This window comes from Amphiura filiformis, chromosome 17 (assembly GCF_039555335.1).
Source record: "Amphiura filiformis chromosome 17, Afil_fr2py, whole genome shotgun sequence".
NCBI lineage: Eukaryota > Metazoa > Echinodermata > Ophiuroidea > Amphilepidida > Amphiuridae > Amphiura > Amphiura filiformis.
In genome coordinates, this window is record NC_092644.1 from 32,057,707 (window position 1) to 32,109,445 (window position 51,739).

At 35.3% G+C, this 51,739-nt stretch overlaps 1 protein-coding gene across 1 annotated transcript; it reads left to right on the forward strand.

The window, feature by feature from the left end:
* The first annotated feature begins 242 nt into the window (after positions 1-242).
* Positions 243-15,398, forward strand: LOC140138397 (uncharacterized). The gene is made up of 4 exons (XM_072160294.1): positions 243-318; positions 9,038-9,132; positions 10,205-10,344; positions 15,147-15,398. The coding sequence occupies exons 2-4, from the start codon at positions 9,078-9,080 to the stop codon at positions 15,351-15,353; spliced, it is 402 nt and encodes a 133-aa protein (XP_072016395.1). The 5' UTR covers positions 243-318; positions 9,038-9,077; the 3' UTR covers positions 15,354-15,398.
* The last annotated feature ends 36,341 nt before the right edge of the window (positions 15,399-51,739 follow it).

Below are 51,739 nucleotides of genomic sequence, written 5' to 3' on the forward strand. Positions count from 1 at the left end.
AGCTTTTAAGGACACACCTTTTGATTTTCATGGGAGTTTGGGTCGGGCAGAAATTTCTTTTTGGGCCTCCAAAGGCGGCCAATTTTTTACTCCTCAATATTAATGTATACCTAATATGCAGAGTTGGGGTGGCGAAGCCGGTTTTTTTAATTGCCTCCAAAAAAAAAAACCGGACAAAAAACTCCGATGCCTCCCCCTGGAAAATGGATGGTGTGTCCTTAAGCATGTTTAACATGTTAGCATATCATTCGACAAGATGTTCTGCATGTGCACAAAGCTGGGAACGTAGTTGGACAATCTGGACTTACACCAATTACTGTAAGTACTTCTTTTGAACTTCATAACACTCACACCAAAATAATATAATATGCTCATTAAAATTTCTTGATTCTAAGACATGGTATATTATAGGCGTAACATAATGTGTAGGAAATTGATATACACACATTTTATATCTGTTCAAGATTTGTAAGACTTATTTCCTGATTGAAAAGTTAAAGGTGTAATGTATATTCGTATCGGGGCAACGACGACCAACGCTAATTAAAAGAGTGTTCAGAAATATTTTGGTTGGGGCGGCCGGAAAATATGTAGGCATTGTAGGGGTGGGGGTCATTAAAAGTTTAGGAGTTCTGAAGAAGGGGTGGGTGTATGAACAGGGCGGGGGTTAAAATTTTAGGCGTTCTGAATAGGGGGGTAAAAACTTTAGCAACATTAGTCCTGATGCAAAAAATACAAAATAGCCTGAAATTGACAAATTTTCATGCTGCGCGAGCAAATGTTCCAGTAAAAGTAAAACCAGAACAAAAGTCCACAGCAGATAAGAGTATTTGATCAGGTACTTTATGAATTTGGATAAATCATTCAATAGTCAGAGATATATAATTATGTAGTGTTAAATATTGTCTTGTCTATAACTTAATTTTAAGGTTTATGTCAGTTTCTTTTGGTCTGTTCTTTAAATCACTAAAAAGCTGCAATATCTTTGTCCTTCTTTAGTGTTGACAATGTAGCACAGATTATTAATTTACTATCACTGTATATTTTGAACATTATAATATAATTATATTCTTTACAATTAAATCATGTGGCATTCCAATCATAGGCGGCGGAAATACTAATAGAAGTAAAAATAAAGCAATAATTGCCCTGTGCAACTATTTAGCACGTCGAAAAGCACCGTGTTTTGGGCCCAAATACGAAGTGGCCCATCAAATATAGCAAAACACACCATTTCGGGCTAAAAAATGTCTAAAGATTTTCACACGCTTCGCCGCAACCCCGGGGGTCACTCCATTGTGGCCTGTCCACCATCCGCGATAATGAAAACGCGTAAAACGGGTCGTTTTTCGTGGGTAGGCACGATACGCGCGTATCGCGTTTAGGGTGTCAAAAACATGAAAAAATTGGAAAAAGGGTAGCAAAATTGCAATTTCTAAATACGCGGAAATGAAATTTAGGGTATGAAATTTGATGTTAGGAATGAAATCCCTGTTTAGGGTGTCGTTTTAGCCAAGGGGTAAATCCTTGTTTAGGGTGCTTTTCAAAAGTTGATTATCGCGGATGGTGTACAGGCCACAATGGGAGTGACCCCGGGGCCGCAACAAAAGGTCCCAGTAAAAAAATCAGAACTCGTCCCTCGACCCCCCCCCCTATATTTTAATGATCCCGCCGCCACTGATTCCAATCATAAATGGATGGTTAGTCCGGTATATGGGAATTTAATGATGACCCCCAGGACTCTACCAAACCAACTTTTTGGGCGGGTGCGGCGTGCCGCACCCGCCCTATATTTGTCTGACTATTGACCTACTTTTTCACATACCGCAGTGTTGAGAAAATATTTGTGCTGGTTATATCCCAAACCCACAGAGGTGATAGTTTACAGCGAGTTTTGTCATTATTACTTGATTTTGATATGTAAGTAATACGATAAAGTCGTCATAGGCAGTAATGTGTTTGAATTAAAAGAAATAACGAAAATAATTATTTAAGTAATAGAAATACTATTTGGAAATTGCAGCAAGATTTGCAGATGTTTTTATTTGAACAGTACCAGTTCACCAGTGTTGCTAGTTTTCCTAATCTTTGGGCTAAATTAATAGCATCATGAAGGTCATATATTTCATTTTATACTGACAGCTTCGGTATGTACCGTACTTTACAGCTTGTATATGCATTGTGTTCAGTGTGTACATAGGCTATTTGCTTTTCAAATCTTGTGGCAAATTGTGCTTGCTGATGCTTGTATAAGGTATTATAGACAAATTATTAGAATGCATGTGCACCAGTAGAAATAAACATATGAATGAATATTTTATTTCCTGGATTATTTTTGTTGGGACAAAATAATGATATAGTTTGACGCTTTGAAATACAGTTATGTTAATCATAATACAGTTACAAAGTTAAAAAATGATATCGAAATATTGTAAAATCAAACTTTTCCCCTCATAAGTTGTATCAAAACAACATATTGAGGAAATTGATATGACAGATTTTTAAACTTTGATATGGAAAGATACCCCAGCCCTGTTGTCTCACCAGAGAAGATGAGCAGAAGTCTTTCTATCTGATGATAAAAAAAAAAAACTCTAGGTATGATTACGAAAATGTTTTAAATAACTATTATCTACAAAAGTTTTATAACAATGTTTTATATAAAATGTTAACATAAAACGTCTTCTGTTATGATGTGAAGGGTTAAAATAAAAACAGGGAAAATCTGTTCCAACTGACCAGCAGAGAGCCAAAGGATAAGCAATAGATAAGATTAAAATCAAGGAAAATATGACACAACCTCCAATGGGGGAATAACAAACGTATAAACGTACTTAAAAGTTAAAAACTCTTTTAACTTTGTTTATAGGTTTTGTGTTATTCCCCCATTGGAAATCGATGTTGTGTCATATTTTCCCTGTTTTTAATTGTGAAGACTTACTCATTCTTTCATTTCTCTTGACAGTTTTTCATTTGCCCGCCCTATTCCTTTTAAAGGAATTTTTATTTAGCTTCGGTCCAATAACACATTCAATATGTTAAAAAAAAAAAATTCCCGGCACTCCGGCCATATTCAAGGTTAAAGGCAAGTAAGCAGTGTGCAGCAGCAACCAACAAAGCAATGACCAAGTTAAGAATAAGCAAGAGGAGCTTTAAGTACTCAACAAGGTGAGCTTTTGTCTGCTCTACAAGACGTACATCCGCCCCGTCTGGAGGGCATTCAGGAGCAGACTATGTTCACAAAAGACGAGAATCATCTGCGGGGACACAGTGACAAGCTGTTTATACCAGCACTGAAGAAAGGGCTGAACTGTAGGAGCAAGTTATTTTCCATAAGAGTTGTCAACCACTGAAACAGTCTCCCATGAAATGTTGTGATGGCAAAGTCTGTAAATGAATTCCAGATAGACACCTATTGGCAGCACGAATTTGGATATGGGGTCATAAAGGCTAATGAACCAAACTATTGCCCATCAACCTGAGTGTAAGTGTAAGTGTAAGCATAGAAAGCATTGACAATAGAGTACAATGTTGCCAACACTGCTGTTAAAGCGCCAAATTGTGTTAGTTCAGTTTATATCATCAGATCGATTACCACGGCTTCATAGACTTTTCATATGAATATTTAACTTCAGATCCCGGTTTTAGATATTGTTTGAAAGTGATGGAGCAACATACATCAATTAGGTTTTGATGTGTTATCAATGAAGTGTGTCTCCGTTGGCTATTTGACGTAGGACATTTGTGAGCTATTTCGCTCGGACTGATTCGCTACGCCTTTGTGCTTCTTTCACTGCTTGTAAGGTATCGGCAACATTGACTGAGCGAGATGGGTGAGGTTTTCTTGTGGGGTCAAATAGATGTGGGTTATATATCCCAGGCAAAAATTTAGACATGAGTCATGCCCATGAACATGCCAAGATCTTGCCATGAACATGCCAAGAACATGCCCTATTTTCGCTAGCAACGGGCATGAATTTTCATGAATTTGGGAAATTTTGATGGGTTGTTCATGCTCACCCATGAATATTCATGCCCTTGCATGCTTTTTTGTTTGTCATGCGTGTAGTCAGAGCCTTGACATGTTCAGGGCATGTTCATGGGTAACTCATGGGCATGAATCGAGGTCAATGTCAAATTCTCTCTACTTTCATGCCCATAAATTCCTTATTCATGGGTAACTCATGGCATGAATCATGGTCAATGTCAAATTTTCTCTACTTCCATGCCCATTAATTTTTAGTCAAGGGCGTCAATTACAATTTTAATGGGTGCAAAATTAACGACCCATGAATCCTTGATAGAGGATTTTCATGCCATATACAAAACAAAAGAATCAGAATGCCTTGCCATGTTCATGGCATGAACATGCCATGTTTATGGCATGATTTGCATAGCAACCAGTAGCGAATTTTGGGATTACCCATGAATTATTTTTGCCTGGGATAGCTTAGTGGCATTTCAAGATATGTACATTAAAGACCAAAAGTAAGTAAGTTAGTAAGTGAGCAAGTAACATACACTTCTATAGGGTGTGCCGGCGGCCCACCAAATATCACCCCTTAGCGCCATGCACTACACTGCCATTACATTATACTAATTGTTGTTCATTTAATTCAATCCTTAATCATGAAATTAATATTATAAGACATATTGGCTCACCATGCAATAATATTAAGACATATTGGTTTACCATGCAAGAACAACCTTTCTGGTCGTTCCAGAAAGCTTACTAATTAATATCACATTTGCACATTAAAGATACATAACACTTCTAGAAATGTTTTAAGTTGAATATTTGCACATGAAAGAACACTATAAAATATATGGCAAGGTTTGGTCTGGCTGAAAATGTCAAATTTCACATATACGTATATAATAAGTATTCGTAGATGCTGTGCAGGAATATTGCCAATAAGATTGTACAATTATCAACGTCCAGTTTCCAAAATTGGGCTTGTATTATGCGGCCCATACACGATCAATATTATTGATCAATATTGCGGACCCTAAATGCAGAAGTGGATACAAAATCTACCATTGTGCGTGTACAATGGTAGATTTTGAATTAGACTGCTTTGCATTCCTTTTTTAAACAATTCCCATTCCATGCATAAAACAACACATCCACATCCCTAGTGACTGCCCTGCCATAGATAGCTGTTGGATCAGAACAGGATTTTTGGATTTTCCATGGTGGGATTAGAGGGATGATAATTTTAAATGGTCTACTACAGTAGACTAATTTTGAATCCACTCTTGTATCAAGGGTCTTTGATATTGATCAAAAAATTGAACGTTTATGGGCGTTAGGCAGGCGTGAAATATACATGACTGGTCGTTTTAAGGCTTTTGCTTCATTGAATGGCTGAATTCCAAACGATTATTTTGTAAACAGATAATACTGTGATTATTTATGGATGAAAACGAAGAAACATGTTATAAATGAAATAATTTATAATATTAAACACACAGTTTGTTTTGTCAACGATGAAAATCCGTTCCAAATCAAGTTTTTAGGACCTGTAATATGGAAATGGAAATTCGTGTAATCCTTTCTGTTCTTTACGTTGTCAACATTTTTGGTGGATAATTATCCTCTATCATGTACATATTTTGTTAAAATTGGCTCGTTTTAAACATGCACAACAAACCTCTAAGCTAGTAGCTACACCAAACTGCATCAGGTACTAGGTTCATCCTTCTCATGTTAATTGTACATTTGTTTTTCATTAATAACAAAGTGTTGACTGTCACGGGTGAATGAAATATTGAAACGTCACTGACACAAAATGATATTGAATACTTTCTATTTTTGAAACTAAGCTGATCAAGTTGTGATTTTTAGCTTTTTAGCGGTATAAATGACAACTTCAGGCACTGAAAGTGCAGACAATTTTAAATGGTAGATAGCATAAATCTATTCAATGAATCCAAAGCCTGCATTATTTATTGTGTGTGTGTAAATTAAAACGCCCAGTCAGGTAGTATTTCTCTGATATGTTACATCTGCCCCATGATCTGCCAGAGGATGTTTTAAATACATTCCCATAACCCAGTGGGGTTTCTGGCCTTGGTATGTCTGCCTATGTACAAAACATTGAGACTTAAAAAATAAAATTAACGCAGTGGGACAATGTGAATGTTTTCTATAAGAATATCAAATTTAATTTTTAAATCTCAACTTTTAGCTCGTTGGCTTCTTTTTTAAAATAGCCATTTTGTGTGTGGTAATGGAGACATTGCCTCTAAAACTAGGCTATAATATTAATCAAATTTCCCAATCATGGTACATTGTCGGAATGTATTTAAGCCTCCTCTGACACCTGCCTATTAAAGTCACCTAATTTCGGAAACTGGACATTGATTGTACAATCTTATGAATATTAAAGGCCCATTCAGTGATCCCAGCGAAAATGAACAAAAATTAAATTGTGGATAACTTGCTTAAAAGTGAAGGATAAGTCATTGAAATTGTCACTAGGTATTTTTGCAGCAGTATTGACCAAGTTGAAGCCCCATTCAAATACAGTTAGCTATTAAATTTCTGTACTTAAAGAAGAGATATTACAATATTATTTCATGTTAAATGTCCAATTTTGTCTTTAACTCACAGCTTTCGGCTTAACTACTAGCAAGCTGTGTTACCACATAATGCTACTAACAAAGGTGCAAAAAAACTGAATTTTGATGATTTTACGATTTTCTGAACATGCTGAATGCGGAAATCACTGAATATACCTTTAATTGGCACCTCTTTCAATGTGTCAGCATTATACTTTGTTCAACTTAAGGGATCTGGAATGAGCGTTTCAAGCGTTTCGACAGTATTTTTTAGGGGACATGAGAGCACCTCAGACGTATCGAATTGCATTCTGAATACGAAGCATGTATATCTGATATCAAATAATTTTAATTTGTTGATTTTTGAAAATCACGATATAATACAAATTTTATGACAAATTATAAAAAATTAATATTTTTCAAATTTTTGATATATAACAGTACTCGAAGTAAATTTTATAAATCTAATGATATATTCTTAGGGGCGCACCATTAGATTTCCAGGGGGTGGCATGGGAGTTTTTTGAAAAAAAAAACTTCGCCCACTAGTGAGACGAAAAAAAAAACTTTCCCCACTAGTGAGACGAAAAAAAAAAATTTTTGCCTCACTGATGAGTAAAAAAAAAAATTTCCCCCACCCAACTTTGTATAAAAATGTACATTAAAATTGAAAAAAAAATACTTTGCCGCCGAAGGCGGCGAAAAAAATTTTTTTGCTGCTCTCGGAGGCGAAAAAAAAAAAAATTCCGCCACCTTCGGCGGCGAAAAAAAAAAATTCTGCCTGACCCAAACTCCCGTGCCCCCCCTGAGAATCTAATGGTGCGTCCCTTAAAGTGTATGTAGCTGGGAGGAAAAGCCGACGATCAATTGAAAATTTTGACCTTTCATATTGAAGATATGGATTTTTTTCCCAAAAACCCTAATTTTTTTTTGTGTTTTGGAAAAAAAATCTATATCTTCAATACGAAAGGTCAAATTTTTCAATTGATCGTCGGCTTTTCATTCCACCTACATACACTTTAAGTATAAATCATCAGATTTTTAAAGTTTACTTCGAGTACTGTTAAATATCAAAAATATCAATTTTTAATGATTTGCCATAAAATTCGTATTACATTGCAAATTTCAAAAAATCAAAATTATTTGATATCAGAAGGACATTCTTCGTATTCAGAATGCAATTCGATATGTCTGATGTGCTCTAATGTCCCACAATAAATACTGTCCAAACGTCATACCCCTTCCCTTAAGTAGCAAGATTCGTAACATCGTAGATTGATATAGAATTATGTGCACTCAGTTCGGCAATTTAAACCAATCATCATCATCATCATCATCAGTCGGCTGCAGAGCAGGCGACTACAAGCTTTCTCCAACTATTGCGATCCTGGGCAAGCGAAACAATTTTGTTTGGCTATAGCATCCCTTCAGTATCTCCCTGGACATACTGTTAGTACAGTGTGCGCGGCCGTCCCGGTTTCCTCTTCCCATGTGGTGGAATATAAAGGGCATATTCTTTCACAGGCTCGCCGTCTTCATGACGCAGTATATGGCCTAGAAATTTGAGTTGATGAATCTTGACTCTGGCAACCAGTGGAGTGGTGTTTGTCAGATTGTAGATGGTTTCATTTGGAATCCGATCCACACCCATTGAATTTTGTTTCGATTGGCAGGGATGGGCTTCTCCAAAGGCGTTCCAATTCCAATCTTGGAGGTCATTCTTGAAGGACTACGTCGCCCGTGTGAATGGGATGTTGATAACACATTGAGCTGATCGACTGGCTGACACCCATTGACGATATAGACGCCGGAATATTGTCTTAATTAATTTATTATTCAGCTCAAATTTAAAGGTCACATATCTGATAGTGAAAACTAACATTTTGGGGGTGTTTATTTTTAATGGAACCGTTACAATATTGATATAATTCTCCGTTTCTTCGTGTTTTTCTTTTGTATTATTACCAGGCGCGTAGCAAGCGGGGGGACAGGGTGGACGAAGTCCATGGGCCCCGAGGGTTCAGGGGCCCCGAGCAAAAGCGAAAAATGAAATAAGGGCTGATAATAGAGAGCAAAGGGCCGGATTTACAGTTGGGCCAGATAGGTCCAGGGCCCAAAAAAATTGGGGGCCCCAAAATTGCGTTATGCATCTTTCGATTAACCCCAATAACAGCATGTTTTTTGGCCAAAATAAGGCAAAATTGTACAATTTTTCGCGCTTCGCGCGCATTCCAATAGCAAAATTCATCATCTGATGGGACTAAAATAGTCTGAAATTGAATTTTTCGTGTGCTTTGCGCGTAAATGTAACACCGGAACAAAATATGCCTTCCTCGCCACGTGAGTTCGGGGCCTCCAAATTTTGGCCTGGCCCATGGCCCCCATAAGGTAAATCCCGCCCTGGTTAAAGGGGCCCATACTGCTCCTTGTCCATGGGCCCCTGATACTCTTGCTACGCCCCTGATTATTACAGGTACTGATTTTCTTTCACGCCAATTAGACTAGTACCGACAATGACGCGTCTTATCTTAGTGGCGTTTTTTGCTGTATGCCTATTTAGTGTAGTTGGTAAGTGTCTTCGCTGGCCTACATTTATTGGATCGGAGTTGCACTTTATTTAGAAACAATCTCCTGTGTCAGAAGTTGTCTTTTATATATAATACAAGATTAACAACAATCAATATTGATGGCCATACATGTATTTCTCCCAAAACATTGCACTCCTTAGTAGAAATTTTAGTTTTTTCCCACTTTTTTTTTATACTTTCTTTAACTCTGAAGGTCTCTGACGGAATATCAACTGTACGGGTTCAATCTAACTATTCAAAAACTATCGATTATAACAAATCGAAATAAACATACGTCAATCAAAACTAAGTTTGGCTGAAGACGATTGCAGTCCTACCCGCGTGCATTTCAGCTTTATTACAGTGGCGAAAACATAACTAAAATCACTTCGTCTTTAAATTGTGCCCCTCCAGATTTCAGATTTAGGTTGAGACAAGTTTTCTAGAAATTCAGAGAAACTTGCAATGGGCCATACAGCGCGAGATGCATGCTATACGTTTTGTACGCAAAACATGTTCGAATAGGGGGTGATTATCAGGTGTGACGTCACCAAATGGGTGATTTCACCGAGGATGGGGGGGGGGGTATTTGTTATTTATTCATTTATGTAAGACTAAATGACTATCTCGGGATCTGACTGATATTCAGCCTTTGGACATGTCAAATAACATGTAATCAGTCGAGAGCGCGGACATTTCTCCACTCGCAAGCCACCAGAATTTGATTTGTGTGATTAAAAGAAAGTCGTGAATTGAGTGTCAGGCATGTGGGTCTATACAGAAACACTACAACATAGGGGTTGTTATAAGTAAGTTATGCAAATGCTCACTTTTAGTACATATGACATATATGATGAGATAAAGTGAGGAAACTTAAGTTCGTAACCCATGATAACCTTGCTCCTGAAGAAGAAATTACTTTCTAGATCCCTAGTTTTTCAATAAAAACTGTGTCAGGATATGTCATAAATTGTGTCCGAAAAGATATATCGGGTGTGCCTGACTGTGTCACCTGAAAAATATCTTACCGTCCTTTTCTTATCCCGGTTTGTTATAATGCTGTTCTATTTCAGAACACGTAGCAGGACAAACGAAGAAATGCTACCAGTGTGGCTGGGTTGAAGGCATTACTGGAGACGCCTGTTCTGACGAGAATCTCAACCTTGATTCTCCTGAGGTCGAAGAAGTGGCATGTCCAGATAATTTTTGCTTCGTAAGTATTAACCAAACCAGAAAATTTTCTGGACACGTGACACCCATGGGCGCAGACATATTAGCATTATGGAATGTGACCCCGAGCACAGCGGGTGGTCTACCAATAGGAAGAATTCCTCATTTGATGCAAAATAAGTTACTTGTCGCAAGTTAATAATGTTATGGTAAGAGTTTCCGTAGATAAATATTTTTTCCGTTGAAAGATATTTTTGAAATTACATATTGATGATATTGTGTTAACCCAGAGCATAGGGGATGGCTAGATGGGGGAGTTGTGCTTGGGCGAGTTTGTTGTTGTAGCTATATTGAGAAAAGGGTAGTTGTAAATCTGGTAACGTATCGAAACGTATGGAAACGGGTGGAAATGGATGAAAAAGGATGGAAATGGGTAAGAACGGATGGAAATGGGTAAGAATGGATGGAAACGGGTCAAAATATTCCAACATGGATCGAAATTGATGCAAAGATACTCGCAAAAACGTACAAAATATTAAAACGAAGAAATGTTCAAATCACCGGCGCGGCGCATAGGGAGAGCACGTCACCCAAACAGTACAGAGCATTGAGCCCTAAGTTTATAATTGCATGGAAGACAGTGTGTGGATTGTGACCGGAGGATTTTCATTATATTATGCAAAAGTTTGTTTTGGTTAGTGGGTTAAGGTCACCGAGGTCATCATTTTATGATTTTAGACTTGGGCGGTAAAAGAATGCGTGGGGTCTATTAAGTAATGTCATTGAGAAAAATGAAGAAGAACTGTTTATTTAATTAATTGATATCTTTTAATATTCATAGTAATCTAAACATCAATACAAATCAATTTATTTATTCTTAAATAAAGAAGAATATTGCTCTTTCTTTCTTTCCTTCTTGCGTTAATTGATTAATTAAAAGAAAATTGATTATTTCTTTCTTTCGTTCTTTCTATTTTAATAACATAAAAGTTTCTTATTGTTCTTTTTTCCTTCCATTATTTGAATTTTATTTGCATGAAAAGAAAAAGAAAGAAAGAAAGAAATTCAAAAATAGGGGAAGACAAGAAAACAAATGAAGACACAGGATAAGAAAAGAAAAGAACACGAAAAATGAAAGACAAAATACCAAATATAAGAAAAAAGACACGAAAAGAGACACAATAAGAATAAAAATTTAATGAGAGAGAGAGAGACCCAGCAAACACAAAAACGTTTTAAAAACGTTTTTAATAAGTTATATTTTGGCTTTTGGTTTACATAAAAACGTTTTAATAACATTAAAATGTCGGGTTATATAAAGGTCATGAAAACGTTTTAAAACGTTTTGTATGAAAACACACTACAACAATATTTAAAAAATGTTTTCAAAAATGTTATTGTAAACTATTTTTGCAAACATTTTTTGCAAAATATTTTGTCAACACTTAAATAACATTATGTTAAAATATTTGCACTCAGCAAACACAGAAATGTTCTTAAAAAATTTTTTCAAAACGTTTTAATAACATTTAAATGTCGGGTTATATAAAGGTCATGAAAACGTTTTTAAAACGTTATTGCAAATATTTTGGGCAAATATTTTTCGCAAAATATTTTTTCAACCCCAAAATAACATTCTGTTTAGAATGTTTTGTATCAAGTTTTCAAGAATGTTTTTGGAATGTTATTAAAACGATTTTATACCCTTTATATAACACGACATTTAAACGTTTTCTGTAAAACATTTTTGTTTGCTGAGCAGTAGATTATCAAAAAATGTTTTTGTAAGGTTATGAAAACGTTTTATACTCTTAATATACCCTTTATATAACCCGACATTTAAACGTTTTCTGGCAACCTTTATAACCTTTTGCGAATCATGTCGAAAACGTTTTGTGTTTGCTGGGGAGAGAGAGAGAGAGAGAGAGAGAGAGAATGAGAAAGAAATTAACGTAGGTATTACCCAACACCAATGAAAGAAAGAAAAAAAAAAAGAAAAAGAAAGAAAGAACAAATAAAAATAAAGTAATAAATAAAGAAACAAAGAAAGAAAGAAAGAAAGAAAGAAAAAAAAGAAAGTAATAAATAAAGAAACAAATAAAAAGAAAGAAAGAAAGAAAGAAAAAAAAAGAAAGAAAAAGAAAGAAAGAAATAAATAGAGAAATAAGACATAAAGAAATCAAGAAAGAAAGAAAGAAAGAAATAAAGAAATAAAAAAAAAAAAAAAGAAAAAAAAAAAAAAAGAAAGAAAGAAAGAAAGAAAGAAAAGAAAAGAAAAAAAAAAAAGAAAAGAAAAGAAAAAAAAAGAAAAAAGAAAGAAAGAAAGAAATAAAGAAAGAAAGAAAAAAAAAAAGAAGGAAAGAAAGGAAAGAAAGAAAGAAAGAAAGAAAGAAAGAAAGAAAGAAAGAAAGAAAGAAACAAAGAAAGATGAAAGAGAGAAAGAAAGAAAGTTTATTGAATTAAATAATTAAATGAAGTTGAAGAAACTTGGTACTTTGGTAGTGTTTCCATGCCGCTGAAAGCATGCGAGAAGCTAAATTGGTATCACGAATCACGTATCGCCTAGCACTAGTGGTGAAGGCTTCGGAGACGAGCTCTGTATTTTGACCGATGGGTGAAACACATTTTGACGAATTTTAGCTCTTATTGTACTCATTTTGAGATGTTCGAGTCATATTTTGTTTTATTCCGACCCATTTTCATCCTTTTCGATCCATTCCTGTCCTATTTCCATCCATTTCCATCCATTTCCATCCGTTTCCATACGTTTCCATACGTTACTAGATTTACAGATACCCATTGAGAAAAATGTCTATGGACATTCTGCCATTTTGAAATGCTCTCTTTTTTCCATTTCAAATTAATATAATTCATGATAATTTGGGGAAATAAAATTGCATCGTGCGGAATGAGGTATCAAAATACCCAGAACATAATTCGCAACTATTCGACATTCTATTGATTGCTTTATCCATGGCAATTAATGTTGAGAAGCAGTGGACCAGTTCATATCAGCCATCAGCTCAAGCCATCAGCCAAGATGGCGAAAGCTCAGTTCCGTGTGTAATAAATTTTGGATTTGCCAGGGTTAAAGGTCACAAGGCTGTTTTTCCTACCCTAGTTACGGGGCCGGACAAATGGTATCACGCGTTGGTGTGTTGTAGTGTCCAATCAGGTTCGCAATTGTTGCTCGCTCGGTACCATGTTTTCTTTTAGAGTTTATTTTCTGTCCGATCTGTCAACAACTTCGTCTCCCGGCTTCTTGTTAACGTGTTTATTATTTCTGTCTGGGGATCATTGGGCTACTTTAAGTTTATACGCCGTAGAAGTGACGTCATAATCGGATTAACTACCATAGCAATAGATGAATACAATTTTTGAATAGATCGCTCTGCACTACAAGCAGATTGCACTAATCACCTGTGTATGTCAGCAATACAATAACGCTCTTTTCAAAGATACCTATCTTACAGGTGCGAGTGATCATGCTTTCTTTGACATCTATGGTTCAATGCATCTGTAATGCGTGATCGTTGTAATGCAGGGCGGTATAGTCAAAATTGTATTCATCTATTGCTATGGTAGTTAATCCGATTAACTACGTCACTTCTACGGCGTATAAGTTTATTCACTAGCAGAATAGTATTTTGTGTTGTGGTTATGTATGTTGCTCGCATTACACCATTCGTTCATTTGATCATTTATTCGTGCATCTGCTACGTTTTAGTTAGATTTCGACCTCCATAAGTCGTTCACACCAGGAAATCGCTTCATTCGATGAAGATTCGAAGATGAGATTAGCAAATGTGAACGTAATAATTCAATCTTCATTAAGGGATCTGGAATGAGCGTTTTGAGCGTTTCGACAGTATTTTTGTGGAACATGAGAGCACATCAGACATATCGAATTGCATTCTGAATACGAAGAATGTCTTTCTGATATCAAATAATTTTCATTTAATATTCATTTGATATTTTTCATATTTTTGATATAATCAGTCCTCGAAGTAAATTTTATAAATCTAATGATATATTTTTAAAGTGTATGTAGCTGGGAGGAAAAGCCAACGATCAATTGAACATTTTGACCTTTCATATTGAAGATATGGATTTTTTTCCCAAAAAGACCTAATTGTTTTTGGTGTTTTGGGGAAAAAATCCATATCTTCAATACGAAAGGTCAAAATTTTCAATTGATCGTTGGCTATTCATCCCACCTACATACACTTTAAGTATAAATCATCAGATTTATAAAGTTTACTTCAGTACTGTTAAATATCAAAAATATCAATTTTAATCATTTGCCATAAAATGTGTATTACATTGCGAATTTCAAAAAATCAAATTTATTTGATATCAGAAGGACATTCTTCGTATTCAGAATGCAATTCGATATGTGTGATGTGCTCTAATGTCCCACAATAAATACTGTCCAAACGTTCATACCCCATCCCTTAACTAATTACTGAAGGTATTTCCTGGTATGAACGGGTGGCGCTACTAAACAAGTCGTGCAACTTTAATCTTTAGCCTGACTAGTCCGACGAGTAGGCCCTGGTTTTTCTTAGAAATTAAATTATATTTAGACTCTAATCACTCAAGAAAGATTATCCGCGAACATGTAAGTATACTAACCGCCCGCCCGAAAAAGCCCTGCGGGGTAGTCAATGGCCTTTTAAGAATCGTCTTTCTTATTGCGCCATTTATAAACTAGTTTGTGATCAGAGTCTAAGTAGTCTGGTAACGAAGAAAAACGGGTCATACTCGTTGGACTAGGCCAGACAGCAACAACTTCACCTGTACTTCAGTAATTACTTGAAAATGCCTTTCTCTCTTATGTCTCAGAAAGCAAAAGTAGGAGACAGTATTGGAAGCCGAGGATGTGACAACGGTTTGGTGACTGGTTGTAGCAAGTCCGGAACTGCTTCAAAAGACGGGAACTCTCTGAGTTGCTGCAACAACAACTTATGCAATGGCGGTATCAAAGGACTTGCCATCAACTTCACCGTTGTAGTTGCTGCTGTTATATTTGCAATTTACACAGGAGTCTAGTCTGGGACAGTAGCGTAGCAAGCGGGGTGGAGGGGGGGGGCAGAGTGCCCCACCCCCCTGACAAAAAAAATGAAAGAAAAAGTGCCCCTCTGACAAAAAAAATGAAAGAGAAAATCAGGAGGGCAAAGGAAAAGAAAAGGGCAAGGAGCCCTTTTCTAGCAAAATTCAGGGCAAAATAGTGTAAAATACAAATTTTTCCGCTACGCGCGCACATTGTAACAATAAAGCCCTTTTTAGCCAGATAACGGGCGAAAATAGTGTGAAATACTATTTTTTCGCTCTACGCGCGCACATCATCCCAATAAGGCCCTTTTCGGGAAGCTCGAAGACATACAGTCTCTATGTATTGTATGATGCAACTGCAGTTTTTTTTCGTCTGTGCCCCAAAATTTCATTTTGCCCCCCCGACCAAGAAAGCTGGCTACGCCCCTGGTCTGGGAGTAATACTAAACCAGATTACTGTGACCAGGTTAATTGGAATTATAATTTTGATTTATCTTTTCACTGATTTATCAATATTTACGTAAGAAGTGGGTTGGGGGACTTCGGGGAAACACGTTTTTTGGAAATGTGAGTGTCACAAATTAAAAAAAAAAATCACAATATTACGTGATCATATTTGTCTGGATCAAAATTCGTGTTATCTTTGGTTAGAATAGCATTTTAATTTTCCCATTTTTGGAAATCCGAATTGCCCGTTTTTAGTGGTTTTGACACAGGAGTGCATACAGCCGTAAGGACCTATTTCACTTTGAAAGTTTTACAAGTGAAAAGTATGAGTTTGTAATTACCAGTACTATGTTTGGCGTATGTCTTTAAGTATATTAAATGCAATAAACTTTAAAAGAATAAAAATAATAGCTTTTTGAATACAATACAAACAAACAAAAACGAAGCGCATGGTTTCATAACTTACTATACATAGGTTCACAATACTATTATAAATATGCTAGTATAAAATCCCTTTCATGTTTCATTAAAGATTGCTCCCTGAGAATCACCGTCAACATGGTCGATGCCAATTAGAGAATAAACGATAGGAATTTTTATTTTGACTATCCTCTACCGTGTGGTAGACGACAGGCAGGTCCAATCTTTTGAGTAATGGATGCTGGCGCAGCTGGTATCCACTACGATAAAATATTGGACCTGTCATTGGTAGAGGATAGTCAAATTAAAAATTCCTATCGTTTATTCTCATTCTTAGTCAGTTAAATATTATCTTAATAACTGTAAACTATTTTTTAAAGCAAAAATTAAGTTACCGTCATAAAAACTCCCCTTTTTCTAAAATGAACGAAACTTGTTTACAACTTCACATCTTTTGTTGCACGTACTGCTAGCGCGTGCGAGTATTCGGCACTGCGTCTACGGATACAACGCGAGTTATACGCGCACCTTTATGAGCGTGTTACGCGTTATCAACACACATGATGACGTGATAGACGACACCCAAAATCATGCAATTGTCCAATCAGATTATGAGTCTACGTAATAGACCACTCCCACTGACTAAGTATGGCCCATAGCTCCCAGCTTTCGTAAAACGATCTAACCATAGACCTTTTACCTAAATTAACCCTAACACTGGACCCTGCTTTTTCGGATCGGAAGTCAAAGAAGATCCGAAAAAGTCAAGGAGAAGAAGAATTTTTGACTTGGCACCCCCGGGATTCGAACCTTTGACCCCTCGCATGCCAAGCACACGATCACGGACCGGTAGCTACACGGGTTATTGCTGCCCGGCCAGCAATTCCGTGCGCATATAACACTTGGGGTGATTGCGTCATCGCAGACCCTGGGATTCATGCATGCGCAGATTTTTTCATCGTAAGATTTTGTAAGATTTTTGGGTGTTAGGGTCATAGGGCCTGCACTTTGGCTCCACATTTGAAAGGGGCGTGAATTCATTTTTGGATACGCCCCTATTATAATTATAAATACTCACACACATGCTCTATATGTATATACATGTACCACATGTAGTAAATCTGTCTGCTTTATCTGTATTGTGACGTTCTTAAGCAAATACTTAAACACGATTTCATCAAACATTATAACAATAGCTCTTTTACAGTGTGCAATCATCCCGGGCAATAATTGGGCAATAATAGAGGATGTGCGTGAAATTATTGATTGGCTCCATACAAAGGATTTGAACCGGTGTCCTTCACCGTAATCATGGCGCAATGCAGTGTATTCAATCAAACGTTGTCGTCAACCTATTTGATCGTATAGTGCATTTGTTATGTGTGTGTGACGAGCTGTCGCGGTAGATTGCAATAGCTTGTAATCATGGTTTTGTTAAATGAATTTGAGTACTCCGCCATATTTACAGTATGATACGTCATAATCTAGGTGATTATTTGCATTGGATGTCTTGAATACGCTGGCGAAGTTGTGTAATAATCGGATTAATGCTATAACAGTAGATGAATACAAGGTTTGAATATATCGCGTTGCAAAGCCCCATTCAGTGATCCCAGCGAAAGTGAAAAAAAAAATCAAATTGTTACTTTTATAAATTTTTTAATGAAAAAATGGGCAAAAACCCAAGAAAACGGCAGTATCGACGAAGTTGAAGCCCCATTGAAATACATGTAGGCCTAGCTAATTTATATATAGGCCTATTGTCAGTATATAAATTACAGATTCACGTAAATGCATTATTTTTGTCTTAAATAGGCCTACTCGGCTTTCGGCTGAACCACTAGCAGAAGATACCAAATTGATGTTTTATGACCTTTGAAATTCTTTTGTTGCGAGTGACATGGTCAGTTCAATTCACGCCGAGTGTCCTTGACAGGTTTGACTCTGCTTCAGTGGTCATGAAAGAATTCAAAAGATAACCTCTGCCCCACCAATCCCAAGCAATTGTCTGAAACTGCTCTTCGGATGATGTATCATAAGAACTCAGTCGTCAAATGATGATAGTCATATAGTGACCAAAAGATTATTACTGACTATATCATTGAAGACTGAGTTCCGCAGTCTAGTACAAAATCTGAATTTTGATGATTTTTACGATCGTCCGGCTGAAAAAATCACTGAATGGGCCGTTAGTACCCTCCTCTCCTTACCCTGGCAATATGAATCAAAGAAAAAAAAAGAAAAAAAAAAGATTATTACTGACTATATCATTGAAGACTGAGTTCCGCAGTCTAGTACAAAATCTGAATTTTGATGATTTTTACGATCGTCCGGCTGAAAAAATCACTGAATGGGCCGTTAGTACCCTCCTCTCCTTACCCTGGCAATATGAATCAAAGAAAAATAAAGAAAAAATTAAATAAAACAAGAAAAAAAAAGTCAAAGAAAAGAAACAATAAAAGAAAACAAATATGAAAAGTTCGAACAATATTTGGTTTATAAAATTAATGTGACCGTGATGAGGCTCGAACTCACCACCTTCCGATTTAAAGTTCGAAGCGCTCGTGTACCAAATTCTGATGCCTTACCAAGTGAGCTGTGCTCCTGAGATACGAAATAAAAATAAAATAATACACTGTATACCTGCTTGTGTCGGTAATTGATTTGCTCTAATTCCATAATGGTACAGTGCAACAGAGCAAAAATGCCCAAAATTTAAAAGCTATATAATTTATGAACAATATACACTACACATAAAAATACTAATACAAGGGAATTTCAACATAAGAATCCAAACAATTAAGTACCAACATGCACAGCTTTGTCCTTATATCACATTTGGGTTTTTAACAAAATGTTATCAAACATCTACTGTGATTGGCAGCTGCACAAGGAATCTCTTTGATAGCTGATAATGGCCATCCATTCAGCAAGTGGCTACTAAGAGCGTGTTTATAGTGAGCCAGATTATGCGGTATTTAGCTGGACTGCCACGCAGTCTATATTTGTTAATGTTTTACTAACCATTGCAAATCTAGACTACGCGGTAGTTTAGCTAAGGCCGTATAAAATTAATGTTTTGGTTCTCGTCCAGAGGATTTTCATGAATTGATGAGGGAGGGAGGTGTTTTTTTTTTTTTTTTCCAATGTAAAATTAGCATTGTCAGTAGTTGTCGGTCTTCTCCAACAGTGCTCGAAGAAACGATGAGGCCCTTTTTTTTTTCAAATGTGAGATTCTGGGGGATAATCCCCCTAGAGTACCACAAAAAGACTTGGAAGTGATGCTTGTTCTCTAATAAACTTATTTATATGTATGAAGATTTCATAAATCATTCCAAAGTCTAAAAAAATTGAAAAATAAAAAATAAAAAAATCTGACAAATCCCAGAAATTGAGGAGGGAGGGGACGAGAACCAAAATATTAATTTTACACGGCCTAAATAACGGAAAGATTGTCTCACTATAAACACGTGTACTATAAACACGCTCTAAAGCGCGCTTCAGACTCCGAGTATTGTACGTACAATATTGTATGTACAATATGTACGTTATTTAATCTATTGCCATTCTATTTCCAGTAATGTTAAAGTTCTAACGAATGTTTGATGACGAAAAATCGATAATATGTTACATACAATATCTAGCAGAAATATATTATCGATTTTACGTCATCAAACATTCGTTAGAACTTTAACATTACTGGAAATAGAATGGCAATAGATTAAATAACGTACATATTGTACATACAATATTGTACGTACAATAAAAAGTCTGTATACTGCTTAACTGACCTTGACAGGCTTGAATGAGCACTGTCATCTGCTACAAAACCATCACACTCTAGGACCTGGTCACTCCATGATCCAACAGAGAGCACAGTACTTTGACAATGGAGTGAAATTATTGATTAAAAGTACAGCTCCTATGCGTGTATAGCAAAAAATTGGAATAGAATGTTTGGAATCATGTAACTAAAATACTAAATGCATTCTGCAAAATGTGCTCTGACCAATATATAAAGCATTTCATTAGCTTTAATTTGACATATTGTTTGACATGTTTGGAATTATGGTAAATCATTAAATAAAATATTTATTAATTAATCAATTATGTCAATTAATTAAAAATTTAATGCAAATATGCATATTTTCTCTGTCAGAATTGTTGGATTAGACAAGAGCTATTTTTTTTGTAAGTTTGATTCTTATAACATACCGGTATCGTATTGCGTCCCCAGTTATAGTTGCAGAAAAAAAATACGCGTGCAGGACATACGCACACACCCCCACACACCCAGAGGATCGTACCGTTTTACAATCATATAACATTCATTGGCGCTAGTAGTAGTAAATTCCAATTTTCTTGGCTTTACCTCACTTGTTCTGCTCAAAATTAAAAGGGGACATATCTGACAGTAAAAGCATTTTTATGGAAATTATGTTTAACTATTTGCTTAAACAGCACAAAACAGATAAAGCAGACAAATTTACTATACATAAGCCTATACATGTATGGTATGCCAGGGACTGTTTAAGAATATATCATTTACTTCGAGGACTGTTATATATCAAAAATGTGAAAAATATCAAATTTTAATTATTTGTCATAAAATTTGTATTATATCGTGAATTTCAAACAATGAAATTATTTGATATCAGAAAGACATTCTTCGTATTCATAATGCAATTCGATATGTCTGATGTGCTCTTGTGTCCCACAAAAAATACTATCGAAACGCTCAAAACGCTCATTCCAGATCCCTTAATTTGGTTAATTTTCTTTGTCTTTTTTTTCTTTTCTTGTTTTATTTATTTTTTTCTTTATTTTTCTTTGATTTATATTGCCAGGGGAAGGAGAGGAGTGAACTAAAGGCCAATTCAGTGATTTTTTGATTTTTTTTCATCCCGACGATCGTAAAAATCATTAAAATTCAGATTTTGGATATTAGACTCCGGAACTCAGTCTTCAATGATAGTCAGTAATTTTTTTTTTTTGGACATTATTATGACTATCATTTGAGGACTGAGTTCTTATGATCCGAGGAGCAGTTTCAGACAATTGCTTGGGATTATTGGGACAGAGGTTATCTTTTGAATTCTTTCATGACCACACAAGCATAGTCAAACCTGTCAAGGACACTCGGCGTGAATTGAAAGACTGTCACTCGCCACAAAAAAGAATGTCAAAGGTCATAAAACACCAATTTGGTGTCTTCTGCTATCTATTAAGGCGTATGGCTGATTTTGTACCTTTCGTCATTGTCATAGATGTGCTAACATAGCTTGCCAGTGCAGTGGTTCAGCCGAAAGCCGTGTGTCTAAGACAAAAAATAATGCATTTACGTGAGTCTGTAATTTATATACCGGTACTGACAGTATATAAATTAGCTACATGTATTTGAATGGGGCTTCAACTTCGTCAATACTGTCGTTTTCCTGTTTTGTTTTTTTGCCATTTGTTTTCATTAAAAATTTTATAAACGTAACAATTTGATTTTTTTTTTTTTCACTTTCGCTGGGATCACTGCATGGGACTTTGTAGCGCGGATTATTCAAAACTTGTTTTTACCTACTGCTATATAGTATTAATCCGATTATTACATAACTTTGCCAGCTTATTCAAGACATAGGTTATGTAAGGGATAAAAGTCGTGTTCACACAGTCGGACTTAAATCACTTATTACCGGTCTTAAATTACGTCGGTAATAGTATCGGATATAAGTGGCAGTGTGAATTAGCGTCGGATATAACTATATCCGACGTAATATAAATATATCCGACGTAATGTGCTTTAAATCCGACAATTTGTTCACACAGTCGGACTTAAATTACGTCGGTAATAGTATCGGATATAAGTGGCAGTGTGAATGAGCGTCGGATATAAAAAAATTACTATATCCGACGTAATGTGCTTTAAATCCGAAAATTTAAGGCTGAAGATGACCAGGGTTAAGAGCTGTTAAGACCGATCGAAACGTTACGTCCGGTAATAGTAATTACGTGTGGACATGCAGCACTATTGGGCTGTCGGATATAACTGTGAGTATATCACTCGCGCAAAATTTTAAGCAGAGTCATAGGCGTATATCCCGGGGGGATGGGGGGGTAAACCCCCCCAATATTTTGCCAGGGGGGGAGGGTCCATACAATCATCCCCCCCCCCCCAATGTTGACGCCTGATAATGGGTTTCTGACCAAATTAACCTCATATTTGCCCATTTTTTGCCCCAAAAGTGCAAATTTTCACGCGCTTCAATTTATTCTACTTTTACACCATTATTTCATCAGTTTAGCTTCAAAATAGCTAAATTTTTCGCACAATTGAACCAAAAACTTATTCTGTCGCCAAAACGTGCTGGATTGACTATACTTGAATTTTTTTCCAACTCCATCCCCCCCCCAATGTCAAAAAGAAATCTACGCCACTGAGCAGAGTAATTTACTGCGTGATGTCATCATGGCTGAAGCTGCAAATATTAATATAAATAAACGCAATAGAGTGGTCAATTGGAATGACAAGGGAACATTGGCTATCCTCAAAATTTGGAGAGACACGGAAAGTATTTCTGGGATAAAAAAAAAGCTTTGGGAGGAGATAGCCACACTATTACATGACAAGGGGATTCCCCATACGGTCGGGGAGCAGATACATGCTAAGATAAAGGCACTGAAAACTCTCCATCGCACCCTCCATGATCGGGTGAAAAGTTCAGGCGCAGGAGCAATTGACAATCCTTAGGATGACCTACACGAGTTTTTAGGGGGGGGGTAGCAAATGTAAACCCTCCAGAGGGCTCAGTGGGGGGGGCAGTATGGCCCTGGAAGTAGATGGAGATGACATTTATTAAGCCATAAGCATGATAACAGAAAGGCATGTAATTGGATTTTATATGATGATTAGGGGGTCCCAAATATACGGAAAGAAAAATAGGGGGTGTCATAAAATATTTTTGATGACCAAAATGTAGGGAGTCACAACACAACATGACTACAGATAGTGTGTTTATTTTATTCCAAAAGACTGATGCCTGTTTTTTTTTTTTTGGGGGGGGTTGCAAACGGTGGGGGTCATAAAATCTTTGCTGACGAAAAGGGGGAGGTCGCAATTTTTTTTAAGCCGGCTTTTTGTAAATTTGGGACCCCCCCCCAGAAAAAAATAGCATGATAATGGGAGTCATTGTTATTTTTTCATTTTTGTCATTTTTTCAAAGATGTCCACCATGTAGGGCCTACATGTATAAACTGCGATATAGAGCTAAGTCTACTGTAAAATGTGACTACTTTGTCAAACTAAAATAATAATAATAATAACAGTAATAATAATAATAATAATAATAATAATAATAATAATAATAATAATAATAATAATAGAACCTACATAAAATACAAAATTGGTCTGAATTTTGGAACTTTTGAATTTGCATTTTTCTTACATGGCATACCTACCGCATTGTCTGTAATTTTTCTAAAGAGGGGCGTTTAGTATTGAAAGTGAATTTTCAGTGAAAAAATTTAAAATCGGGTTAAATTTTCTGATGATGGTCATGTAGAAAGGAGGGATTTATGACCGGTAATACGTCGGACATACGCTGGCGAAGTTACGCAATTTATCGGATTAATTACCATAGCAATAGGTGAAAACAATTTTGAACATATAGATTGAATACAATACTGGTCTTTTCAAAGATACTAATCTTACAGGTGCAAGTAATCAGCACGATTCACCTATTGCTATGGTAGTTAATCCGATTATTAAGTAACTTCGACAGCGTATAGCGCTATTGCCGACAAATGTGGACGCGCTGAGGGATTAGCTGAAATATTTAATTCGATCGGACATAAGCCTAGATAAAATTATACCGGTAAAAAGTGCATGTGTGAACACAGCTAAACTGTACATGGGTATAGAGGCCCTGCATGCTTTTATCGATTGGCTCCAAACAAAGGATTTGAACCGGTGTCCTTTACCGTAATCACGGCGCAGTAGCCAACAGTCCATTCAATCAAATGTTGGCAGTGTGCGAGGCGAACGATGTATAAATCTAGAGGTCACATCATCACTTATCATGCGTATTGTTGTCCAATGCATATGCTGTGTGTATTGTTCCCGGGAATTGTCAATGCAGTCAAGCAAACAGGTATTATATTTTGAAAAGGCCGCTATAGTATATTCACAGGGGTGTCTTGAATGGCCAATCATATGGGACATAATCAAATTGCAGTGACTGCTTCCTTTGTTACCACATGTCACTCATCTTGTGATTATTGGACCATGTAAACCTGCAAAAAACGAGACAAAGTGCTGGCCCTATGTAATGCTGTGCTGACATTTTTCCGCCATTGGCGGGTTAACACTGAATTTACACTTAATTTAGGTGTATTTTGTTTTGAGTCCAATCTCTATAATATCTTTATAAATATAATGATTGTTTGTACTAGCTAAATTTGTGGTTTTGCATCTCATATTTGATAGAATCAATGTTTAATTGCAATATTTTGAAACCACAAACCAAAACTGGGTGCTATGGTGTACGAGATTGGGCTACGAGTACGCATTTTACCAAGTTGGCAATAGGAATTTCCTTCATTTTGCATATGGATGACTTTCTTGAGTTGACCTTCAAGATGTGTCTTTTTCAGAAAAAGAGATGAGTTTGTTGAAGAGTTTAGGCAGATATGAGATATGCTGTATAGGGAGACTGGGTTTTTTGTTCATGGATGAAATTTGCTGTAATCAACAATATCTGGTGAATGACTCATTTTCAGCCCAAATTGACACCTAACACATTCAAATCGGTTAAAATTAGGATAATAGGATATTTTCTTTTGAATTAATTCTTCTCCGAATGGCAATAAAATTCATAGTAGCCAAAGTTTCATAAATATACCAGTTATATCACATCCATCTATCCCTGGTATACTCAGAAACGGATTTTATTATAAGAAAGTTAAGTATTAATTAGGTCGTATTAAAGCATTCAATGTCTATTTATTGAAATGTTATAAATATTTATAGTGGTTCTTTCTTTGCATGTTCTTCTCCTCTTTCTTTTCTCTTACCTTAGGCATTTGGCTAAGGCTTTCTTTTTCTTAGATTCTGATTCTGATTCTTTCTTTCTTTCTTTCTTTCTTTCTTTCTTTCTTTCTTTCTTTCTTTCTTTCTTTCTTTCTTTCTTTCTTTCTTTCTTTCTTTCTTTCTTTCTTTCTTTTTTTTTCTTTCTTTCTTTCTTTCTTTCTTCTACCAATCATAAAATGAGCCATCGTAGCCATATGCATTTGTCAATTTTGACGAAATTTGGTTATTATGACCGGGGGTGCCACAAATGTCACGTGAAAATGTCTGGCGCAAATGTCATGTCAAGGTCATTATAGCCCAAAACATGTTTTTCACTTAAAATGCTACCCCTTCCCCATACTACATAGCACCGGGACATCACTTGCACACATGTACATGCATTGTCTAAAAGTTGTACACAGAATTGGGGTCAAAGGTCATTTAGGGGTCATTTCCGGCATGTAACCAAATACCTTAAATCGGACATCGTAGCCATATGCTTTTTGCCATGTTGACCATAGTTGAGCAGGACCATTGGGTGGTGCCACAAATGTCACGTGATCATTTGCGGTCAAAGTTCTTCCACTTACGGACAATGACCAAAAACGTAATTTTCACTATAATTGACTAGGGGGGCCTATGACCCCCATGATTAGTCTACTGTAGTAGACCATTTAAATTTATTATCCCTCTAATCCCACCGTGGAAAATCCACCAATCCTGTTCTGATCCAACAGCTATCTATCCTTTTTTCTCTGGGCAGGACAGTCACTGGGGATGTGGATGTGTTGTGTTTTAATGCATGGAATGGTATGAATTGTTTAAAAAAGGAATGCAAAGCAGTCTACTCCATGATAGATTTGCACACAAATAATTATATCATCCATACAGCAAAGATATATAGTCCTTACAAGCCCATTATGGTTCAATGAGCCATGTAAAATAATAATTGGGCTGATCATTCCTCATTATGTGTACTTTAAAGTATACATTATAGTAAGGTGCGCTTCAGACTCCGTATTGTACGTACAATATTGTATGTACAATATTTTTCGTGACGTCAAAAAGTATTGCACGTCCAATAAATATACGTGCCACGACGAGTTGAATCAGATTAAATAACGCGCTATATAATATGAAACCCTGACGGTTCATTGTTTGCTAAATCCAAGCGAGGTCACCCGAAAATCTATGCAAGAGAAATTTCTACTGCTGCTGATGAAAAATCCTAGAGTGCGTTTGGAGGTTTTTCTGCACTTTACCAGTAGGCCTAATAAATTCATTAAAAAATAAAAATAAAATAAACATTTAGAGGGAATGTTTTTACTCACTGCTCATCTGAGGAAACTAAATACCGATACTCCTTAGTTTTATCCCTGACTTTCCAGACATAATTATGAGTAAACATCAAATTTAATGTTTACAAAACAATCAAATATATATACATTCGTTTGCATTTTGTACATTAATATTAATATTAATAATGTACAAACATTAAAAAAAAGGGGCCTAAGAGTATGTCTATTTTTAATCATATACTAATACCGCCATGCCCAAACATATTTTATATATGAAATCGTGTAAAACAGACCACTTGTAAATTGGAACCCCAAATTCCAATCAAAAATAAAAACAACTTTGTTGTCAAATACACTAGGCCTATACATTGTATTACAGGAATTTAATAGATGGTGCATTTTAATAAATAAATAGATTAACACGGATAACGGACGAGAAATATTTGGCAATACCGGATTTACCACAGAGCCAGTGGATAAAGAAATTAATTAAAATTAAAACAAATTAAATGAGAAAATGAAAGCAAGGACATTTGGTGAAGCATTGTTTTAGAATGCGAAGGAGTCCTAAATGTTACCCAGGCCCAGGACACTGATTAATGTAAATTCGACCCATAGTTATTTTGTCTACTTTTGCCAGCATTCAACCTGTTCAATGTAATTTATGCCTATTTTCAATAAAATTCCGAAATCTGACGTACGGTAGGCCTATCAACGTTGTATCGTGCACAAATTATGATTCGAGACTATTTCATTTGACACGGTTGTATGGATTTCAAAAGATCGGTCCTATAATAGATATCGAATAGAGAATTACAGCAGGAGGCTTTGAGGATGCCGTAATCCTCTTGATAATCAACCAATCAGAGAGACATATTTCAGAAATATGTTCGTATAGTTGAAACTCCTTCAATATTTTAAGTAATCGCGTTTCACATTTAGCAGCACTTTGGCTTGCAATAAAGCCACGAAGGGACGGTAATGCTAATATATGATTTCAGTCAAATATTGGTGCAAATATACGATTTCGGTCAACTATTTGGCTATTCTTTGCCCAAAATTATGAAATGTTTATTAGTAACAACGCTTAGGAGGGTTTTCGAGTAATTTTAACGAAATAATGAGGTAAAATAAAAGAAAGCCCACTATACAATTTTGGACGCTTAATTATATCACAATTAACATGTTTAATTCAAAATCGTTGTACTACAAGCACGTGTTAAATGGCTCGATTCACATTAGGTATAAGTTGGGACATTGTCAGATTGTGTGGACATTACAAATACAAACAATAAGGTTAAAAAAACCCATTTAAAAATGATTTTAAAAGATCGTCTATTTTGTAGCTTACACTGATTAGACCAAATATCTGCCTCTGACGAAAAAAAATGTTTTCCATGCTGATTTGTTTTTGTAACGAGTATATCATTTTAAAAAGAAAGAAATAAAGGCGGATATTACTTTTAAAATCTCAACGCATTACTATTAATAGGCCTATAATTAATGAAAAAGTATAGAAGGCGTTGCATCCGGGTCTACAGGCCTACAAATGATACTTAAGAAACTGACTAAATCAATATATGACTAAATATAAATGAATCTCTAAATCAATTAATCAATCAGTAATCAATCAATCAATCAATCAATAAATAAATAAATAAACAAATAGGCCTAAATAAATCAATCTATAAATAAATAAATAAATAAGAACTGAATGTGCCATTTATATTATTATTACAATTTTAATATTTTTTTATATTAATATCAGTATTAATATTATTAACTTTAAAGGTGCCCATTGATTATATAATAATTCAAGTACAGTTGAATACAAGAAGACATAAAAAGATGTTCATCATTCCGTGCACGAACACTGCACTAAATTTACCACTCTTAGAAATTTGGCAACTCCGTATCAATTAAGCAACCAATGATTGTGGCAAAATATATATTTTCCCGGTACATGCTTTTTATTGTACGTGCAATACTTTCTGACGTCACGAAAAATATTGTACATACAATATTGTACGTACAATACGGAGTCTGAAGCGCACTTAAGAATAGGTATGTCCTTGTCAGGTTGCCTTTCAAGGATATCTGTGTATTTACCTAGCTAAGCTAGGTCTTGTCTTTCTGTCCAGTTTTTCTTCTTTCTTTCCCCAAATACTTTCAAAATGCTGCTGCTCCCGTAAATTACACTGTAGCCCTACAATGTCGTCACCACCATGAACCATAGGCTAGTGGTACAAATGTCGCATGAACAACTTTAGGTCAAAGGTCATAAAAAGATCAACATCACTGGCTAAGGGCCGTGCTCTGTGAGCACAATGTCTAGTTTTACTTGTTATGTTTAATTGTATGTTGTAACTTTAGGGTAGTGTAAGGGGGTGCTCGCTTCAGGCCTTTGGGCCTTTTGAGCATCTCCTCATTCAAATTGTGTGTCAGCAGTTTAACTGTTTTATGTTTTTTAAATAAATCTTAATAAGACTTTGAAAATACTTCTCGTCGGCCTTGGCTGGGCCTCATGTGTCTTTTGTGGGGTGTGATGCAAATGACATGCTACGAATTTCCCCGGGCCAAATATAATGGTACAGAGGTCACATCGACCTGTCTGCTCTATTTCAGATTTTTGTGCAACATTTTGGACAAAGTTCCATATGGCGATAAAATGTATAATACACACTCCGATCTTTTCATTTCTCCCTCCTGACATTTCTAAAAAGTGACATGAGCTGAGATATTTAGGTTAAAAAATGCATTTGTATGATTTTTCCAATTATTTTTACCAAAAAAACAAAAAAAAATGCCAATATTTAAAACAGGTATAACTTCGAAAGTAAATAAAGTATAAACTTCATATTTTCTGTTGAGAATACACGACAAATGTATATTCATTAACAAAATAATTGCATCTTTATATCTTGAGGCAATATATAGTTTTTAAACGAATTTAAGATATTTGAAATAAAAAGTATACCAATACTTTTGAATGTGTACACATCAAAGAAGTCAACATGACAACTTCCAGAAAGCAAGGGTTTTTGACCTATGGCCTCTTGCAAATCAAATGTCTAAATTCGACTGAATTTTGGTAAAAAATATAAAAATCATGAAAATAACATGTTGTAACCCAAATTTCGCCTCAATAATTTGTCGTGAAAATTGTATTACATCGCGAATTTCAAAAAATCAAAATTATTTAATATCAGAAGGATATGCCTCGTATTCAGAATGCAATTTGGTGTGTCTGATGTACTCTCAGGTCCCACAAAAATACTGTGCAAATATCGCTATCCGAGCCCTTAAAGCCCATAAAAATAGGTTCCAAGATATTTAAATGGTTACGGTTCGCTATCTCTAAGGTTCGCTATCTCTAAGGTTCGTTATCACTAATTTTGAAAAAGGTCCGCTATACCTAAGGTTCGATATCACTAATTTTGAAAAAGGTTCGGTATTTCTAAGGTTCGATATCGCTAATTTTAAATAAGGTTCGCTATCTCTAATTTAAAAAAAGGTCCGCTATCACTAATTTATTGAAGGTTCGCTATCTCTAAGGTTCGCTATCACTAATTTAAAATAAGGTCCGCTATCTCTAATTTTAACAATCCCGGTATCCCTAAGGTTCGCTATATCTAATTTTAAATAAGGTCCGCTATCTCTAAGGTTCGCTATCTCTAAGGTTCGCTATCACTAATTTCAAATAAGGTCCGCTATCTCTAATTTCAAATAAGGTCCGCTATCTCTAATTTCAAATAAGGTCCGCTATCTCTAATTCTAAATAAGGTTCGCTATCTCTAATTTCAAATGAGGTTCGCTATAGCGGTCCTTATTTAAAATTAGAGATAGCGGACCTTATTTGAAATTAGAGATAGCGGACCATATCTAAAATTAGAGATAGTGGACCTTATTTAAGATTAGTGATAACGAACCTTAGGTATAGCGAACCTTAATCGAAATTAGTGATAGCGAACCTTAGAGATAGCGAACCTTGATAAATTAGGGATAGCGAACCTTAAACAAAATTAGGATAGCGAACCTTAGGTATAGCGGACCTTTATTGCAATTAGTGATAGCGAAACTTAGAGATAGCGAACCTTCAATAAATTAGTGATAGCGGACCTTATTCAAAATTAGTGATAGCGAACCTGATTTTAAATTAGTGATAGCGAACCTTATTTAAAATTAGTGATATCGAACCTTAGAACTAGCGAACCTTATTCTAAATTAGTGATAACGAACCTTAGGTATAGCGAACCTTAATCGAAACTAGTGATAGCGAACCTTAGAGATAGCGAACCTTGATAAATTAGGGATAGCGAACCTTAAAGGAGTATTTCGTGATCCTAGTATTCTCTTTTTATGACATTTTTCAGTACATATCCACGAAAAAAGCATATTCCCAAAATTTCAGTTGATTCCGATATTGCGTTTGCGAGTTATGCATGATTATGTGTATTACACTACTCCATAGACAATACGTTGTAATTTCGTTCTGGTGCACCAGAACGAAATGCAAATTTCACGATATCTAATTAATCTGCAAGAAATATTTTGTACATAAACATTATGTAGCCAGAGGTTTCCAGTGATATAAAAATCTCAACTTTTTTTTGAGAAAAGTGGGGGGATGAGGCTGTGGATCACGAAATGCCCCTTTAAACAAAATTAGTGATAGCGAACCTTAGGTATAGCGGACCTTTATTGCAATTAGTGATAGCGAACCTTAGAGATAGCGAACCTTCAATAAATTAGTGATAGCGGACCTTATTCAAAATTAGTGATAGCGAACCTGATTTTAAATTAGTGATAGCGAACCTTATTTAAAATTAGTGATATCGAACCTTAGAACTAGCGAACCTTATTCTAAATTAGTGATATCGAACCTTAGAAGTAGCGGACCTTTTTTTAGGTATAGCGAACCTTTTTCCCTATTAGAGATAGCGGGATTCTGATCTCCATAGACTTTACACGTTAGTGATAGCGAACCTTAGAGATAGCGAACCTTAGAGATAGCGGACCTTAGAGATAGCGGGATGTCACCATTTAAATCTAGTTTTAAAATTGTATGATAAAAAAGAGCCTTAAAACTAAAAAAGTGCTGCTTCCTCGTGAAACCCAATTTGTGCCAGATGTTCTATAAATTGGGTTGTTTGATGTTTTCTGCATATTTATTATCCTATTTGTCTCTTTTGTGCTACAAATAGAGTGATGTCTCCAGTTTTTTTCCAACAAAATCAAAGAAATCATTAAATTTCTTCTGAAGAATGGATACAAAAATGCTTCATCCTAGGTAAATCTTCAAAGGAAAATAGAAAATTATAAAAAATTTATACTTTCGAGAAACTGCACCAGACAAGTTCAACGTCCAGGAATTTTGAATATCACGTGTTGAGACACGGCTGTTTTTATTAGTTTTTATGGCCAATATGGGTTTGTTTAAAATAAAACCATGTGATTCGTGCTTGATAATAATTTTAAGGCATAATGTTGTGATTGCCGGAACTTCCTTTTAATGTAAAACCAAATTAATCACACTAGTTTCATATTGGAAACAAAATAGAAACATAGAAGGTGTCCCATAAAAAGGATAAAAAAGTTGAATTGTTCAAAATGGTATCATATTTTTGTCTTCAGAGAAAGATGTACATCAAGGCTATCCACTTTCTGTACTATTGTTCATATTATCTATTAAAGTTTTGGCCTGTAAAATAAGATAAGAAATGATATAAAACGTCCTTACAAAATACTGCGTGAATTTCTTTTATATCAGGTCTGAAGCGTAAAAACTGAAACCACGTGGACTGACTCTTGAAAGAGACATGATTTAAAATTGTTAAATTACTTGTACATTTTAGTAGTACTATAAAGTCTGCAAATGAGAAAACTGAGGTAAAGCACCGATTTTTAAAATATACGGGTAAAGCAGTAGCGTAGCCAGCAGGGGGGGGGGGCAGGGGGCAGAGTGCCCCCTGACAAAAAAATGAAAGAAAAAGTGCCCTCTGACAAAAAAATGAAAGAGAAAATCAGGAGGGCAAAGGAAAAGAAAAGGGCAAGGAGCCCTTTTCTAGCAAAATTCAGGGCCAAAATAGTGTAAAATACACAAATTTTCCGCGCTACGCGCGCACATTGTAGCAATAAAGCCCTTTTTAGCCGGATAATGGGCGAAAATAGTGTCAAATACCATTTTTTTCGCGCTACGCGCGCACATCATCCCAATAAGGCCCTTTTTGGGAAGCTCGAAGACATACAGTCTCTATGTATTGTATGATGCAACTGCAATTTTTTTCGTCTGTGCCCCAAAAATTTTATTTTGCCCCCCCCCGACAAAGAAAGCTGGCTACGCCCCTGGGGTAAAGGTACCGAAGATTAATCATGATGCAGTCATGTCTACAGTAGAATTCATCTCGACCTTTGCAGGACTTAACCCCATTAAAAGCTATTAAACCAAGATAACACTCATTGAAACAGCTCAACTGATTAAATCGGATCTTCTCTGGTTGTGCACAAGTGTCTGTTTTCATGTGCGATATCGCAATAAAGCTGGTATTATAGCTTCAGTTGGGTAACCGATTATAAAGGAAACGAAAGGAAACAATGGTATGTGTACCTTTGTTCACGAAATGAGACAATTGCCTGCTTTTTTTAAACCAGCATTCTTGAAAATGAGCAACATAATGATTGTTGACTTAACACGGTTTGGAAATAATTTCTTCATATTTTTGGTGTTATCTGTCGTTTACATATCCTTCCTAAAACACAAAAGTGCGACCCTCTCCAAACACCTAAATTAGCTAAAAATTTAGGACATGATAAAAAACTATATTGTCTAGAATTTTAGAAGAGTACTTTTAATATTGGCCGGTTATTTTTCACACAGCGACGTTAACTAGGCAATGTACTATTACCTATAACATTAACTAAAACACCAAAGTACGAATATTTCCAAACATCTAAATTAGCTAAAAATTTAGGACATGTTAAAAACTATATTTTCTAGAACTTTAGAAGAGTACTTTTAATATTGGCCGGTTATTTTTCACACAGCGACGTTAACTAGTCATATCCCCATACTTTTAACGTAGGGCTATTTGTAGAGGTCACGCGTCAATGGGAAAGAGCACTGTGTATTGTGTATAGGAAAACGGACAGTAACTGCAGTATGTATAGTTTAGCTGCTAAGCTCCCAAGTTTGGTACAATTGTGCACTTTGTGATAAAAGCATAGGAGTTTTCCTACACATGCCGCTGAGTGCACCAAATCCGCGCAACTTACTAGTTTAGTAGCTTACTTCTTTAGTAGTTACACCGCAACTGCCGAGTATCTTACTAAACTAGTATTTTTGGGACTTGCTCTGAAGCGTAACTGGCGAGTAATGACTTCTTTAGTATCTCAGTTAATGGAGCAGAAAATCCAAATCAGCACCTTTAATATCACGTTTTTAACCACGCGGTCTTACGTCGTCAATTGTTATTCAATACTAACAATAGGCTGTGTTACGTCACGATATACCCCGGTACAAACAAAATACCCTATCAGTGTATTTTTCGTGCCTTGTGATTTTGTAGTAGGCCTATAGGTTTATTTATTCTGTCACAGAGGGGCATAACCTGCTGGGGTGGGGGACTCAGCGTGTAGTTTTAGTAAAATTCCTTTCAGGGTCTAAGTAGTTTACATGTTCAGCCGCGTATCAGGGTCAGTTGCAGGAGGGGTCAAAGACAAAAAAAATCCGGTGGACTTCATTTTGGTCATGTGTTCTTATGATAATTGCTCGCGAAACGCGAAAATCATATTCAATTGTTCACCATTTTACCCCAAAATTAAGGTGACATTTTTTGTTTACTATGCCGATATTCAAGTTTATATTATTTTTGCCCAAATAAGGGAAAACTGTGTGTTTACCTGGCAATTTTTAATTTATGCTGGGGGTTGAGTTTTTAGGGGATTGGTTTTAGGGTGTTGACATTTTCTTTTGTGAGGTCGTTTTTGGGGGTTTGTTTGTTTGTTTGTTTGTATTTGGGGGGGGGGGTGAGTTAGCAAACCAACTCATTAAAAGGGCTACCCCGCAAAGACTAACTTAGTACTCAGTTCAAATGACCATACGTCATAATCAGCCGCAAATATGGGTCTCATTTTGGGACGTTTTGTATAATAATGGCTCCCCATTTATATACAATAAAGGTTTACATCACAAATTTCACCAAAATGAAGCGATTGATTTTTTTAATGATATGCCTTTTTGGTAACAATGTCGCGAAATTGTTTTCAATTTGGCCAACATATCTGACAATCTTGCACAGTATTTCTATGCTATACCCACATTTGTCAGATATTTTATTAGTAGGCATATTCTATGCAAGTATCAACCGGATGGTGTGCACCAGGAGTGGGATAGTGGGGCATGTAATTCCTCAAAATCTATTTGGCACAAAACTTGCAATTATTCCTAATTCTTGAATCGTGGGGAGATGATCATCTTGAGTTTTGAAAACATGTTTCCCCAGACATGAAAATATTTGTATAGATTTGAATTATTACTTAGTATAGCAGAATGCACTTGTCATAATATGTAAGGTATAAAATAAACGCATAAAATAACGGGACTTTATAATAATAATGACTCTATAGTGAAATTTGAATGGTAGGCCTACTATAATTCTGCTATCTACTGAAGATACAAATGGAATCCAACATGCATTTGATAATCACTATGTGACACGTCACAGGGAATGAACATTGATTGACTGATAATTGTTTCTTTGATTGATTGATTGATTGATTGATTGATTGATTGATCGATTGATGCGCGGTTATACTAATTAACGATGATAAGTTCCAACTGCCTTGTTCCTCCTTTCAAAAATAGATGATATCACCATAGACCCTGATAATATTTTTTCTTAGTGGCAACATGTATCTCATCGATTTTGATATACCCTTTCCTCAGGTTGTGCCATTCTAAATATTTTATATAGGCCTACAATTTAGCAGTTATGAGGTGTCCATAGTTCCAGGGTTAAAATGTACCAACCTTACCTTTAAACGTTCCGTCAGTAGGCCTATACGAAAGGGTTGTGGCGCCACATACGAGACGCTCCACGCGCAGAATACGCTCTATTAAGAAATATCTTATTATTTACTTCCAAAATCTCATCAATATCAATGATTTTCTCCTCAAATCTATGACTCGATTTGCTTACTCGCCAACTTACTCCTCGAAGGATGAAGAGTACGTTGCCGAGTAAATAACAATAGTTGCGGCTTAACTTTACTAGTCTAGTAACTTACGCACATTTGGAAGTCACGAAACTCTGAGATACTCGCCAACTTACTCCGCAAAAGATGAAGAGTAAGTTGTCGAGTTTATAACAATAGAACTTACTAGTCTAGTAACTTACGCCGATTTGGAAGTCTCAAAATGCGAGATACTCGCCAACTTACTAAACTAGTAGCTTACTCCGAAGTTACGCGGATTTGGTGCACTCAGCGGATGAAGTACATGGTCCAACGTTTATTGCAAGATGTGGTGGCATTTTAGATTTGACCCCTAGTGACCGTCAGAGGTCACGAAAGGTCACACAGGGGTAAAATCTTGAAAATGCTCCAATCTTGTCGACAGATACACCAAATTATTCGTCTGATCACAAGGATTTTTAAAACATCCGCTGAGTGCACCAAATCCGCGTAACTATACTAGTTTAGTAGCTTACTTCTTTAGTAGTTACTCCGCAACTGCCGAGTATCTTACTAAACTAGTATTTTTGGGACTTGCTCTGAAGCGCAACTGGCGAGTAACTACTTCTTTAGTATCGTAGTTAATGGAGCAGAAAATCCGAATCAGCACCTTTAATATCACGTTTTTAACCACGCGGTCTTACGTAGTCAATTGTTATTCAATACTAACAACAGGCAGTGTTATGTCATGAAATACCCCGGTACAAACAAAATACCCATATTTTGCGTGCCTTGTGATTTTGTAGTAAGTAGGCCTATAGGTTTATTGTGGCGCCCTCTACGGAGGCGCCACAATATATAGGCATGACTTTGTGAAACGCTTCTAATTTCACTCTTGCTAGATTGACTTCGCAATTGTTTTGCTAAAATTATGCCCAGCAGCCAGCTCATAAATTAAACCACAATTTGCTTGGATTTTATTTTATTATTGTTTTCTGATATGCACGGGATAAAATGGTGAGCGTATATTCTTTGTTTAAAATACAAAATTAGGATTTATAAAAACACCAAATAAATCCTGACCTTTGTATGCGTTCAACCAGTTTACCGTGTGCCTTAGAACCCGATAGACGGTGACATTTGACCATACACTAGGATCCACAACATGCTCATCTATCATGGGAACAGTCCTTGAAAATTTGGGTACACAAACTCATACTCTGCAACTTGAGGTCAAATTTTGCACTATGATTATGTAATTGAGGTTATTGGAATATGCCATTGGGATGAGACTCTTGTGGTCCATAGTGATAAGATCAATTAAACTGATGGCTTTTGTTTGCTAATTACCATAGAATCTATATAGCGGTTATTGCCATGGAGGTAGTACTAGCTACTACCTCCATGATTGAGTTAAGTAAATAACTAAATCCTGTTATCTACCCAGCAATGTTTGCTTATCTTAATAATTGTAACAAACTGTAGTGTAATATAAAATGGTACAAGACCAATGAAGACAGAAAAGGCAAACAGACAGAAATTTTAAATTAGAGAGTTGACAGGAAGTTGTAAGAGTCAAATTGTTATGGATATGATTGGTGTAAGCGCGAAAATGTTGAATGTCAGATCAAAGTCATCCGAGGTGAATTAAGTAATGTCAATCACAAATTGTTACAGGTCATTTGAGGTGGACTAAGTTTATATTTGGATTGTCAGAACACCTTCCCCAATCAAACACATTTCTTCTCTTGCATTTGATCATCTTCTACTCTTCCCTAGAAAAATCATTATAATACCAAATCTACACACCATGGAATTCACCATATCACGTCCAAGTTCACATTGGGCGCCACATTCCTTTTTTAAAGGAATTTTTATTTATTCTGTCACAGAGGGGCATAGCCCGCTGGGGTGGGGGATACAGCCGTATAGTTTTTGTAAAATAACTTTCGGGGTCTAAGTAGTTTACATGTTCAGTCAGTTGTAGGAGGGGGTAAAGACAAAAATCTGGTGGACATCATTTTGGTCTTGTGTTCTTGTGATAATTACTCGCGAAACGCGAAGATCATTTTCAATTGTACACCATTTTATCCCCAAAATTAAAGTGATATTTTTTGTTTACTATACCAATATTCACGTTTACATTGTTTTCGCCCAAATAAGGGTAAAATTGTGTGTTTACCGGGCAATTTTCAATTTTACACTAGGGGGTAGAGGTTGAGATTTTTAGGGGATTGGTTTTAGGGTGTTGACATTTTCTTTTTGTTAGGTTGTTTTTAGTCATTAAAAGGGGTACCCCCGCAAAGACTATAACTTTAGTACTCAGTTCAAATGACCATACGTCATAATAAGACGCAAATATGAGTCTCATATTGCGGCCTTTTGTATAATAATGGCTCCCCATTTATATACAATTTTAGTATAAAGGTTTGCATTTTTCAAAAACATCACAAATTTCACCTAAATGAAGCGCAAGTTCTTTTTAGTTTTTTATTTGTAAGGCCTATTTTGTAACAATGACGCGAAATTGTTTTCAATTTGGCCAAAATATCTGACAATCGTGGGTATAGTATTGAAACGGAGAGCCAAAATGCGATTTCATATTTTTGGCCTGTTTTTAAGCTTACCTCCTGTGTGTTTGTCCATTGCAGAAATACGAAAATTTAGCTCTGGTCAAATTCATATTTAGAGGAAAGTCACGATGCTCACGTGTTCGTGGTAGTTTTTGATTGTTATTATGAATATAAAAATGATTGCATGGCTCTGCACAAGGTATATTTTTGTAAATATTTGGATTTGTTTACCTGCCGATCGTCTGTTGTCGCCGTGGGTTGAAAATACGGCAGAGAAAATTTGTCATAAAGTGCGTGCGAAATTGGCCTCAAATTTCACTATTTCCGCTAGTATTGTACTGAGATCTTATAATATTGTGTAAATAATTTTGTCAGGAACAAAATAAGGTATTACATACCGTCTATGAGTAAATATTCAGGACAAAATTCAGGTTTTTCTTGTTTGTTTACAGAATTTTGGATTTGTCATTTTTGAAACTCCCCGGCCAGCAATCGTCTGGGAATGTAAACAAGTTTTCCTAAAAATTGTAAATTTCCTTAAAAACGACTTTTGTTGATCAAACTTTGGATTATTTAAGATGTAATTGTTTAAGAATGTAGAATTGTAAGATATTTTTGAGTATTTTAATGTTTGCACGACGCAAATTAATCAGATTGCTTGGTGGACAATAGTCCACCCACGAACCCTGAAAGGGAAACCACAGGGTAAGCACTGCCAACCAAAGCAAATACGCCCTACTCAGGAGCTCAGATTGAGCTAGGGGCAGCTTAGCTACCACAATAGTGGCGACACCAGGGGGCACACCACTAAATCAATGCGCCATTTGTGTAACCCTAATGAGTTCCGGTAAAAAACAGAAACTTTTTGAGGTATTTTGGGCTGGTCTGTAGACTTATTAATCAGAAAGAGTGGCGAATTATAGCTTAAATAAAAGTGTAAAGCCTATACATAAATTTGAGTCGCCAAAAAAGTCGCATTTTTATAATTATTGAGAAAATAGGTCCGCGAATTAAAAAATGGCAGAATCGGGTTTGCAGTCTTGAGAGCATGTCAAAAACAGCGAGGGCGCTGTTCGCGGCCTCCTAGCGGGAAAACGAGATGGAAGAACCCCCATACATTGAAACGTATGTTAAACTTTCATCGATTTGCAATCGACTGGTCATCATAAAATATTTTAAAACGAGCCCAAAAGGCCTCAAAATGAGCAAAGAAAACCGGTGTTTTTACACGTGTTTCAATGGGAAGATTATTTAGTGGTGTGCGCCCTTCGAAGGGCCTAGGCGTAAAATCGTGCTCTTGAGAGATTCAGCCAAAATTGAAGTTGGCTTTCGATTAAATTGCGGTTTTTGGTTTATATAGATAGTTTTTATGTTAGTGAATATATTTAATGCGTTTTAGATGCAAGTCGCGCTAAGTTTATTCTCTCAGAGGCCTTCAAAGTTAAAGAAAAAGTAAAAAATTGTGAGAAAACTAATATTTCTCAGATTTGAAGCAAAATTGTCTTAAGGTGACAAATCGGCACAAGTCTTTGAACCTCTCAAATCTTAATTATTTTATAGGGGGGTGATTGTTGTAAAATCATTAATATATAGACCTTTGCTATTATGAAACCTAATTTCTTTTCATTTTAAAGCGGTTTTTAGCAGATAAACGGTCTAAAACTATATGTTGAGAATTGGTATTTAATACAAATCTAGGGAAATAAGCACAAATGGTCAAAATGTTGAAAATGTGCACATTTTTTTGGCATGCACCTTGTATCTTTGATAGGACATTTCTCTTGATGTGGATGTCACAGAGCACTCAAACCTTGAGTGTTTTACTCAAAACATTTTATATTTCAAGAAAAATATAAAAAATTCGATTTTATGAACATCATTTATTCCTTGAAGGGCCTAGGCGTAAAATCGTGCTCTTGAGAGATTCAGCCAAAATTGAAGTTGGCTTTCGATTAAATTGCGGTTTTTGGTTTATATAGATAGTTTTTATGTTAGTGAATATATTTAATGCGTTTTAGATGCAAGTCGCGCTAAGTTTATTCTCTCAGAGGCCTTCAAAGTTAAAGAAGCTGTCAAAAATTGTGAGAAAACTAATATTTCTCAGAGTTGAAGCAAAATTGTCTTAAGGTGACAAACCGGCACAAGTCTTTGAACCTCTCAAATCTTAATTATTTTATAGGGGGGGGGGGTGATTGTTGTAAAATCATTAATATATAGACCTTTGCTATTATGAAACCTAATTTCTTTTCATTTTAAAGCGGTTTTTAGCAGATAAACGGTCTAAAACTATATGTTGAGAATTGGTATTTAATACAAATCTAGGGAAATAAGCACAAATGGTCAAAATGTTGAAAATGTGCACATTTTTGGCATGCACCTTGTATCTTTGATAGGACATTTCTCTTGATGTGGATGTCACAGAGCACTCAAACCTTGAGTGTTTTACTCAAAACATTTTATATTTCAAGAAAAATATAAAAAATTCGATTTTATGAACATCATTTATTCCTTGAAGGGGCACACCACTAAATCAATGCGCCATTTGTGTAACCCTAATGAGTTCCGGTAAAAACAGAAACTTTTTGAGGTATTTTGGGCTGGTCTGTAGACTTATTAATCAGAAAGAGTGGCGAATTATAGCTTAAATAAAAGTGTAAAGCCTATACATAAATTTGAGTCGCCAAAAAAGTCGCATTTTTATAATTATTGAGAAAATAGGTCCGCGAATTAAAAAATGGCAGAATCGGGTTTGCAGTCTTGAGAGCATGTCAAAAACAGCGAGGGCGCTGTTCGCGGCCTCCTAGCGGGAAAACGAGATGGAAGAACCCCATACATTGAAACATATGTTAAACTTTCATCGATTTGCAATCGACTGGTCATCATAAAATATTTTAAAACGAGCCCAAAAGGCCTCAAAATGAGCAAAGAAAACCGGTGTTTTTACACGTGTTTCAATGGGAAGATTATTTAGTGGTGTGCGCCCTTCGAAGGGCCTAGGCGTAAAATCGTGCTCTTGAGAGATTCAGCCAAAATTGAAGTTGGCTTTCGATTAAATTGCGGTTTTTTGGTTTATATAGATAGTTTTTATGTTAGTGAATATATTTAATGCGTTTTAGATGCAAGTCGCGCTAAGTTTATTCTCTCAGAGGCCTTCAAAGTTAAAGAAACTGTCAAAAATTGTGAGAAAACTAATATTTCTCAGATTTGAAGCAAAATTGTCTTAAGGTGACAAATCGGCACAAGTCTTTGAACCTCTCAAATCTTAATTATTTTATAGGGGGGTGATTGTTGTAAAATCATTAATATATAGACCTTTGCTATTATGAAACCTAATTTCTTTTCATTTTAAAGCGGTTTTTAGCAGATAAACGGTCTAAAACTATATGTTGAGAATTGGTATTTAATACAAATCTAGGGAAATAAGCACAAATGGTCAAAATGTTGAAAATGTGCACATTTTTGGCATGCACCTTGTATCTTTGATAGGACATTTCTCTTGATGTGGATGTCACAGAGCACTCAAACCTTGAGTGTTTTACTCAAAACATTTTATATTTCAAGAAAAATAAAAAAATTCGATTTTATGAACATCATTTATTCCTTGAAGGGCCTAGGCGTAAAATCGTGCTCTTGAGAGATTCAGCCAAAATTGAAGTTGGCTTTCGATTAAATTGCGGTTTTTTGGTTTATATAGATAGTTTTTATGTTAGTGAATATATTTAATGCGTTTTAGATGCAAGTCGCGCTAAGTTTATTCTCTCAGAGGCCTTCAAAGTTAAAGAAACTGTCAAAATTGTGAGAAAACTAATATTTCTCAGATTTGAAGCAAAATTGTCTTAAGGTGACAAATCGGCACAAGTCTTTGAACCTCTCAAATCTTAATTATTTTATAGGGGGGTGATTGTTGTAAAATCATTAATATATAGACCTTTGCTATTATGAAACCTAATTTCTTTTCATTTTAAAGCGGTTTTTAGCAGATAAACGGTCTAAAACTATATGTTGAGAATTGGTATTTAATACAAATCTAGGGAAATAAGCACAAATGGTCAAAATGTTGAAAATGTGCACATTTTTGGCATGCACCTTGTATCTTTGATAGGACATTTCTCTTGATGTGGATGTCACAGAGCACTCAAACCTTGAGTGTTTTACTCAAAACATTTTATATTTCAAAGAAAATATAAAAAATTCGATTTTATGAACATCATTTATTCCTTGAAGGGGCACACCACTAAATCAATGCGCCATTTGTGTAACCCTAATGAGTTCCGGTAAAAAACAGAAACTTTTTGAGGTATTTTGGGCTGGTCTGTAGACTTATTAATCAGAAAGAGTGGCGAATTATAGCTTAAATAAAAGTGTAAAGCCTATACATAAATTTGAGTCGCCAAAAAAGTCGCATTTTTATAATTATTGAGAAAATAGGTCCGCGAATTAAAAATGGCAGAATCGGGTTTGCAGTCTTGAGAGCATGTCAAAACAGCGAGGGCGCTGTTCGCGGCCTCCTAGCGGGAAAACGAGATGGAAGAACCCCATACATTGAAACATATGTTAAACTTTCATCGATTTGCAATCGACTGGTCATCATAAAATATTTTAAAACGAGCCCAAAAGGCCTCAAAATGAGCAAAGAAAACCGGTGTTTTTACACGTGTTTCAATGGGAAGATTATTTAGTGGTGTGCGCCCTTCGAAGGGCCTAGGCGTAAAATCGTGCTCTTGAGAGATTCAGCCAAAATTGAAGTTGGCTTTCGATTAAATTGCGGTCTTTTGGTTATATAGATAGTTTTTATGTTAGTGAATATATTTAATGCGTTTTAGATGCAAGTCGCGCTAAGTTTATTCTCTCAGAGGCCTTCAAAGTTAAAGAAACTGTCAAAAATTGTGAGAAAACTAATATTTCTCAGATTTGAAGCAAAATTGTCTTAAGGTGACAAATCGGCACAAGTCTTTGAACCTCTCAAATCTTAATTATTTTATAGGGGGTGATTGTTGTAAAATCATTAATATATAGACCTTTGCTATTATGAAACCTAATTTCTTTTCATTTTAAAGCGGTTTTAGCAGATAAACGGTCTAAAACTATATGTTGAGAATTGGTATTTAATACAAATCTAGGGAAATAAGCACAAATGGTCAAAATGTTGAAAATGTGCACATTTTTTGGCATGCACCTTGTATCTTTGATAGGACATTTCTCTTGATGTGGATGTCACAGAGCACTCAAACCTTGAGTGTTTTACTCAAAACATTTTATATTTCAAGAAAAATATAAAAAAAATCGATTTTATGAACATCATTTATTCCTTGAAGGGCCTAGGCGTAAAATCGTGCTCTTGAGAGATTCAGCCAAAATTGAAGTTGGCTTTCGATTAAATTGCGGTTTTTGGTTTATATAGATAGTTTTTATGTTAGTGAATATATTTAATGCGTTTTAGATGCAAGTCGCGCTAAGTTTATTCTCTCAGAGGCCTTCAAAGTTAAAGAAACTGTCAAAAATTGTGAGAAAACTAATATTTCTCAGATTTGAAGCAAAATTGTCTTAAGGTGACAAACCGGCACAAGTCTTTGAACCTCTCAAATCTTAATTATTTTATAGGGGGGTGATTGTTGTAAAATCATTAATATATAGACCTTTGCTATTATGAAACCTAATTTCTTTTCATTTTAAAGCGGTTTTAGCAGATAAACGGTCTAAAACTATATGTTGAGAATTGGTATTTAATACAAATCTAGGGAAATAAGCACAAATGGTCAAAATGTTGAAAATGTGCACATTTTTGGCATGCACCTTGTATCTTTGATAGGACATTTCTCTTGATGTGGATGTCACAGAGCACTCAAACCTTGAGTGTTTTACTCAAAACATTTTATATTTCAAGAAAATATAAAAAATTCGATTTTATGAACATCATTTATTCCTTGAAGGGGCACACCACTAAATCAATGCGCCATTTGTGTAACCCTAATGAGTTCCGGTAAAAAACAGAAACTTTTTGTGTTATTTTGGGCTGGTCTGTAGACTTATTAATCAGAAAGAGTGGCGAATTATAGCTTAAATAAAAGTGTAAAGCCTATACATAAATTTGAGTCGCCAAAAAAGTCGCATTTTTATAATTATTGAGAAAATAGGTCCGCGAATTAAAAATGGCAGAATCGGGTTTGCAGTCTTGAGAGCATGTCAAAACAGCGAGGGCGCTGTTCGCGGCCTCCTAGCGGGAAAACGAGATGGAAGAACGCACATACATTGAAACATATGTTAAACTTTCATCGATTTGCAATCGACTGGTCATCATAAAATATTTTAAAACGAGCCCAAAAGGCCTCAAAATGAGCAAAGAAAACCGGTGTTTTACACGTGTTTCAATGGGAAGATTATTTAGTGGTGTGCGCCCTTCGAAGGGCCTAGGCGTAAAATCGTGCTCTTGAGAGATTCAGCCAAAATTGAAGTTGGCTTTCGATTAAATTGCGGTTTTTGGTTTATATAGATAGTTTTATGTTAGTGAATATATTTAATGCGTTTTAGATGCAAGTCGCGCTAAGTTTATTCTCTCAGAGGCCTTCAAAGTTAAAGAAACTGTCAAAAATGTTGATAAAACTAATATTTCTCAGATTTGAAGCAAAATTGTCTTAAGGTGACAAATCGGCACAAGTCTTTGAACCTCTCAAATCTTAATTATTTTATAGGGGGGTGATTGTTGTAAAATCATTAATATATAGACCTTTGCTATTATGAAACCTAATTTCTTTTCATTTTAAAGCGGTTTTTAGCAGATAAACGGTCTAAAACTATATGTTGAGAATTGGTATTTAATACAAATCTAGGGAAATAAGCACAAATGGTCAAAATGTTGAAAATGTGCACATTTTTGGCATGCACCTTGTATCTTTGATAGGACATTTCTCTTGATGTGGATGTCACAGAGCACTCAAACCTTGAGTGTTTTACTCAAAACATTTTATATTTCAAGAAAAATATAAAAAATTCGATTTTATGAACATCATTTATTCCTTGAAGGGCCTAGGCGTAAAATCGTGCTCTTGAGAGATTCAGCCAAAATTGAAGTTGGCTTTCGATTAAATTGCGGTTTTTGGTTTATATAGATAGTTTTTATGTTAGTGAATATATTTAATGCGTTTTAGATGCAAGTCGCGCTAAGTTTATTCTCTCAGAGGCCTTCAAAGTTAAAGAAACTGTCAAAAATTGTGAGAAAACTAATATTTCTCAGATTTGAAGCAAAATTGTCTTAAGGTGACAAATCGGCACAAGTCTTTGAACCTCTCAAATCTTAATTATTTTATAGGGGGGTGATTGTTGTAAAATCATTAATATATAGACCTTTGCTATTATGAAACCTAATTTCTTTTCATTTTAAAGCGGTTTTTAGCAGATAAACGGTCTAAAACTATATGTTGAGAATTGGTATTTAATACAAATCTAGGGAAATAAGCACAAATGGTCAAAATGTTGAAAATGTGCACATTTTTGGCATGCACCTTGTATCTTTGATAGGACATTTCTCTTGATGTGGATGTCACAGAGCACTCAAACCTTGAGTGTTTTACTCAAAACATTTTATATTTCAAGAAAAATATAAAAAATTCGATTTTATGAACATCATTTATTCCTTGAAGGGGGCACACCACTAAATCAATGCGCCATTTGTGTAACCCTAATGAGTTCCGGTAAAAACAGAAACTTTTGAGGTATTTTGGGCTGGTCTGTAGACTTATTAATCAGAAAGAGTGGCGAATTATAGCTTAAATAAAAGTGTAAAGCCTATACATAAATTTGAGTCGCCAAAAAGTCGCATTTTTATAATTATTGAGAAAATAGGTCCGCGAATTAAAAAATGGCAGAATCGGGTTTGCAGTCTTGAGAGCATGTCAAAAACAGCGAGGGCGCTGTTCGCGGCCTCCTAGCGGGAAAACGAGATGGAAGAACCCCATACATTGAAACATATGTTAAACTTTCATCGATTTGCAATCGACTGGTCATCATAAAATATTTTAAAACGAGCCCAAAAGGCCTCAAAATGAGCAAAGAAAACCGGTGTTTTTACACGTGTTTCAATGGGAAGATTATTTAGTGGTGTGCGCCCTTCGAAGGGCCTAGGCGTAAAATCGTGCTCTTGAGAGATTCAGCCAAAATTGAAGTTGGCTTTCGATTAAATTGCGGTTTTTGGTTTATATAGATAGTTTTTATGTTAGTGAATATATTTAATGCGTTTTAGATGCAAGTCGCGCTAAGTTTATTCTCTCAGAGGCCTTCAAAGTTAAAAAAAAAAAAAAAAATTGTGAGAAAACTAATATTTCTCAGATTTGAAGCAAAATTGTCTTAAGGTGACAAATCGGCACAAGTCTTTGAACCTCTCAAATCTTAATTATTTTATAGGGGGGGGGGTGATTGTTGTAAAATCATTAATATATAGACCTTTGCTATTATGAAACCTAATTTCTTTTCATTTTAAAGCGGTTTTTAGCAGATAAACGGTCTAAAACTATATGTTGAGAATTGGTATTTAATACAAATCTAGGGAAATAAGCACAAATGGTCAAAATGTTGAAAATGTGCACATTTTTGGCATGCACCTTGTATCTTTGATAGGACATTTCTCTTGATGTGGATGTCACAGAGCACTCAAACCTTGAGTGTTTTACTCAAAACATTTTATATTTCAAGAAAAATATAAAAAAATTCGATTTTATGAACATCATTTATTCCTTGAAGGGCCTAGGCGTAAAATCGTGCTCTTGAGAGATTCAGCCAAAATTGAAGTTGGCTTTCGATTAAATTGCGGTTTTTGGTTTATATAGATAGTTTTTATGTTAGTGAATATATTTAATGCGTTTTAGATGCAAGTCGCGCTAAGTTTATTCTCTCAGAGGCCTTCAAAGTTAAAGAAACTGTCAAAAATTGTGAGAAAACTAATATTTCTCAGATTTGAAGCAAAATTGTCTTAAGGTGACAAATCGGCACAAGTCTTTGAACCTCTCAAATCTTAATTATTTTATAGGGGGTGATTGTTGTAAAATCATTAATATATAGACCTTTGCTATTATGAAACCTAATTTCTTTTCATTTTAAAGCGGTTTTAGCAGATAAACGGTCTAAAACGATATGTTGAGAATTGGTATTTAATACAAATCTAGGAAATAAGCACAAATGGTCAAAATGTTGAAAATGTGCACATTTTTGGCATGCACCTTGTATCTTTGATAGGACATTTCTCTTGATGTGGATGTCACAGAGCACTCAAACCTTGAGTGTTTTACTCAAAACATTTTATATTTCAAAAAAAAAAAAAAAAAATTCGATTTTATGAACATCATTTATTCCTTGAAGGGGCACACCACTAAATCAATGCGCCATTTGTGTAACCCTAATGAGTTCCGGTAAAAACAGAAACTTTTGAGGTATTTTGGGCTGGTCTGTAGACTTATTAATCAGAAAGAGTGGCGAATTATAGCTTAAATAAAAGTGTAAAGCCTATACATAAATTTGAGGCGCAAAAAAAGCCGCATTTTTATAATTATTGAGAAAATAGGTCCGCGAATTAAAAAATGGCAGAATCGGGTTTGCAGTCTTGAGAGCATGTCAAAAACAGCGAGGGCGCTGTTCGCGGCCTCCTAGCGGGAAAACGAGATGGAAGAACCCCCATACATTGAAACATATGTTAAACTTTCATCGATTTGCAATCGACTGGTCATCATAAAATATTTCAAATTGAAGTTGGCTTTCGATTAAAATTATGTTTTTTGGTTTAAAACGAGCCCAAAAGGCCTCAAAATGAGCAAAGAAAACCGGTGTTTTTACACGTGTTTCAATGGGAAGATTATTTAGTGGTGTGCGCCCTTCGAAGGGCCTAGGCGTAAAATCGTGCTCTTGAGAGATTCAGCCAAAATTGAAGTTGGCTTTCGATTAAATTGCGGTTTTTTGGTTTATATAGATAGTTTTTTATGTTAGTGAATATATTTAATGCGTTTTAGATGCAAGTCGCGCTAAGTTTATTCTCTCAGAGGCCTTCAAAGTTAAAGAAACTGTCAAAAATTGTGAGAAAACTAATATTTCTCAGATTTGAAGCAAAATTGTCTTAAGGTGACAAATCGGCACAAGTCTTTGAACCTCTCAAATCTTAATTATTTTATAGGGGGGGGTGATTGTTGTAAAATCATTAATATATAGACCTTTGCTATTATGAAACCTAATTTCTTTTCATTTTAAAGCGGTTTTTAGCAGATAAACGGTCTAAAACTATATGTTGAGAATTGGTATTTAATACAAATCTAGGGAAATAAGCACAAATGGTCAAAATGTTGAAAATGTGCACATTTTTGGCATGCACCTTGTATCTTTGATAGGACCTTTCTCTTGATGTCGATGTCACAGAGCACTGAAACCTTGAGTGATTTACTCAAAACATTTTATATTTCAAGAAAATATAAAAAATTCGATTTTATGAACATCATTTATTCCTTGAAGGGCCTAGGCGTAAAATCGTGCTCTTGAGAGATTCAGCCAAAATTGAAGTTGGCTTTCGATTAAATTGCGGTTTTTTGGTTTATATAGATAGTTTTTATGTTAGTGAATATATTTAATGCGTTTTAGATGCAAGTCGCGCTAAGTTTATTCTCTCAGAGGCCTTCAAAGTTAAAGAAACTGTCAAAAATTGTGAGAAAACTAATATTTCTCAGATTTGAAGCAAAATTGTCTTAAGGTGACAAATCGGCACAAGTCTTTGAACCTCTCAAATCTTAATTATTTTATAGGGGGGTGATTGTTGTAAAATCATTAATATATAGACCTTTGCTATTATGAAACCTAATTTCTTTTCATTTTAAAGCGGTTTTTAGCAGATAAACGGTCTAAAACTATATGTTGAGAATTGGTATTTAATACAAATCTAGGGAAATAAGCACAAATGGTCAAAATGTTGAAAATGTGCACATTTTTGGCATGCACCTTGTATCTTTGATAGGACATTTCTCTTGATGTGGATGTCACAGAGCACTCAAACCTTGAGTGTTTTACTCAAAACATTTTATATTTCAAGAAAAATATAAAAAAATTCGATTTTATGAACATCATTTATTCCTTGAAGGGCCTAGGCGTAAAATCGTGAAACTTTTGAGAGATTCAGCCAAAATTGAAGTTGGCTTTCGATTAAATTGCTATACATATAAATTTTTGGTTTATATAGATAGTTTTATGTTAGTGAATATATTTAATGCGTTTTAGATGCAAGTCGCGCTAAGTTTATTCTCTCAGAGGCCTTCAAAGTTAAAGAAACTGTCAAAAATTGTGAGAAAACTAATTTTTCTCAGATTTGAAGCAAAATTGTCTTAAGGTGACAAATCGGCACAAGTCTTTGAACCTCTCAAATCTTAATTATTTTATAGGGGGGGGGGTGATTGTTGTAAAATCATTAATATATAGACCTTTGCTATTATGAAACCTAATTTCTTTTCATTTTAAAGCGGTTTTTAGCAGATAAACGGTCTAAAACTATATGTTGAGAATTGGAATTTAATACAAATCTAGGAAAATAAGCACAAATGGTCAAAATGTTGAAAATGTGCACATTTTTGGCATGCACCTTGTATCTTTGATAGGACATTTCTCTTGATGTGGATGTCACAGAGCACTCAAACCTTGAGTGTTTTACTCAAAACATTTTATATTTCAAGAAAATATAAAAAAATTCGATTTTATGAACATCATTTATTCCTTGAAGGGGCACACCACTAAATCAATGCGCCATTTGTGTAACCCTAATGAGTTCCGGTAAAAAACAACAGAAACTTTTGAGGTATTTTGGGCTGGTCTGTAGACTTATTAATCAGAAAGAGTGGCGAATTATAGCTTAAATAAAAGTGTAAAGCCTATACATAAATTTGAGTCGCCAAAAAAGTCGCATTTTATAATTATTGAGAAAATAGGTCCGCGAATTAAAAAATGGCAGAATCGGGTTTGCAGTCTTGAGAGCATGTCAAAACAGCGAGGGCGCTGTTCGCGGCCTCTAGCGGGAAAACGAGATGGAAGAACCCCATACATTGAAACATATGTTAAACTTTCATCGATTTGCAATCGACTGGTCATCATAAAATATTTTAAAACGAGCCCAAAAGGCCTCAAAATGAGCAAAGAAAACCGGTGTTTTTACACGTGTTTCAATGGGAAGATTATTTAGTGGTGTGCGCCCTTCGAAGGGCCTAGGCGTAAAATCGTGCTTTGAGAGATTCAGCCAAAATTGAAGTTGGCTTTCGATTAAATTGCGGTTTTTTGTTTTATATAGATAGTTTTTATGTTAGTGAATATATTTAATGCGTTTTAGATGCAAGTCGCGCTAAGTTTATTCTCTCAGAGGCCTTCAAAGTTAAAGAAACTGTCAAAATTGTGAGAAAACTAATATTTCTCAGATTTGAAGCAAAATTGTCTTAAGGTGACAAATCGGCACAAGTCTTTGAACCTCTCAAATCTTAATTATTTTATAGGGGGTGATTGTTGTAAAATCATTAATATATAGACCTTTGCTATTATGAAACCTAATTTCTTTTCATTTTAAAGCGGTTTTTAGCAGATAAACGGTCTAAAACTATATGTTGAGAATTGGTATTTAATACAAATCTAGGGAAATAAGCACAAATGGTCAAAATGTTGAAAATGTGCACATTTTTGGCATGCACCTTGTATCTTTGATAGGACATTTCTCTTGATGTGGATGTCACAGAGCACTCAAACCTTGAGTGTTTTACTCAAAACATTTTATATTTCAAGAAAAATATAAAAAATTCGATTTTATGAACATCATTTATTCCTTGATGGGCCTAGGCGTAAAATCGTGTTTTGAGAGATTCAGCCAAAATTGAAGTTGGCTTTCGATTAAATTGCGGTTTTTGGTTTATATAGATAGTTTTTATGTTAGTGAATATATTTAATGCGTTTTAGATGCAAGTCGCGCTAAGTTTATTCTCTCAGAGGCCTTCAAAGTTAAAGAAACTGTCAAAATTGTGAGAAAACCAATATTTCTCAGATTTGAAGCAAAATTGTCTTAAGGTGACAAATCGGCACAAGTCTTTGAACCTCTCAAATCTTAATTATTTTATAGGGGGGGGGGGTGATTGTTGTAAAATCATTAATATATAGACCTTTGCTATTATGAAACCTAATTTCTTTTTATTTTAAAGCGGTTTTTAGCAGATAAACGGTCTAAAACTATATGTTGAGAATTGGTATTTAATACAAATCTAGGGAAATAAGCACAAATGGTCAAAATGTTGAAAAAATGTGCACATTTTGGCATGCACCTTGTATCTTTGATAGGACATTTCTCTTGATGTGGATGTCACAGAGCACTCAAACCTATGTAGTGCTTGTTTACTCAAAACATTTTATATTTCAAGAAAAATATAAAAA

Excerpts from the sequence above, each read along its gene's own strand:
- LOC140138397 (XM_072160294.1), top strand. The coding sequence starts at position 9,078 with ATGACGCGTCTTATCTTAGTGGCGTTTTTTGCTGTATGCCTATTTAGT. Across the intron at positions 9,133-10,204 it reads ATGCCTATTTAGTGTAGTTG|AACACGTAGCAGGACAAACG; the intron begins GTAAGTGTCTTC and ends GTTCTATTTCAG. Across the intron at positions 10,345-15,146 it reads GTCCAGATAATTTTTGCTTC|AAAGCAAAAGTAGGAGACAG; the intron begins GTAAGTATTAAC and ends CTTATGTCTCAG.